At 48.5% G+C, this 72,089-nt stretch overlaps 10 non-coding genes across 10 annotated transcripts; 6 read left to right on the forward strand and 4 right to left on the reverse strand.

The window, feature by feature from the left end:
* The first annotated feature begins 13,310 nt into the window (after positions 1–13,310).
* On the forward strand, positions 13,311–13,382 carry TRNAE-CUC (transfer RNA glutamic acid (anticodon CUC)). Its single transcript has one exon. It is a non-coding gene; the product is annotated as a tRNA-Glu (tRNA).
* A 5,695-nt stretch (positions 13,383–19,077) lies between these two features.
* Positions 19,078–19,148, reverse strand: TRNAG-GCC (transfer RNA glycine (anticodon GCC)). The gene has a single exon. It is a non-coding gene; the product is annotated as a tRNA-Gly (tRNA).
* Positions 19,149–28,668: 9,520 nt separating this feature from the next.
* On the forward strand, positions 28,669–28,740 carry TRNAE-CUC (transfer RNA glutamic acid (anticodon CUC)). Its single transcript has one exon. It is a non-coding gene; the product is annotated as a tRNA-Glu (tRNA).
* Positions 28,741–29,807: 1,067 nt separating this feature from the next.
* On the reverse strand, positions 29,808–29,879 carry TRNAE-UUC (transfer RNA glutamic acid (anticodon UUC)). Its single transcript has one exon. It is a non-coding gene; the product is annotated as a tRNA-Glu (tRNA).
* Positions 29,880–35,010: 5,131 nt separating this feature from the next.
* Positions 35,011–35,081, forward strand: TRNAG-GCC (transfer RNA glycine (anticodon GCC)). The gene has a single exon. It is a non-coding gene; the product is annotated as a tRNA-Gly (tRNA).
* A 2,679-nt stretch (positions 35,082–37,760) lies between these two features.
* TRNAG-GCC (transfer RNA glycine (anticodon GCC)) lies at positions 37,761–37,831 on the forward strand. The gene has a single exon. It is a non-coding gene; the product is annotated as a tRNA-Gly (tRNA).
* A 16,243-nt stretch (positions 37,832–54,074) lies between these two features.
* Positions 54,075–54,146, forward strand: TRNAE-CUC (transfer RNA glutamic acid (anticodon CUC)). The gene has a single exon. It is a non-coding gene; the product is annotated as a tRNA-Glu (tRNA).
* A 10,086-nt stretch (positions 54,147–64,232) lies between these two features.
* On the reverse strand, positions 64,233–64,304 carry TRNAE-CUC (transfer RNA glutamic acid (anticodon CUC)). Its single transcript has one exon. It is a non-coding gene; the product is annotated as a tRNA-Glu (tRNA).
* Positions 64,305–69,146: 4,842 nt separating this feature from the next.
* TRNAE-CUC (transfer RNA glutamic acid (anticodon CUC)) lies at positions 69,147–69,218 on the forward strand. The gene has a single exon. It is a non-coding gene; the product is annotated as a tRNA-Glu (tRNA).
* A 1,069-nt stretch (positions 69,219–70,287) lies between these two features.
* On the reverse strand, positions 70,288–70,359 carry TRNAE-UUC (transfer RNA glutamic acid (anticodon UUC)). Its single transcript has one exon. It is a non-coding gene; the product is annotated as a tRNA-Glu (tRNA).
* Positions 70,360–72,089: the final 1,730 nt, after the last annotated feature.

Here is a 72,089-nt window from a genome sequence, read left to right on the forward strand (position 1 = left end):
GACGCAGGGTGAAACAGGAAAGAGGATAGAAGTGTCGGATATTCTAGTACGGTTTGAATATTTAGAGTAGAGCCCTTTCGACCACAAATGGTCATTTCAAGGCAATGGGATGAAGAGTATTGATAACAGTGGGGCAGGACTACACGCGCCTGGGGGCCAACCGCCGAGCCGTACCCCGCGCTAAGTTGCCGTTCTCTGGGAGAGACAAGATGCCTGACACGGCTGGTTGCTGGTTTGGACAGCGATTTGACATGGGGATAAGAACAAATAAGACTCATCACATCATCTATCGTATCAAAAATATTTGAGCCAATATATCACCACTGCCACAACATTACAGGAATCAAAAGTAATTTCTGCTGACTCGACTCCATGTTACCTAGATACCTCCAAGACACCTACACATACCAATACACAGTTTTAGCGGCACATAGTTCACAAACGCAGGGCGAAGCCCATCTAGTACGCCTTCTGCATAATGAGAACGCTCACTTCGCCTCACATATAACACTTCAGGTGTGCATGTATTATCGGACACACCAACTAATGAAACAACCTCAACTTCGGCCCTTATTTCACGCTCGATTACCGGATGCGTTAACATCATAAGTCCCGTGAACGGTTGGCACCTGTTCTTTCATTCAGCGGAATGAAGCAGATGCGTCCTCTTCGAATACTTTTGTAAAAATGCTAGATGTTACCATATCTCCCTCTTTTGCTCTTACTAAAAATATACGAAAGATGGCAATTGCGCTCGGCAGTATGTCCCTAAAACAAAGCGCTCGCCTGCATCATTTCTCGTTGGCACCCTGTGCCCCGTTTGAGGCACAGGCCAGCTCGCCAGTTGTTACCTCGCCGCCTCACCCCACACCAGCGGAAAGCAGTGAGTGGACCGTAGTCCGCCGGGGCCAAACCTCACGGTCTTCGCCGGTAAGCACGCGATCACCGGCTTCACAGCCGTCCTCCCCAGGAACTTCCCCAGGAACCTCTCCAGGTTCCATCTACAACACTGAGTGAGACGATGGGACGAAAACTGGACAACCTTGAGCGCCATGAGGCGGAGAGAGGGGCGCGCGAGGCAAAGCGTGCACGCCTTCAGGAGCAGGAGAGGGCGAAGGCAGCCAGTCGGCTGTCGGGTGCGGGCCACGGGCCTGCTCCCACGGGGAAGGTAGTCCCCCCCCCCTGAAAGCGTGTGGAAGCCCCCCCAGGCCCCTCCAACCAAGAGAGACCCGTCTATGGTCCGCCACCACCGCCGCCTAGGAGCACGGCGTCGCCGGCGCCGGCCCATTGTAGGATGGGGCGCCCGGAAAAGCGTGGACCGCCGGGGCCATTTCGCCAACAGATGGCGGTAGTCCCCGAATCCGGCCCAGGATGCGCCCGATCTCTTTCGGTTCTGAAAACAGGACCAACAACCATCGGCCAGGCTCTAGCAACGCTGAGCTCTTTTAAAACCTTACAGTGATTTTAAAGCTTCTTCATTCAGTCAGTTTTACAGTGGAACTGTAGAGGTGTAAGGTCAAGCACCCAGGACTTGCAGAAAGTTTTAAGCGCGCACTGCCCGGTAGCCGTGTGTCTCCAGGAGACCAACTGTATATGGGAGTCAGGTAACTTCCCGCCAACCTGGCGAGAGGCCATAGTAGTGCCTATTTTAAAGCCTGGGAAAACTGGAACGAACGCCCTTGATTATCGCCCGTAAGGTCAAGGACCCAATGGTAAAAAACGCTACTTTTGGCTTTGCACACCTGCGAAAATGTACATGATAAATATTTTTTCATAAGTTGTCACAGATGCCTTAACGCTATATGTTTTCCTATTGCGTGATGCAAATGGACATCCATGTTAAGCTGTCGGTCAGCGAATGACGGCTGATAGCGCAAAGTTGTGCTTACCTGATCGCAGTTGGGTAGGTTGCGTAGGTGGCCGAGGATAGAGATAGATTTCTTATGTGCCCACGGTATGTTAGGCATTGGTCAAATCCTTTACCGAGAAATTTCACGGTACTGTCATTGGCGACGCGTTGCCCATACAGCCTGATTTCCATTTCAGGACAGTGACGGCGACGACGACAGAAATGGACTGCAGTTGTCCTTCGATGTGGAAAACCGGAAACCATTAAGTATTCTCCACTTCTCCAGACGTGTGACAGCCAGCTGCAGCTTTCGCTCCATCGTGCGAGTGGTTGATGAGCTACACCAAATAGCGAAGTCATCTACGAACAGAGAATGGCTGATCCCATGCACACAGTTTTAAGCGCGCACTGCCCGGTAGCCGTGTGTCTCCAGGAGACCAAGTTGGCGCCTGATGCGGACTTCAGCCTGAAAGGGTACACTACCTTCCGCACTGACATGCCAACAGACACCATTGCTTACGGTGGCGTTCTTCTGGCTGTACACCTAAGTGTACCTACACGGCTGTGCACGCGTACCTTCGTCTGGTGTTAAGAACAGATTTGCAAGCTGTCGCAGCAACGGTGAATTTCAGCCGCAGCACCATGACTGTCTGCTACCTCTACTTGCCACCTGGGGTTTCATTTCCATCTGGAGGACTACGAGAGTTAGTCTCTCAACTTCATCCCCCTCTACTCGTTTTAGGCGATCTTAATGCACATCACCCTGTGTGGGGGTGTGCTTCCACGAACACGCGCGGGATGCTATGTGAGGCTTTCGTGCGTGACGAATGCTTGTGTTTTAAATACAGGAGCAAGACCGCATTTTACATTGGCATTCGGGACAATCGTCAGTGCTAGACCTGAACATTTGTAGTCCGCAGTTAATACCACACTTCACCTGGGATGCTTCAGAGTACCCCCTTGGAAGTGACCATTTTTCCAGTCTGAGTTCGTTACCGTGGTGGTACTGTTCTTGATGTTCAACCTCAGCGTTGGAATTTCAAGAAGGCGAGCTGGAGTGGATTTGAGACGCGCCTGGAGGAAACCTTTTCTAATGATTTCGACTCTGCAACTCCGACTACGGAGGAGTTTACACCTCTCGTTTTGGATGCGGCGAAAGGATGCATTCCGCGCATCTCCGGATGCTCTCGTCGCACTCCTGTACCTTGGTGGAGCGACGAGTGTCGCGACGCTATTCGTGCACGTCGGAGAGCTTTTAGGGCTTTTAACCGGCACAGCAGCACATTAAACCTCATGGCTTTCAGGCAAGCACGCGCGGCCGCACGCCGCACTATACGACAGGCGAAACGTGCATCATGACGCAGCTACGTCAATTCAATGAATCGCCACACGCCGACGTCACACGTATGGGGCCGCATTTAAAGAATCGCCGGACTGCATCCACAAGTTTCCCTTCCCGTACTGCGAGTGGGAAGTCAAGACATCACTCACGCAAATGATATCGCGGAAGCCATTGGGGAAGCATTGTCAGACGTTGCCGAAATGGCACCTGCGATCCACGGTTTTTGCGGCACCGGGCGCGATGTGAAACTTCGCAAGTTAATATTTATACAGGGAACATCCTGACGTACAACAAGCGTATCACTATGATGGAACTTGAAGCGGCCATTCGCTCGCTGCGTCGTTTAGCGGAGAGGCCCGACCTCATCCACAATGATATGGCACAACATTTTCCTCCCCGTGTACTACGAGCACTGCTGACACTTTTCAACTGTGTATGGGAGTCAGGTAACTTCCCGCCAACCTGGCGAGAGGCCATAATAGTGCCTATTATAAAGCCCGGGAAAAGTGAAACGAACGCCTTTGACTATCGCCCAATCGCCCTCACATCTCCGCTTTGTAAGCCCACGAAAAATATGGTGAATGTGCGGCTCTCGTGGACTTTAGAATGTCACAACTTTTTCACGAATGCTCAGTGTTGATTCCGTAAGAACAGGAGCACGATTGACCACATCTTAACTCTTGATACCGCAGTGCGAGCCGGTTTTCTTAGCAAACGTCACACCGGCGCCATTTTTTGACATAGAAAAAGCTTTTGATTTCACATGGAGACATGACATTCTGACGAAGTTACTCGATTGTGGCGTCCGCGGTCACATGGGAAAGCTTTTACAAAACTTTTTGACTGACAGATTCTTTCGGGTGTGCGTTGGCTCTTATCACTGCGACAGGTATCCGCAAGATAATGGTGTGCCTCAGGGCAGCGTATTAAGTGTCATTCTTTTCGCCGTGATGATTAACGGCGAAGGGGACCCGCTTCCACATGGGATCAGCCATTCTCTGTTCGTAGACGACTTCGCTATTTGGTGTAGCTCATCAACCACTCGCACGATGGAGCGAAAGCTGCAGCGGACTGTCACACGTCTGGAGAAGTGGAGAATGCTCAATGGTTTCCGGTTTTCCACATCGAAGACAACTGCAGTCCATTTCTGTTGTCGTCGCCGTCACTGTCCTGAAATGGAAATCAGGCTGTATGGGCAACGCGTCGCCAATGACAGTACCGTGAAATTTCTCGGTAAACGACTTGACCAACGCCTAACATACCGTGAGCACATAAGAAATCTATCTCTGTCCTCGGCCACCTACGCAACCTACCCAACTGCGATCAGGAAAGCACAACTTTGCGCTATCAGCCGTCATTCGCTGACCGACAGTTTAACATGAATGTCCATTTGCATCACGCAATAGGAAAGCATATAGCGTTAAGGCATCTGTGACAGCTTATGAAAACATATGTATCATGCACACTTTAGCAGGTGTGCAAAACCAAAAGTAGCATTTTTTTATCATGCTCCTGTCACAAGGTGCACTTCAGTTGCATATGTTGTACTGGTTTGCAGTGTTTTTCATCGTTGTTTTAGAAATCGCAATCTAGAAGCATACAACCGCCATTGCGATCCGTCTTCTGCAATATTAAGACTAACACCCAACAACGTTTTTAGTGGAGTTGAAAGGCGCACAGAGAAGCCCTCACAGGCCTTCCCGCCGACATCCATGCTTACGCATAGTCTAGTGGCTAGGATACACGGTTCTATCCCCTAAGGCACGGGGTCGATTCCCAGGGCAGGAAATGGAGCAACTGTTTTCAGCGTGCACTCCAGTACAGAGGGTATAATAGAGACCGACAACTTAGGCATCAAATGATGACAACACTTATTAATTGTTTGAATTCGCCGAGCAATCATTCAACTAGGGACCGAGGGACAAGGTCCGTGTGTAATATTGGAGGTCATGGAGAAAGCTGAGTGCGCACATATAGCCGTGAACAAGTTCTATCTGCTTTGCAAAGCTGGCAAATCAATGGATTCACGTGACGGGCAGCCGACCCCCCAGCCTGTTTATGGTCTGGAGCACATGACTTAGTTTGGGGGGGGGGGCATTGAACGTGTTTGATGCATTGAGCGGGAAAGGTATCAAGAAAGGGCATGTACCTCAACGTTTTCGGGAACTGTTGAGAAGCATTTTTCGGAAATGATGCGAGGAGGAGTGCTTTTGTTTTGTTTTACATTAACTGAAATGTTTATTGTTTTTCAATGCTTTTGACTGCCGATAACATTTATTTCAACGGGACGCAATGCCACATATAGGCATTTTGGAAAATATTCTCGAGATACATAAACATATACTTCAACAAATTACAGGCATAGAGAATGGCAACATGCACGTAAATTTGACTTTCATGCACTCGAGAGAGAGAGAGAGAGAGAGAGAGAGAGAGAGAGGGAGAGAGAGAGAGAGAGAGAGAGAGAGAGAGAGAGAGAAGAGAGAGAGAGAGAGAGGAGAGAGAGAGAGAGAGAGAGAGAGAGAGAGAGAGAGAGAGAGAGAGAGAGAGAGAGAGAGAGAGAGAGAGAGAGAGAGAGAGAGAGAGAGAGAGAGAGAGAGAGAGAGAGAGAGAGAGAGAGAGAGAGAGAGAGAGAGAGAGAGAGAGAGAGAGAGAGAGAGAGAGAGAGAGAGAGAGAGAAGAGAGAGAGAGAGAGAGAGAGAGAGAGAGAGAGAGGACTACATCCGAGAAGTTTTACCCGTCCCCTTTTGCCGATTTTCAAAAAGCTGTCCCCCCCCCAATCATTTGGAGAAAACGAAACCCATGTCTTCACACCTATGCTAGGAGCTGCTTTTTCGCCGAGCTGCAAGTCAGAGCATGGGTGGGGCCGCTACATCAATCGATGCATATCAAAGTTCCCTTTAACCAGTGTGCACACTGAACGACCCTGATTCTAATCCTGGCCAGGCAAACTCCCTCTAATATTTTCATGTATATCATCATGTTCGTCGCAAATCTTACACGATCGGCTCGCTGGTGATATACATATCACGCTAACAACCTGTTCATTATTGGCACGAAGACAGCCTGATGCTCCTGCCCCGCTGTTGCGAGTATGTCTCCGTGTGTACGTTTTCTCTGGTGGAAAAATTATTTCAGCACACTGTCTTTCCTACCACCGTTTACATAGCACAGTGCATTTCTTACTGTCAATTACAAACGACGCAGCTCCCAGTGGTTGCCTATCTTGCAGCGCTTTCTCTCCCAACTACCATCCCTTCACCTGCTGTCAGCAGTGACAACAGTACTTTCAATTTCGGCCGACAGGTGTTTGGATGTGACCATTAAGCTGGCTATGGCGACCCTGTAATACTTCCAGACGTCGCCGCCAGAGGAGCGCGTGTTCGGAGGACGGTCCTCGGACCGTCCGCCGCCGGGACGCGTGGTGAGAGGGTAAGCCTCGTCCGAGGAGCGGTCAGACATGCTGACTGTCCGAGGAGGATGGTCCGAGTGAGGCTCAGCTAGGCCGGAGAGGCCGATGTGACTGCAGCTGGGAGAGGAGCTGGAGCCGGGAGGGGATCGGAGCACCTGGCTCCCGCTCCTGGGGGTGGTCCAGCGCTACTACACGTGAACTGTGACGCGGCCGTACTGGTGATACGGTACTGGGGTTCGGGCGTACTGCTGATGGGACGCAGCTTCAGTCTGCTAACGTGTGGACCCCAGCACCAGGCAGACCTCAGCGTAGCTTCCGTGAACGTGTTCTGCTGCAGCTCGGTGAACTTGGTGAACAGGTCTGCTGCACCTTGGTGAACGTGCGGGTCTCCTGCGACCTGGTGGCCGAGCGGATCTGCTGCAACTTGGTGACCGCGGGAGTCTGCTGTGACTTTGTGACCACGCGGGTTTGCTGCGACTTGGTGACCATGCCGGTTTGCTGCGACTTGGTGACCGTGCGGCTTCGCTGTAACTTGGTTATCGCGCGGGTTTGCTGCAACTTAGTCATTACGCAGGTTTGCTGTAACTTGGTAACCGCGCGAGTTCTGCTGCAACTTGGTGACCATGCGGGTCTGCAGCAACCTGATGACCGCGCGGGTTTGTTGCGAACTGGTGACCGCGCAAGTTTCTTGCAGCTTGGTCATCGCGCGTGTTTGCTACGACTTGGTGGCCGCGCAGGTTTGTTGCGACTTGGTGAACGCGCGGGTTCGCTGCGATTCGGTGGCCGCGCAGGTTTGCTGCGACTTGGTGAACGCGCGGGTTTACTACAACTTGGTTATCGCGCGGGTTCGCTGTGACTTGGAGGCCGCGCAGGTTTGCTGCGACTTGGTGAACGCGTGGGTTTGATGCAACTTGGTTATCGCGCGGGTCCCCTGCAACTTGGTCATTACGCGGGCCTGCTGCTGCGAGGCCCCGCAGTCAAGCTAAAAAATCAGTGTCTTTAACTTTTGAGGAGGACAGGTCTGTGAACTGCACTGAATGTCATTGTGAAAATGGCTATCTCAGTTCAGAGCTCCGTACAAACGAGAAACACTCCCTTTAAGCAAATACGCTATTGATGATCACTTGACTACCATCGTAAATAACCCAAAGTGCAAACAGTAGGATGCGAATAGCAGGTTTTGCCAAACTAGACTACGGCTGGTTGAAAATGCATGTTAAAGAAGGCGATATAGCGTTTTATGTCTTGACCGTAGGACCGTTTATGGACCGTAGACAGGATTTCTTTGCAGGACACACGTCATTTTGCTACTCGGTGATGACGTCACACAGTGGTGTGCTGGTTGTCATGAACATCTGCAGCCGCAAGGAAAACATAAGAGGCCACTTCTAAATGCCGCGAATCCAGCGGGCGGTCAATGTAAAAGTCTTTATGTTAACGCATGATGAACGTGTCCCAGGGAGCTAGGATCGCTTTTGAACTAAGGTGGGATTGAAAAATTCCATCGCAAAAGACCGTGCGGGAGTGAGAAAATCGATTCACAAAAGATGGAACTTATGAGCTTGTGACTGATGCTTCAGTCAACGAAGACATCTATTTCAGGTTGACATGGACGTAATATCAGGAACCTCACAAAACTATTTCGTTGTTTAACATCTTAGGCCATTTAAGAGGAACAGAACACATTAGCACGCGCTCGGGTGGGGGAAGGGCAAATTTATCCCCCCCCCCCTCACCGAGGGCTTTTCCCGAATGGTTTCTGAACGGCGCGGCATCGTTGCGCCAAATTTTGCATAGCTGCATAAAATTGCATAGCGGATCGTTTGAGATACAAATTTTAGATGTACCTTGTGAGATTACTGACCTATGACATGTCAAAGTCAGCCCATGGTTTCAGCAAACTCAATTTCTAGGGAATCGTTCAATATGATACAACAACGGAGTGTCTGACGAAAACATACACCTCTGAGATGCTTTATTAGGCACCACAAATATTGAATGAGCAAATTATGTTGACCCAGTCAGGTATGAAGGTCAGAACAAGGTCAAAACCAACCCGATTTATTACTCTAGGGCTGTTGTATGGGATACATTCTGGTGTTCATTTATAATTTTTTGACAGCAGGAACCGCATCATATATCTTCAATTGACTTCTTACTTGACTTCACTTGACTTGACTTCAATTCCTATTGCCACTTGCCATGCACTTGACCAACTTAACCTAACTTAGAGTAGCCCATATGATGAATATCATCTTAACTCACCTACCTGTTGACAGCAGCACTTGTGATAAAAACATGTTACCGAAAGCTAATTTTTTGGCTGGTTTCAACTTGCTTCATTATTCAGTTCAATTGTGTATGCTTGTTGACATCAGACAAAGTTGACAACATACAAATCAAAGCATTTAAATCACTTTGAACAACTTATTCTGATTGTCATGGTTAATCTATGTCAAGGGCAATAAGAGGTATGCTCTACAAAGTAACCTCTTTTCTCCAAAAGTAACATAACTTTTAGATGGCCATGCCAGTATTGCTGTTTGCCTTTTCAGCTGCGGTAAATGCATCCATTTAGGCTTGTTTATTCATATTTAATGACAAAGTTTGAGATGTTGGTTTCACATTTTAAATGGGGTGGTCTGACTATTTGCCACATGCTAATGTTTAACTCATATTATAATTGCTATGCAGCTTAGAGTATCTCTATGTTAAAAATATAACGCATATATACAGTGCAGTCATTTGCCAGTCAGCAAACCATGACAATAATAGAAAAAATCTGGTTAAAACAGCCATGATGGACCACTTTAAGAAATTTGGGGCAAAAAACCAAGGACATGGAACAAAATAAGCCCATTGCATGCCTTGCGGCAACACAATTTGTCTTTTGGCGAAACTCGATGGATTAAAACAGGAAATGGCTGACTCTGGTTACCAATCATGTGTTGAAAGCAGGTAAGGTGAGCACTTCTTCCTGCTCGCCCAAAAAATAAAAGCCGGTACCTTTTGCATGGTCTGCTGGCAAACAGAGTCATCCCACTCACGCCCAAATATAAATATCAACCATGCCCACCAACCTACGATATTAAAATGCGAAACAAGTAAGAGGTGTGCATGATAAACATATCCAGAGGGCAGATTTCGCCATCAAACACTTCTGTTTTAGCTGCATCAGGTCTGTCCCAAGGCTCTATATGGCAGCATTGGGATAGCCTTGCCAGGTAACCTGGTGAGTCAGACACTCGGAAGGCTTAGATTTATCATTATTGAGCACCGTCATGAACCAAGAAAATGGTTAACTGGGGCTTCAATAGGGCAAAAATGGCGGTAAAAATAAGCTCCGTGGTTCAGATTGTCTCCTTCATTCCCTGTGACTTGTTCACGCCTGGGTACATATCAAACAAGTCTGGGCGTCGGGCGAAATAATCCAATTGATGTGTAAAATATGTACAAGTTTGCAGTTGGAGCATCTTGCATAGCGATTGGTCAGAATATTGAGCAGCAGATGGTATCTCTAAAGGCAATCGAAAAGGAAGGAAGAATAAAGTGGTATCACACTCGCATGACACCAAGGAAATCAACATTAGCTAAATAAATGTAAAGACTGGTACTTTAATCGCAACATTTTGTAATCAGTTGATTTGACTTAAAATCTGTTGATATAAGTGCTCAAACGGTGATATTTATTTTGTACGTTTGATTTAGAGGACAATTCTTGAGCTTGTCACTCCTGCATTTCGGGAGTGATACAATTTAGTGATCAAGTTTCCTCGGGAAAAAGAAATACGTGGAGTAAAATTCTCTACCAGGCCTTGCTGGTGTTTGCACCAGGCTCTGCTTTCGTGGTGTGGTGATGAAAGAAAAAAATAGGGGATGCGTGAAAGCCTTGCATTTGGTGCACAGATGCCGATTGTGATGCATTTTGTAAACAAACCAAACTGAACGCGTGCAAGCGGCTTGGGTCGCTGGGGTTCTTGGGCTTGGAGGTACCTGGCGCCCTTGCTCTGTGCATACATAGACATGACTCAGATGTAGTTAGGTGAGGCAGGACATAGCCATAGGTGTCGAGGTTCGGTGGAGCCTCGTTTATGCTTGCTGGTTTCAAGTAAGCTCGGTTTTGGATGACATCTGAAAACCTCTGAAAGGGAAACAGGGGTTTGGCATGCGTGATTGGACAATGTCAGGCAGGGGTGAAAAAGTCACATAAAATATGGGGAAAAGGAGTGAAAAATTATTCCTAATAGGGTGTCGCCTGACACCCAAAGTCAGCAATTCTAGGACACTGACGTGACATCCGTAGCTGTCAACCGCCAAAGCGGTGTCATTCAGACCGGTAACGTTACAGCCTACAGTGACAGCGGTTTCAACAGAAACGAACAATCGGGGTCGTCGTCACCTTCTGCCATGTACGGAACCGTGTATGAATCCGTGTTCTCGGCTTAGTCGCCAGCGCTGAGACCACTTGGCTCCGGAGGAGGCTTGAATTCAGCACCATCAGCCAGCGCGGGCTCAGCAGTCGGCGGGGAAGGCGACTTCAGTTTCAGCAGCAGACACAGCCTCACAGGCGGCCGAGCCATGACGCCCCTGGAGTTGTCAGGCCATCCTCCACACCTCGCGAACCTCCCTAGTCACAGTCGTATCCCAGTCATGCGACCCCAGGATAAGCTTCCGGTGCATGCACTGGTCGTTCAAGGCAACCTCCTCTTGATACTTGATACACTGAACACTTGATACACTGTGCAGACAATGGGGCATGGAAAGCTGCGCTGAGACTTGCACTTGCACTTCGCGACATCGACAAAGTTCTTGAATTTCGTGGTGACGGCGTTGCTGTGTTACTCTCTTTCTTCCTTTGGTTTCTTGTTGATAGCTCTGTTGAGATGATATCAATCCCTCTCGATCAATTTTATCACGTCTTTTAGACCATGAACAGGGATCGCTACATTGGTCCACAAATCCCTGTTTTCTGCCCGCGCGGTCTTGAGGATAGTATTAGTAAGATTCCTATTCGATTCGCTCCGCAGCCTGATGTAGCTCAAGGCCTTCGTGTAGTCGGTAGTTGGTGGTGGGACAGTGGAGCCGGGTGGCCTATCACATCAACAAAAATGTTTCGTGCGCGACCGTGTAGCCTTGGACATGCTTATGCAAGTAATTGATGGAATACATTTTTTTAGTACCGGAAAAACTTAACTAATAAACCCATAGCGCCAACACAACAAGCATATAAATTGCAAATCAACATCACTATGATGCATTAGCAATCGCAAACTTAAGACCTGCCCCAATCTACTGGAGCATTCTCATAACTACACAGCTTTGGGTTGTACCAAAATGTAATGTTGTTGACTACAAAAGTCAGGTTAAAAGCTGTTTGGAAATGTTTTGCGGCGCTCTTCACAATATATATTTCATACCTAATCCACCAGGTACTAGTAGTGTAGAAAGTGGGAAGTTTGAGGCTTGTAGGAGGATGATACCAGTGCGTACAATAGGTGGCGCTGGTATCCAATACAACGTTCTTGGTCTGTCAAGGAAAAACTGCTCTTGTGTCACGAATATCAGCAGTGATGTGGTGTTAAAGACCTGAAAGCTCTCACTAATCCGTGTGCCAAAAAAAAACTTTGTGTCGGTTGATTCCAAGATATTCACCTCTCGATGACACACCCTAATGAGCAACCAACGTGCAACTTGAGACAGCAGTGTCAGAGACAACGCAACATTTGGCCTTACGCAACTGGGAAAATGCGCATGACAAATAAACTTCCCATGTTTTTATGCCTTAGTACGCGTTCACGTGTGGGTTAATTTGACTCCACCCGAAGGTTTTTCAAAATGATTTCCGAACGATGCGGCGTAGCCGCGCGAAATGTTGTACAGCTGTAGAGCATGGAAGAGCAGATCTTTTCACGTAAACATTATATGTACCTCACAAGTTTCTGCTGTATGGTAAGTCAAAGTTAGGCTGAGGCCGTCAGCGAGGAGCATTTCCAAGTAATTGTATAATGCGATGTAACAACGGGATGTTGGAGGAAGCCACACTCATCTGAAATAATTTCTTGAACAAAATATCAACCGAAGCTATACTGGCACACAATCCATTGACATAGGAATAATAATAAAAGTCAGACCAAGGTCAAAACTGACCTGCATTATTTATCAAAAGCTTGGTTTATGAGGCAGTTTCTATTGCTTTTCTCTAGTGAATTTATTCGGAACAGTCACTGCATAGCCATCTTCCACTGCCTGTTTAAGCGTCAGGAAAGGTCAATGACCTAAAATTACGCAGGTCAACGTGTTGTTTGTAGGAGCACACTATCTTGAGTGATTGGGATCTTTCGGATTTGTTCCAGTTAGAGCAAAGAAGAGAGATTTGGTGGCATCTGCCATTTCAGCAACAGCATTCGAAAATGACGCATCTGTTCCATCTCTCTGACTGAAAGAGCAGGTGCCGCAGGCAGTGGACAGCCGCACCCGTGAATTATAACGTTAACGCAGACGGTGATCTGGCATGAAATTGGCTGAACATGCCATACTAGTTTGTAGTTGTTTCCAACAAGTCGTTGTTTTTGAAACCGCAATTTAGAAGAATACGTCCGTCTTTGCATTGGGTCTTGCGTAATATCAAGACTACCGTCAAGTGATGTTCTTATGAAAGTGAAAATACGTGCAGGGAGGATTTCATAGGCCATCATGAACAACTCGGCTCCCGCATGGTCTAGTGGCTAGGATACACGGCTCTCACCCGTGAGGCCCGGGTTCGATTCCCGGTGCGGGAAATAAGGAGTTTGTTTTCTGTGCGCACACCATCACACAAATCAAACGCATGGTGTTGTGATTTATATGGTAATTGTATTCTGTATTTGCAGGAGCAAATGTGCTTATGTCAAGCTGACGTCACTATGCCCTTTGTAATTTAATACTCCGGCACGTTGGGCACCTGCTAACATTGTCCACATTTGCCGTGTCAGAAAGCCATGCTTAATCTATGAAAATTGCATTCTATAAACATGTGCCATTTATTAACATTGTGTTACATGTTGTTTGGTCCAAATGGTCCAAACAACTATGGACAATGGACAACAATGTCCAAATGGACAATGGTCCCAAGCGACGAGCCCACTCTTCGCTATTGAAGTTCTCTGTCTTGGTTGTTTGCAGCGGATAACACATAAGGCTAAACCCATAGTGGCATGTAGTGGCACAGTGGCACTTTGTTGTAAGCATATTGTACCTGCTTCTAGAATGTAGTTCTCACAAGTAAAGCATGGTTTCCTCACATGGCAGCTGCCTACCATACCAATGTATCACATTACAAGGGGCAGAGTGCCGGCGGCCTAAGAAAGAGCTTGCTAGTTCGGGCAAATGCAGGCAACAATAAGACCTATGCCTCAACAAGGCACAACCTTCATATCCCACCGGGACTCAAACCCTGGCCTCCCCGGTCAGAGCCTTGTATCCTAGCCCAAGAACCAAGCAGGAGGAGGTGCATTCACAGAAAGGCCTCCAAAGAACGCTACTGTCCGTCTTTGTAGTCCAAGAAGACGCTGCTGGATGTAAGTCTTAATATTGCACAACACGGATCACAATGGTGGATGTATGGTTCTAGACTGTGATTTTTTAAAAAAATCGATGAAAAAATCCTGCAAAACGGTATAAGATATCACACTAAAATACATCTTGGGGCAGGAGCGTGAGAAACAACGCTACCTTTGGCCCTACACACCTGCGAAAACATGTATGACAAATGTTTTGCATCAGTTGCCACAAATGCCTTAACGCTACATGCTTTCCTTTTCCTTGATGCGAATGGACATCCATGTTAAGCTTTTGTTCAACAAAGGACGGGTTATAGCGCAAAGAAGTGCTTATCTGATGAGTGCTGGAAACAAAAAGTCCTGAAGTCCAAGAAAAAATGTGTTAGTCTTGGATAGAGTCGAGGTATTTTGAGTTGGGCAAGAAAAAGCACGTCCCAAAAGTTGTTAACCGCTGTACACGCTTCCAGCGTCCTTAAAATGACTGTCCCTCTCTTGGAGCATATTTAAAAACACATTCTGGCGAGACCTCAGGACAAATTAAGTCTAATAATAATATTAGTTTGTGCCTGGAACTGCCGTTTTAGATTTTGAATACCCGACCCGCCTCGCACCCAAATTTGAAAAGAGCGCGAGAGGGTGGGGACCCCGACCACGCGACCGTCACACACCCCACAGAAGGGTCCCTGCGCGGGGTGAGACTCGGCGGTTGGCCCCCCCAGGCGCATGTAGTCCTACTCCACCGTTATTCATTCCCCTTCAACCCATTGTCCTGAAATGCTAATTTCTGGCCGAATTGCCTCTAATTGGCTCCACGGCTGAGAGGCCCGTGGAGAGGCAGCCCTGACCGGGCTCTCAGCGCATGCCCCACATCAGGGTCCCTGCAAGGCTGATGCTCGGCGATCGGCGCGCCTGGAACATTTCCTGTCCCATCATTATCCAGTCTCCTTCATCCTGCAGCACTGAACTGATCATTGCTGACCAGAGAGACTATATTCCAAATAACCAAACCGTGTTAGAATTTTTCAAAGCTTACGCAACATTGTTTGGGAGCCAGTAGAAATCGACTCAATAGTCTGCGCATGTTCGCAGGCGTGCAGCTCAGATACTGGAGGGTTTTAGGTCTTAAGAAAGGTAGGGCTGTGAAATGTACCCACTGACCTTCAAGTTGGTCATTTAATTTAAACCTCGTACAAATTGGGAACGCCGGCTTTAGCGTTTGTCGGAAAGCTTCAGTTTCGAGTTCATGCATATGCTGAAAAATGATTCGGAAAGTAATCCCGCCGACATTATGCGAGAACAGATTGCATACATCTTCCCGGGTAATCTGGATCGGAAAACTTCTGATGCCCCTCTTAACTCTGAATGCAGCCGCTGTCGCCTTCTGCTTGGCCACACTCCCGAATATTTCCATTCCATCGAGCTGACAGTTTGCTTATACGCGTCGCCGGTTTCAAGAAACCCGCTTGCGTACAAGAGTCCGAAACGGTATTTGAAAGGGTGGTAATGATGACAAAAACTGGTAAATCTCGCCATTACTGGATACGAAGCATGGTGCAGAGATACGGACTGGTGTTGTACTAAGTGAAAAGGCACAGCTGTTTTAACCATGAGTATGACTGCGACGCACTAACCAACGTCTTTGATTCACTTTATGGGAAAGAACGGCTTAGAGACACTGGAAAAGGCTCACTGAAAACCCGCATCGTAATGCCCTTCAGCACATAAATCCCCTGGGGCATCATCATGGTGATGTCGCCGTGGGATTGGCAGACCTGGCCCGACCAGGCTTCGAACCCCCCCCCCCCCCCCCCCCCTACCCACTCCTCTGTCTCCGTTCAACTTGTAAAGCCCAGGGTGCCTCGATGGTGGACGAACTGGTGGTGCAATAGCACGAACAAACATATACACTCTTGCCACCGAAGTGACCGAATATTAACAGACTGCTCTTTCGTGTTGTATTGATCCCACCGCACGTTGCACGGACCCCGCCCGTGTTATGCGGACCCACCTCCTGTTGCACGGACCCCATCGCCTGCTGTACGGATCCCATCGCCGCTGTTCCGATCCGGCGGGCGACATTGCGGAAGTTTGTTACGGGTCTGGTGTGGATTTTAATCTGAAGCTTACCATTCTACGTAAGGCTGTATCTACGGCTGTGTTTGACCAGCTGAGATACGGCAAAAGAAGGAAGCTGACCTCTCACATGACCCTCTCGCCGAAAACTAGATTCCGGTCATATTCAGCAGAAGTTCGCGGAAACAAATCACCAAGTCCGTGAAAAAAAATGCAACAGGTTACCTATGAACAGGTTTCCGATCGCAATGTGCTGACTTCGATGGGAGCGGCGGGCAAAAAATGCGCAGGTCGCAAACTTTTTGTTTTTTTAGGAATAGTCTATTGCTGATGATCAAGGCTTAAGGCAGACTACTAGGTGGTCGTCACCCCACTATATTGGGAATGAACCAAGATCGGACTGGCGTGTATTGCGGTTGCGTGAGTGATTGGCGGCAGGATATGAAGGGGACTGAACCATAAGACGTGGAGACATGAAGTATTGGGGAGGCGGCATGTGGCGTCGTGTCCCGTTGTTACCAGTGGCGTCTGTATGTGTGTCTCACGTGTAGGTCAGTGGTGTCACGTGCTGCCAACTGTATGTTCTTTGTTGTTCCCACCTCTGGATGTTGAGCTTCTCGTGCCATTTTCAGTCAGCATGATAAACGACCGAGGCTCAATCGTGCTCGTTGTCAGCTGAATGTAATGCATCGGTGCGAGAAAGGTCACAAAACAAACACTCTTCGCGAACCAGAGGAGCTGTGGGACTCGGCAAGCTCCTGATGCAGGCTAACACGGGATTCCAGCAGATGCAAGCTCAGGTGCAGTCTGATTATTTATTTTGGCGCGATCGAGATTTTGACTCTAGCGTGCTTTTTGTAACCCTTTTAAGCGTCGCGTTCTTTTCCGGCTGTGGTTTAATGAGTGCATAAGCTGGCAACACAACTTTGCACGGCAAACCATGCATGGAGAGGATGGCCCGAAGCCCGCACGCCGGTAGCCCGTTCTTTAGTACGCTCGTTGTCCGCTAGGCGAAAAGCGAGGATGGACCTATGCACCTAGAGAACGACTGGGAATAGTCCATTAATATACTTGTAGATTTCATCTTATTTTGACAATAATGTCCTGGTGTTGCGTATGTTCACATGGAATGCAACATAAGGACAACGGGGTCAATTTGGGCTGTTTGGATAAACTCTCCTTTCAGGGTGTGTGCGGGTTTTCGAATGCGAGGCGGGTGCGGCTATTCAAAATCTAAAAATGGCAACCCTAGGCACTACCCAGTGTCATTATTAGAGTAAGCGGTCCTAAGGTTTCACCAGAGTATGTTCTTGAACTGTGCTTCAAGAATGGGACAATCTTTTTCGGGAGACTGATAGCTTCTTAAGTGAATGACCACATTTGGGACGTGCCTTTGCTTTCCTAGTTCAAAATATCCCGACCTCATCCAGGACTCATGTCCGAGAACTTCAACAACGCGTAATGACTAAGTTGCAGCGGACCTGCTCGATTACCAAGTTGCATCAAACCTGCGCGTTCACCAAGTCGCAGCAAACCTGCCTGGCCACCAAGTCGCAGCGAACCCACGCGGTCATCAGGCTGCTACAGACCCGCGTGGTCACCAAGTTGCAGCAGACACGCGCGGTCACCAAGTTACAGCAAACCCGCGTAATGACTAAGTTGCAGCAAACCCGCGCGATAACCAAGTTGCAGCAAAGCCACACGGTCACCAAGTCGCAGCAAACCCGCACGGTCACCAAGTCGCGGTAAACCCGCGCGGTCACCAAGTCACAGCAGACCCGTGCGGCAAAAGAAGCCACCTCCAAATACCGCGAATCCAGCGGGTAATCAATGTAAACGTATTTATCTTCGCGCATGATGAACGTGACATCGCGACTGTGACATCCAATGGGAAGAGAATATGTCCTAATTCCCTGAGATATTTCGGCCTTGGCTCAAACTGCTTCCGGGGACGACAAATCCTCTGAAGATTTTTTGAAGCAGACGTGACTTGTCCCTCGGCTCTTTCGTGCAACGTCATTACGCTCACGTTCGGTTTTGAGCATCTGAAAAGAAGCGGAAGATCCTCACAGCAATTACTCAGCGTTTCCTACTGCGGATGTTCTTCTGCATTTTTTTTGGGGGGGGGGGGCGGGGGAGGACAGGAAAGCAATGTGATTAGTTTGCCACGCGCCACCCTCCCTCGCTTCCCCAGACACTTGCTTCGTTTTGGTTTTTGATCGATGCGCTGTTGAACAATGCTTTATTACGGCGGAGGGAATTACAGATTGTTTAAAGTATCACCCATCATGCCAGCATATGTTTATCCTCACATCATTAGCTGTGTTTAACACGCATAATTTGCCAGAGATCGGATCGTTTTGGTCACACAAATACACCTTTACAATTGCCGCAAACTTCCCTTGCACACATAGGTATCTATGGCAAAGCCAGAGTAGTTATGCCATCCAGATTTTTACGACGCTTCCAAGCCCACTTCTACGCGTCTTAAGCAGTTAATATTCTTTAAACTAGATAACTCTCTCAGTTTCGTGGTTAGGTCAGCCGTTCACCCAATTGTAAACTTTTCTGGGAGTTATCCAGCCATCACATCACTCGCATCGGCTCATCAGGATATGTTTCTGTGCGGGAGCGTAAGCAGAATTTCGCAATCGTTGAGGAACTTGACTTGAAAAGGTTCACTTGAAGCAAATCAAAAGCAAGAAATGGATGTGTTCTCGTAAACAGTTGACTGCTCCCATGTCACGAGTCGTTGCTTTCAAACAGGTAATTATGTTGATGATGTTTCGAAGCGTGTCCATGTGTATTTCCATTCTGAGACAGAAAGCTATGTCCCTGCATGTCCCTCTATCATGGGTCAAAATGCATCGGCCGGGAATCGAACCCGGGCCGTCCGCGTGGCAGGCGAACATTCTACCACTGAACCACCGATGCTCATGGAAATTGCTGTTGTTCGATTTTTCAAAAATTGCTTCATAAAATTTGATATGAATATTTCGACTATACAATATTTAACCAAATTCCCCACCACGGCTGTAATGTATTTCCATTAGTGTTCATCGAGTCACTACTTTACATTAAAAAATCACTGCCTTCGATCTCCACCCGTGAAGAGTATGTTGCACGTGCCATTCAGTCGTTGTCGAACGTCTCTCGGTTCACTCACAACCGCTGTTCGTAACGTGCCGCGGCAAATATCTTGTACTAGAACCAGCGGGCTGGACATCTGAACTGAAACAGACCCACGAAGGGACAGGCTCATTCGTGTGTCAGGGCGGTTCTCAGACCCGTCGTGGGTAACGTTCTCGGACATGAGTCCTGGATAGGGTCGGGATATTTTGAACTAGGAAAGCAAAGGCACGTCCAAAATGTGGTCAGCCACTTAAGAGGCTTTCAGCATCCCGAAAAGGATTGTCTCATCCTTGAAACACAGCTCAAAAACATGCTTTGGTGGAACCTCAGGACCGGTTAGTCGAATAAGAACACTGGGTGGCGCCTAGAGTTGCCATTTTTATATTTTGAATAGCCGCATCCTCCTCACATTCGAAAACCCGCACACGCCTTGAAAGGAGAGTTTATCCAAACAGCCCAAATTGACCCCGTTATCCTGATTTTGCATTCCAGGTGAACATACGCAACACTATGATATCATTGTCAAAATAAGAGGAAACCTACAAATATATTAACTCACTATTCCCAGCCGATTTCTAGGTGCGCGGGTCCATCTCCGCTTTCCGCCCAGCGGACTACGAGCGTGCTAAAGAGCGGGCTACGGGCGTGCGGGCTTCGGGCCATCCTTTTCATGCGTGGTTTGCCGTGCAAATTTGTGTTGCCAGCGTATACACTCATTATGCCACACCCGTAAAGGAACACGACGCTTATAAGGGTTACCAAAAAGCACGCTAGAGTCAAAATCTTGATCACGCCAAAATGAATAATCACACTGTGCATCTGAGCTTGCATCTGCTAGAGTCCCGTATTAGCCTGCAGCAAGAGCTTGCTGTGTCCCACAGCTCTTCCGGCTCACGAAGAGTGTTTGTTTTCTAACCTTTCTCACACCGATACATTACATTCAGCTAACAACGCGCACGATTGAGTCCCGGTCGCTTATCACGCTGACTGAAAACGGCACGAGAAGCTCAACATCCAGAGGTGGGCGCGAAAAAGAAGAAAATACAGTTGGCAGCACGTGACACCACTGACCTACGCGTGAGACTCACATACAGACGCGACTGGTAACAACGGGACACGACGCGACATGCCCCCTCCCCAATGCTTCATGTCTCCACGTCTTATGATTCCCTCCCCTTGATGTCCTGCCGCCAATCACTCACTTTACCGCAATACACGGCAGACCGATCTTGGTTTATTCCTAATGCAAGTTGGGGAGCCACCACCTAGTGGTCTTCCTTTAGCCATGGGCATCAGTAATGGACTATCCGTCAACTAAAAATGCTGGCGGCCTGCACATCTTTTGTCCGCTGCTCCCATCGAAGTCACCACATTGCGATCGGAGGCCTGTCCATGGGTAACCTGTTGCATTTCTTTCACAGACTTTTTGATTTGTTTCTGCGGGCTTTTGCTGAATATGACCTGAATCAAGTTTCCGACCGGAGGGTCATGTGAGAGGTGAGTTTCCTTCTTTCGCCGTCTCTCAGCTGGTCAAACGCAGCCGTGGATGCAGCCTTACTTGGAATGGCAAGATTCAGATTTAAATCCAGAACAGAACCGTAACAAACTTCCGCATTGTCGCCCACCGGATCTAACAGCGGCGGCGGGATCCGCACAGCAGGCGCTGGGGTCCGTGCAACGAGAGGTGGGTCTGTACAGCAGGGGCAGGGTCCGTACAGCGTACGGTGGGAGCAATACGGCACGAAAGAGCAGCCTGGTAACACTCGGTCACATCGGTGGCAAGAGTGTTGATGTTGGTTCGTGCTATTCCTCCACCAGTGTGTCCAGCATCGAGGCACTCTGAACTTTACAAGCTGGACGGGGACAGAGGGGGCTCGGAGCCTAGTCGGGCCAGGTCTGCCAATCCCACGGCGACGTCACCATGGGAATGCCCCAGGGGATTTATGTGCTGAATCGCATTACAATGAAGGTTTTCAATAAGCCTTTTCTAGTGCTTCTAAGCCGTTCTTTCCCATAAAGTGAGTTCAAGATGCTGGTTAGTGCGTCGCAGAGTCATACACATGGTTAAAACAGCTGTGGTTCATCACTTAGTGCAACAGCAGTGGGTATCACTGTAGCATGCTTCGTATTCAATAATGGCGACTTTTGTACTGACACGGGTTTCTTGAAAACGGTGACGCGTGTATGCAAACTGTCAGCTAGATGGAATGGAAATATTCGAGAGTGTGGCCAAACAAAAGGCGACAGCAGCTGCCTTCAGAGTTAAGGGGGGCATCAGAAGTTTTCCGATCCGGATTACCCGGGAAGATGTATGCAATCTGATCTCGCATCATGCCGGAAGGATTACTTTTCCGAATCACCTTCAGCATACGCATGAACGCGAAACTCAAACTTTCCAACAAACGCTAAAGCGGGTGTTCCAAACTTGTATGATATTGAAATGAAATGACCACCTTGAAGATCAATGGGTGCATTTCACAACCCTTCCCTTCCTAAGATCTAAAACCCTCTAGTATCTAAACTGCACGCCCGCAAACATGCGCAGACTGTTGGGTCGATTGCTATTGGCTCTCAACCAATGTTGCGTAAGCTATACAAAATTCTAACACGGTTTGGTTATTTTGAATACAGTCCCTCTAGCCAGCAATGATCAGTTCAGTGCTGCGGGATGAAGGAGACTGGATAATGATTGGCCAAGACATGTGCCACGCGCACCAATCGCTGAGCATTAGCGCGCGCAGGGATCCCAGTCGTAGCGGACGCATGCAGCCTGCCACGGACAGGCGGGGCGTAACCACGACGCAGGGTGGAAATAGGAAAGAGGATGGAAGTGTCGCATATTCTAGTACGGTTTGGTTATTCGGATTAGAGCCATTTAGGCCAGAAATCTATTATTTGAGGGCAATGGGATGGAGGGGAATGAATAACAGTGGGGCAGGGGTGTGCACCAGTCGCACGGTCGGGGTGTCTCTCCCTCTCGTGCTCTTCAAATTTGGGTGCGAGGCGGTGCGGGTATTCAAAATCTAAAAACGGTAGTTCCAGACACTACCCAATAATATTATTAGACTTAATTTGTGGTGAGGTTTCGCCAGAGTGTGTTTTTAGAACATGCTACAAGAGTGGGACAGTCGTTTTGAGGACGCCGAAAGCCTGCACAGCGATTGACCACGTTTGGCGCGCGACTTTTCTTTTCCAAATCAAAATATGTCGACTCTATCCAAGACCTACATCATGTTTCTTCTTCTGGGACTTCAGGACTTTTTGTTGCGAGCACTCATCAGATAAGCACTTCTTTGCGCTATACGCCATCACTTGATAACCAAAAGCTTAACATGAATGTCCGTTCGTATCAGGGAGAAGAAAAGCATGTAGCGTTAAGGCATCTGTGACAACTTATGCAGAACATTTGACATGCATCTTTTCGCAAGTGTGTAAGGCCAAAGTATTGTTCTTTCTCACGCTCTTGCTTCAAGTTGCACCTTACTGTCATACTTTATACTAGTTTGCAGTGTTTTTTCATCGGTCTCTTATAAATCGCAATCCAGAAGCATGCGTCCGCCATTGAGATCAGTCTCGTGCAATATTAAGACTGATATCCAGCAACGGTTTTAGTGGAGTTGAAAGGCGCACAGGGTAGACTTCAGAGGCCTTCCTTTAAAATTTCGTGCTCGCGCATGGCAAAGTTTCTAGGATACACCGCTCTCAATCGTGATGCCCGGGTACGATTGCCGGCGTGAGAAATGGGCCAACTGTTTTCAGCGTGCACTTTAGTAGAGAGAGTGTGGGCTCCTGCCTTGGTTCATGGGCTAGGATACAAGGCTCTGACCGGTGAGGCCATTGTTTGAGTCCCGGTGCGGATATGAAGGCTGTGTCTTGTTGGGGCATAGGTCTTAAGTGTTGCCTGCATTTGCCCGAAGTAACAAGATCTTTCTTTTACGCCGGCGGCTCTCTGCCCCTTGTAATACGATACATTGGTATGGTAGGCATCTGCCATGTCAGGAAACCATGCTTCACTTGTGACAATTACATTCTAGAAGCAGGTACAATATGCTTAAAAAATAGCACGAAGTGCCACTGTGCCGCTACATACCTCAATGGGTTTGGCCTTATGTGTTATCCGCTGCAAACAACCAAGGCAGAGGACTTCAGTAGCAAAGGGTGGGCTCTTCGCAATCGATTATTGTAACACCCTGTTGATATATTGCACGTGTTTCTGGAATGCAATTTACGTAGATTTAGCACGGCTTCCTGACACGGAAGATCTGGAAAACAATACCAGGTGCCTAATGTGTCAGAGTATTAAACTGCAAAGGGCAGAGTGACGTCAGTTTGACACAAGTACGTTCCTGCAAATACAGAATGCAGTTAATTACCATATGAATCACAACACCACGCGTTTCATTTCCATGCTGGTGTGTGCGCAAAAAACAAGCACCTTACTTCTCGCACCGGGAATCGAACCCGGGCCTCGTGGGTGAGAGCCGTGTATCATAGCCACTAGACCACGCGGGAGGCGAGTTGTTCCTGATGGCCCATGAAGAACTCCCTGCACGTCTTTCCACTCCCATAAGGACATCACTTGGTGACAGTCTTGATAATGCGCATGACGTAATGCAATGGCGGACATTTCTTCTAAACTGCGGTTTCGAAAAGAACAACGTGATGGAAACGACTACAAACCAGCACGTGTGCAATAGGGTGCATCATCAGAGGCAAAACCAAGTGAGAGAAATAAACTGTTTGGCGCAGGAGTCCAAAAGTACACAGCATTGCCAAAGTTCTTCCCAAAAACTCAAATTCGTGACGCCCGAGCCGATAGAAATATCGCCATAAAGCGACGCCCGGTATTGCAGTCACCAGATGCTGAGTGCCGCTCGCTGCCGAAGGCAACACCAGGCCGTGGGCGGTAAGCGATACAAAATGTTTGTGCGTTTGGAAACGATGTCACCGAGCACTCCTTAAACCGTCGTGCGAGAATGCCCCGGTCTAATGCCTAATGTGCGGATCAAACAATGCCCGATCGATTGCCCTATGGCGGAACATTTATGTACTGTTGAGTATGGACTCGTACGAGTATGTCGGTTAGTATTGCTGCAGACTTTCACTTCTCTAAGACAGCACAAGTGATGCAAGCAAAACCATGCATAGCATATGGCTCAGAATATGCTATCTGGTGTACAACCTAATACATATAGCAAGTTCTGCGGTCTGTACAATGGGCGTAGGGAGAGGGGGGAAGGTAGGGTGACCCTACACACATCTTGCTCCTTGCCGAGCCTGCGTTTTCGATGCGCCGTCCCAAACAGCAGCTGTTCACAGACTGGTGACCCAAAAGGCATGTTGGCGGATATTCCACCTTAGCAGAAATATCTTTGCAACTGTGCTCCACATATTGCTCAATCTCCAGCTCCAGCCCCAGACGTCCTCGGCAGTGCGGCGCTGGTCGCACTCCTTGTGTGAACCAGATATGGCCAGATTGCCAATGGAGTTGCCACTTTGTTCCGCAGCTCACAGTCGCTGGGTTTTACGGTGGGGGCTGTGTGACTGGTCCATGCCAGGGGTCATGTTGTTGTACCTCACGGTCCAGAAGTTTATCGCTGGGATGGTGAAGACCCTGGGCTGAAGAAGACCCTTGATTCGCTGCTCACGAGCGGCGCGACGATCGCAACCACCTGTTCGCGGACCATGCGGTTCTCATCCTACACCATGTCCAGCAACAGCTTTCCGGACGGACCTAGCACCCGTTACGCTGGAGGACTGGCTGCACCCTGGCCTAAGTGCGCTGCAGCAGCCTGCGGAATAGCACGATGCTCCGGAACAAGCTGCATAAGCCACAGTCGCATCTGCTGTTCTGCCGGATGGCGGACTACACCGGCACATAGTGGCCAACCGCGCACTGGACGAGACCCTTGAGAGCGCTGCTGGAGGTTTCGATAGAGATGTAAACTAGGAGCAGGCGAGTGGCCAGTGTCAACCATTCGAAAGCAAAAGCAAATATATGGGAACAATTTGTTGCGAACTGAGCATTATATCGTACACAAATTATTGCGCCTCTAAAGTGCATGTAATCATGCGTATATCCAGAGCCCTTAAATGTGACAGAATGGATATCAACAAATACACAAGTAAACATGAACCAACAAGAAAATGTTACGAAATACTATGACACATTGTAAGATAATAAGTGAATGCCTAGCAGTGGGCACATGAAATATCAATTGATGCATGATAACGTTAAACACGCATTGTTATAACTTCGAAGAAAATGTGTTTTCATATTTACCTGACATGGTTCAATGGTCCGATTCACCGCTGGGCTGCCACGTCTCGGACAGAGCCGTTTTGAGCACCGGAGACCAGAAAGTAGAGCAGCTGCTAGTTGGTGCTCAGCTGCTGAATGAGGTCGACCGGCAGGTTTGGCACGTGTCTGGGTATAGGCATGAATGCCACAACGTCCCTCTCCCCGACCTCTCCGGCGCAGGTCTTGCCGATGGGCAAACAAAATCGATCCCTTGGGCGTGCCGTCCAATCTCAGAAGCAGATGGAGGAGGTTCAGCTCGTTGCCACGCAGCTGGCAGATGAACCAGTGCACTGGTGGCTCGGTGGCCAGCTCAAACAGCCGGAACACGGCGCCTAACGTCTCGGCGTTGACGGCCGTGCCATCGCAGCCGAGCACATTGATGTGAGCGTCGCACTGCGTGCTCACCGAGTGTAGATGGTTGAGCAAGTGCAGGGCGAGGCCGAACTCGAACGTAAAATGAGTCATGTAGCGGTTGCTTGGCCCAGCAATGACAACCACGTATTTCTCGGCGGCATTCGCTTGGCTACGGGTGATTGATGTAGCTCCTGCCTTCGGCCGTCGGAGAAGAGGATGGTCAAACCTGACTCGTGGATTGCTTCAGCATTTTGACGAGCCGTCTCCTTTCTCGCTATGTCTATTGCGCAGCATATCTTCTTAGGATCTATGATATTTGATTTCAAATAGCCAGTCCGTCTCTGCTATCTTGTAAGAAGGCATTGCTGATAGCAGCAGCGGCCCAGTTAGAGCCACCGTAGCTGCCAGCCGCCAAAGCGGTGTTGGTCATATCGTTATCCTTACGATCTACAGTGACAGCGGTTTCAACACGAACGAACAATCGGCGTCGTCGCCACCGTTTACCATGTACGGAACCGTGTAGGAATCTGTGCTCTGCCGAGTCGCCAGCGCTGAGACCACTTGGTTCCGGGGCAGGTTTGAGTTCAGCACCAGCAGCCAGCGCTGGCTCAGCAGGCGGCGCGAGCTCAGCAGTCGGCGGGGAAGGCGACTCAGGCTCAGCAGCAGAAGGTAACGTCCTCTTGATACACTGTGCAGACAAGTGGGCATGGAAAGCTGCGCTGAGGTATGCACTTGAATTTCACGACATCGACAAGCTTGTCGAATTTCGTGGTGGCGGCGTTGCTGTGTTACTCTCTGTCTTCCTTTGATTTCTTGCTGATAGCTCTGTTGAGATGAAAGCAATCCCTGTTCATCAATTTTGTCCCTTATCATGAACAGGGATCGCCACATTGGTCCACAGTTCCCTGATTTCTCCCGGCGCGGTCTTGAGGATATCGTTAGTGAGATTCCTCTTCGATTCGCTCAACAGCCTGATGTAGCTCATGGCCTTCCTGTAGTCAGCGGTTGGTGGTGTGACAGTGGGCCCGGGTGGCCTACCACAAAAAATGTTTTGTGCGCGACCGTGTAGCCTTGGGCATGTTTATGCAAGTAACTGATCAAAGGAATTTTCTATTACCGGAAAACTAAACTAATAAGCCCATAGCGCCCACAAAACAAGCATATTAATTGCAAATCAACATGACTATCATGCAGTAGCGATCGCAAACTTAAGACCTACCCCGATCTACTGGAGCATTCTCATAGCTGCATAGCTTTGGGTTTTACAAAAGTTTAATGGCCTTTAATAAAAAGCCAGCTTGAAGCTGTTTGGTAATGTTTTGCGCCGCACTTCATAACATACATTTCATACCTAATCCACCAGGTACCAGTAGTGTGGAAAGCGGGAAGTTTGAGGCTTGTTGGAGGATGATACCAGTGCGTAAAATAGGTGGCGCTAGTATCGAACACGGCGTTTTTGGTTTATCAAGGAAAAACTGCTCTTGCGTCCCGAATAACAACAGTGATGCGGTGCGAAAGACCTGAAAGCTTATCATTAATCCGTGTGCCAAGGAAAAACTTTGTCTCAGTTGGTTGCAAGAGATTCACCCGCTCGATGACACACACTAATGTGCAACCAACGTACAACTTGAGACAGCAGTGACAGAGACAAGGTAGTATTTGGCCATACACACCTGAGAAAATGCACCTGACAAATAAACTTCCCATGTTCTTATGCCTTACGACGCGTTCAGGTATGGGTCAATTTGACTCCACCCGGAGGTTTTCCAAAATGATTTCCGAACGATGCGGCGTAGCCGCACGAAATGTTGTACAGCTGTAGGGAATGGAAAAACAAATCTTTTGACGCACAAATTATATTTACCTTGCAAGTTCTCTGCCCTATGGTAGGTCAAAAGTAGGCCGAGGCCGTCAGCGAAGGGCATTTCCAGGTAATTGTAGAATATGATCTAGCAACGAAATGTTGGAGGAAGCCATACTCATCTGAAACAAATTCTTGGACAAAATACCAGCCCAAGTTGAAATAACACAAATTCCATTGACCTAGAAACAATAATAAAAGTCAGACCGAGGCCAAAACTGACCTGCATTATTTATCAGGAGTTTGGGTTATGAGGCAGTTTTTAGTGCTTTTTCAGGTGAATTTATTTGGAACAGTGACTGCGTAGCAACCTTCTGCGTAGCCATCTTCTGCGTAGCCATCGGCCTGTTTAAGTGTCAGGAAAGGTCAATGACCTAAAGTTATGCAGGTCAACGTGTTGTTTGTAGGGGCCCACTGTCTTGAGTGATTGGGATCTTCCGTATATTTTTCCAGTAAGAGCAAACAAGAGAGATTGGTGGAATCTGCCATTTTTACAACAGCATTCAACTATGACGCATCTGTTCCATCTCTCGGAATGAAAGAGCAGGTGCCGCAGGCAGTGGGCAGCTGCACACGTCAATTATAATTTTAACGCAGCTGGTAATCTGGCATGACATTAGTTGCACATGTCATACTGGTTTGTAGTTGCTTGCAACACGTCGTTGTCCTTGAAACCGCAATTTATAAGAATATGTCCGTCATTGCATTGCGTCTTGCGCATTATCAAGACCACAACCAAGTGATGTCCTTATGGGAGCGGAAAGACGTGCAGGGAGCTCTTCATAGGCCATCCTGGACAACTCGGCTCCCGCATGGTCTAGTGGCTAGGATACACGGCTCTCACCCGTGAGGCCCGGGTTCGATTCCCGGTGCGGGAAATAAGGTGCTTGTTTTCTGTGCGCACACCATCACGGAAATAACACGCGTGGTCTTGTTGTGATTTATATGGTAGTTGTATTCTGTATTTGCAGGAACGTGCTTGTGTCAAACTGACGTCACTCTGCCCTTTGTAGTTTAATACTCCGGCACGTTAGGCACCTGCTAGTATTGTCCAAATTTGCGGTGTCAGGAAGCCATGCTAAATCTATGAAAATTGCATTCTATCAACATGTGCAATGTATCAACATTGTGTTACAATGGTCCAAAGTGACGAGCCCACTATTTCTTCTGAAGTCCCCTGCCTTGGTTGCTTTCAGCGGATAAGACATGAGGCTAAACCCATAGTGGTATGTAGTGGCACAGCGGCACTTCGTACCACTTCGTAAGCATTTTGTATCTGCTTCTAGAATGTAGTTGTCACAAGTGAAGCATTGTTTCCTGACATGGCAGATGCCTACCGGACCAGTGTATCGCATTACAAGGGGCAGAGTGCCGGCGGCCTATGAAAGAGCTTGTTAGTTCGGACAAATGCAGGCAACACTTAAGACCTATGCCCCAACAAGACACAACCTTCATATCCGCACCGGGACTCAAACAATGGCCTCACCGGTCAGAGCCTTGCATCCTAGCCCATGAACAAGCAGGAGGAGGTGCATTCACGGAAATGCCTCCAAGTTGTCCATCTTTGTAGTCCAAGAAGTTCATTGTCCACCAATGGCGTCTGAATGATGTAAATGCCCCCCCCCCCACGACCCCCCCCCCCAGCTAAATTATGTGCTGCACACAATAAACAGGCTGGGAAGTCGGCTGCCCCTCACGAGAATCTATTGATTTGCCAGCTTTGCAAAGCAATTTGAACTTGCTCTTATCCATGTGCGCGCACTCAGCTTCCTCCATGACATCCAATATCACACACGGAGATTGTCCCTCGGGACCTAGTTGAATGGTTGTTCGGCGAATTCATACCGTTAGTAGATAAGTGTTGTCATCATCTGAATGGTGCCTAAGTTGTCGGTCTCAATTCTACGCCCTGTGCTGGGGAGCACGCTGAAAACGCCTGCTCTATTTCCCGCACCGGGAATCGAACCCGGGCCTCACGGGTGAAAGCCGTGTATCCTAGCCACTAGACCATGCGGGAGCACGGGTTTGAAGGGAAGGCCTCTTAAGGCCTCTCTGTGCGCCTTTTAACTACACTAAAAACGTTGCTGGATGTAAGTCTTAATATTGCACAAGACGGAACGCAATGGCGGGCGTATGCTTCTAGATTGCGGTTTCTAAAAGAGCGATGAAAAAACACTGCAAACCAGTATAAAATATCACGCTAAAGTGCAACTTGAGAGAAAGCGTGAGAAACAACGCAACCTTTGGCCTAACACACCTGCAAAAATATGTATGAAAAGTGTTCTGCATAAGTTGTCTCACATGCGTTAACGTTACATGCTTTCCTTTTCCGTGATGCGAATAGACATCCATGTTAAGATTTTGGCAAACAAATGACGGCTTATAGCGCAAAGAAATGCTCATCTGATAAGTGCGGGAAACAAATTGTCCTAAAGTTCAAGAAGAAGAAGTATAAGATAAATCCTGGACAGAGTCGAGCATGGACGGATTTAGCCTGGAGTTTTGGAGGGGGGGGGGGGGGGGGACAAGCGTTCGTCTCCAGCTGGGTCGTGTGGGATCCGAGGTCCACTGCACTTATGAAACACGACGTTTGCGCCGAATAGGACTAAGCCGCGTCAACAAGAGTTTTGTTTTGATATTCAAATCGCTGCCAACATTTCTGCATGTACTCTTGCCCCACCGTTATTCATTCCCCTTCATCCCATTGCCCTGAAATGATAGATTTCTGACCGAATTGGCTCTAATACGAATAACCAATCCGTACTAGAATATGCGACACTTCTATCCTCTCTCCTGTTTCACCCTGCGTCCTGGCGACGCCCCGCCTGTCTGTGGCAGGCTGCATGCGTCCGCCACGAGTGGGCTGAGAGGCCCGTGGAGAGGCAGCCCCCGCCGGGCGCTCAGCGCATTCCCCACATCCAGGTCCCTGCGCGGGCTAATGCTCAGCGATCCGTGCGCCTGGCACACGTCCTGTCCCATCATTATCCAGTCTCCTTCATCCCGCAGCACTGAACTGATCATTGCTGGCCAGAGGGACTGTAATCCAAATAACCAAACCGTGTTATAATTTTGCATAGCTTACGCAGCATTGGTTGAGAGCCAATAAAAATCGACCCAATAGTCTGCGCATGTTCGCGGGCGTGCAGCTCAGATAATAGAGGGCTTTATGTCTTAATAAGGGCAGGTTTGTGAAATGCGCCCACTGACCTTCGAGATGACCATTTCATATAAATTTCATACAAATTTGGAACGCCCGCTTGAGCGTTTGTCGAAAAGTTTCAGTTTCGAGTTCATGTACATGCTGAAATGCGATTCGGAAAAGTGATCCTGCCGACATCATGCGAGATCAGATTGCATATCTCTTCCCGGCTAATCCAGAGTGGAAATCTTCTGATGCCCCTCTTAACAATGAATGCAACCGCTATCACCTTATGTTTGGTTACCCTTCCGAATATTTATATTCCATCGAGCCGACAGTTTGCTTATACGCGTCGCCGGTTTCAAGAAACCCGTGTCCGTACAGCAAGTCCGAAACGGTATTTGAAGGGTGGTAAAGATGACAACAATTGGTAAAAGTCGCCATTATTGGATACGAAGCATGGTGCAGTAATACGGACTGGTGCTGCACTTGGTGACCAGCCACAGCTGTTTTAACCATGGGTATGACTCTGCGACGCACTAACCAACGTCTTGAACTCAATTTATGGGAAAGAACGGCTTAGAAACATTCGAAAAGGCTTATTGAAAACCCGTATTGTGGCGCCATTCAACACATAATGGTGATGTCACCGTGGGATTGGTAGACCTATCCCGACTGGGCTCCGACACCCGCCCCCCCCCCCCCCCCTCTTCCTCTGACCCCGCCCAGCTTGCAAAGCACAGGGTACCTCGATGCTGAACGAACTGGTGGTGCAATTGCACGAAACAACAAATACACTCTTGCCGCCGAAGTGACCGAATATTATCAGACTGTTCTTTCGTGGTGTATTGGTACCGCCGTACGTTGTACGGATCCCGCCGCCTTTTGCACTGACCCCACCGTCTGTTGTACGGACCACACTGCCTGCTTTACGAAACCCACCGTCTGTTGCACGGACCCCACCGCCTGCTGTAAGGACCTCACCGCCTGTTGTTCGGGGCCATCACCTGCTGTAAGGACCCTGCCTCCTGTTGAACGGACCCCACCCCTGCTGTACGGGCCGCACCGTCTGCTGTGGGGATCCCGCCGCCTGTTGTGCGGACCGCACCGTCTGTTGGTCGGACCCCATCGTCGGCTATACCGGCCGTGCCATCTGCCGTCTACTGTGCCGACCCTTCCTCTCGCCGTACCAGGCCTGTGGCGTTTTATGTGCTGCACGGACCCTGCAACGTGTTACCAAATGCTGTTGGATTTAGTAAAGCAGATTCCATCTTTTGCTGTGCCGACTCAGCTGACAAAAATGTCTTTATCGATGGTGAGGTCACGGGTCGAGACTGGGTGATGATGGCCCGTTGACACGAGGATCTCAAGCGATATTGTATGCTGGTGCATTGTACGCGGACGAGCCAAGTTGTTGGCGGCAGGGATGAACGTGAGTTTTACAGGAAAGTGCGTTGCTGAATAACGTGGATGTGAGCGGTGCAGACATAGTTAACGTCACGCCTGTTGACCACCTGCTTCATCTCTTCGGAAAATCTGAGCAGGGCTGGAAGATGAAGCCAACAAACGGATTGCGCCAGGGGAAGCAACTCAAAAACTTCTTCCCTTAGGTGTCAGGTACCTTGCCACCGACTGCAATCGTCACAACTGAGGATGAGGCGGAGAAAGTTTCGCTAGACAAGCTCCCAACACACACGTCGTTTCTGAAGTTAAACGTGATTGCTCTCCCCGAGTTCGAGCACTTTGCAAGCGTTCGCAAGCCCCAGCTCGCCGTAGAGTGGGATGCCGCGACGTGGACCCTTTAAACTTGGAGATCTCGTGATGAAAGAATGACAAACCTCAAACGATATGCATGCTCATTTGACCTTAATCCGGAAGAAGCTAATCCGGGGAGGGTGCGCTTCTGCCAAAAACGGAGCACTTTAATGAGCTACGACCGAAGGCTGAACAGGAGATTCCGGAGCTAGCCTTAAACATGGGAGACCAGATCATGCGCAGCGAGCAGTAAAGATGAGACAACTGCTCGCAAGACATCTGCTGTTCTTCCCCAGAAACTTCCAAGGATCGTGTGCGATTAAGAGCGCTGCCATACAAGAATGTAGAGAGAGCGCACAGTCTTTTACCAGAATTAGGAACCGCAAGAGCCACACGACGTGCAGATCTGCGACCATCTTAGCGAATGGTTTGTGATCATATCTAGCACAATGGGTGCAGCGCTACCGGCGTCGCTTTGCTTCACATGGAGCAAACCAGACTGCTCTATCATGATGTATTGCTCCCACCGTACACTTTACGGACCCCCGCCCCCGTTGTTCAGACCCAACTCCTGTTGCACGGACCCCACCGCCTGCTGTACGGATCCCGCCGCCGCTGTTCCCATCCGACGGGCGACATGGCGGACATTTGTTCAGGTTCTGGTCTGGATTTGAATCTGAATCTTACCATTCTACGCAAGTCTGTATCCACGGCCGCGTTTGGCCAGCTGAGAGGCGGCGATAGAAGGAAACGGACCTCTCACATGACGCTCTGGTCGGAAACTCGATTCAGGCCATATTCAGCAAAAGTTCGCAGAAACAAAGCACCAAGTCCGTGAACAAAATACAATAGAATATCTATGGACAGGTTTCCGATCGCAAGGTGCTGACTTAGATGGGAGCAGCGGACAAAAGGTGCGCAGGCCGCAAACTTGTTTTGAGGGATAGTCTATTGCTGATGCTCATGGCTAAAAGCAGACCACTAGGTGGTGGCTCACCAAACTGTATTGGGAATGAACCAAGATCGGCCTGGCGTGTATTGCGGTTAAGTGAGCGATTGGCGGCAGGGCATGAAGGGGACTGAACCGTAAGACGTGGAGACATGAAACATTGGGGAGGCGGCATGTCGCGTCGTGTCCCTTTGTTACCAGTGGCGTCTGTATGTGTGTCTCCCGTGTGGGTCAGTGGTGTCACGTGCTGCCAACCATATTTTCTTCTTTTTCGCGCCCACCTCTGGATGTTGAACTTCTCCTGCCATTTTCATTGAGCATGATAAGCGACCTGGACTCAATCGTGCGCGTTGTTAGCTGAATGTTATGCATCCGTGCGAGAAAGGTCAGAAAAGAAACACAAATAGAGCACAAATTTGCACGGCACACCATGCTTGGAGAGGATGGCTCGAAACCCCACGCACGTAGCCCGCTCTGAAGTACGCTCGTACTCCGCTGGGCGAAAAGCGAGGATGGACCTGTGCAACCTAGGAAACGACCGGTAATTGTGAATTGATATACTTGTAGGTTTGATCTCATTTTGACAATAATATCATGGTGTTACGTATGCTCACCTCGAATGGAAGATAAGGATAACGGGATCAATTCGGGCTTTTTGGATAAACTTTCCTTGCGAGGCGTGTACGGGTTTTCAAATGCCAGGCGGGTACGGCTATTCAAAATCTAAAAATGCCACCAGAAGGCACTACTCACTTCCATTATTAGACTAACCGGTCCTGAGGTTCCACCGGCGTATGTTCTTGAACTATGCTCCAAGAGTGAGGCAATCCCTTTCGGGACGCTGAAAGTCTCTTAAGTGGCTGACCTCATTTGGGACGTGCCTTTGCTTTCATAGTTCAGAATATCCCTACCCTGTCCAGGACCCATGTCCGAGAACGTCAACCATGACGGGTCTGGGTCTCACCCTGACACACGAGTGGGCCCGTCCTCTCGTGGGTCTGTTCCAGTTGAGGTGTCCAGCCCACTGGTTCTAGTACAAGATATTTGTCACGGCACGTTACGAACAGCGGTTATGAGTGAACCGAGAGACGTTCGACAACGACTGAATGACAGGTGCAACATAGTTTTAGCGCGCTGGAAATCGAAGGTAGTGATATTTTAACGTAAAGAAGCGACTCAATGTTCATTAATGGAAATACACCACAGCCGCGTGGGGGGAGACTGGCTGAAAACTATACAGCCGAAGTGTTAATATCAATTTTGTTGCACACGTTTTGAAAAATCCAGCAACTTCAATTTGCAGAAGCATCGGTGGTTCAGTGGTAGAATGCTCGCCTGCCACGCGGGCGGCCCGGGTTCGATTCCCGGCCGATGCATTTTGCCCCCTGATAGAGGGATATGCAGGGACAGAACTTCCTGTCTCAGAATGGAAACACGCATGGACGCGCTTGGTTAACATCATCAACATAATTCCCTGTTTCAGAGCAACGAGTAGTGACACGAGAGCAGTCAACTGTTCACGAGCACACGTCCATTTTTTGCTTTTGATTTGCTTCCAGTAAACATTTTGGAGCCAAGCTCCTCAACGATTGCGATATTCTGCCTACGCCCCCGCACAGAAACATTTCCTGATGGGCCGATGCGAGTGATGTGATAGCTGGATAACTCTCAGAAAAGCTTACAGTTGGGTGAACGGCGGACTTCAACCACATAACCGAGAAAGTCATCTAGTTTAAAGAACGTTAACTGCTTAAGACGCCTAGAAGTAGGCCGCACCCTTGGAAGCGTCGTAAAAATCTGGATGGCATAACTACTCTGGCTTTGCCATAGATACCTATGTGTGCAAGGAAAGTTTGCGGCAATTGTAAAGGTGCATTTGGGTGACCAAAAATATCCGATCTCTGGCATATTATGCGCGTTAAACACACATGATGATGTGAGAATAAATAGATGCTGGCATGATGGGTGATACTTTGAACCATCCATAATTCTCTACGCCGTAGTAGAGCATCGTTCAACAGCGCATCGAACAACAACCAAAACGAAGCAAGTGCCTGTGGAAGCGAGAGAGAGTGACGCGTGGCAAACTAACCACATTGCCGTCCTGCCCCCCTCCCCCCAAAAAAAGAAGAAAAACATCCAAAGTAGCAAACGCTGAGTCATTTCCGTAAGGATCTAGCGCTCCTTCTGAGATTCTCAAAATCGAACATAAACATTATGATGTTGCACGTAAAGAACCGAGAGACAAATCACGCTTGCTTCCAAAACTCTTTAGAGGATTCGTCGTCACCGGAAGCAATTTCAGGTAAAGTCGAAATATCTCAGAGAATTATAATACATCCTCTTTCAATTGGATGTTACAGGAGCGATGTCACGTTCATCATGCGTGAAGATAGACTTTTACATTGATCGCCCGCTGGATTCGCGGCGTTTGGAAGTAGCGTCTTATGTTTTCCTTGCGGCTGCAGATGTCCGCGACAACCAGCACACCACCGTGTGACGTCATCACTGAGTAGCAGAACGCGTGTGGCCTGCAAGGAAATCGTGCCTACGGTCCATATTTATGACTAGCAGAAACAGAAATAAAGCGCTATATCGTCTCTTATATCATGCATTTTCAAGCAGCCGTAGTCTAGTTTGGCAAAACTTGCTATTCGCATTATGCTTGTTGCACTATTGGTTATTTACGATGGTAGTGAAGTGATCATGAACAGCGTTGCTTAAAGATAGTGTTTCTTGTTTGTACGGGGTTCTGAATTGAGATAGTCATTTTCAAGATGGCATTCAGTGCAGTTCACAGATCTGTCCTCTTAAAAGTTTAAGACACTGATTTTTTAGCCTGACTACGAGACCTCGCAGCGGCAGGTCCGTGTAACGACTAAGTTTCAGCGGACCCGCGCGGCAACCAACTTGCAGCAAATCCGCGCATTCACCAAGTCGCAGCAAACCTGCGCGGCTACCAAGTCGCATGCGAACCCGCGCGATAACCAAGTTGCAGCAGACCCGCGACCACCAAGTTGCAGCAGACCCATGCGGTCACCAAGCTGCAGCAGAAGACGTTCACGGAAGCTGCTCTGCGGTCTGCTTGAGGCTATGGTCCACACGCTAGCAGACTGAAGCTGCACCCTATCAGCAGTATGCCCGAACTCCAGTACCGCATCACCAGTAAGGCCGCGTCGCAGTTCGCGTGTGGTAGCGCTGGACCGCCCCCAGCAGCGGCAGCCAGATGCTCCGATCCCCTCCCGGCTCCAACTCCTCTCCCAGCTGCAGTCGCATCGGCCTCTCCGGCCTTATCTGCGCATCACTCGGACCATCCTCCTAGGACTGTCAGCATGTCTGACTGCTCCTCGGACGAAGCTTATCCTCTCACCGCCCGTATCGGCAGCGGCGGCATCCTCCTAGGACAGTCAGAACGTCTGACCGCTCCTCGGACAAGGCTTATCCTCTCACCGCCCGTCTCGGCAGCGGCGGCATCCTCCTCTGACAGTCTGCATGTCTGACCACTCCTCGGACGAGGCTTACCTTCTCACCGCGCGTCCCGGCGGCGGACGGTCCGAGGACCGTCATCCGTACACGCGCTCCTCTGGTGGCGACGTCTGAAAGTATTACGGCGTCGCCATAACCAGCTTTATGGTCACCTCCGAACGCCTATACGGGTGACTTATATATACTTATATATACGAGAGCGTCAACCATTACGGGCCTGGGTCCCATCCTGACACACGAATGGGCCTGTCCTTTCGTGGGTCTGTTTCAGTATAGATGTCCAGCCCGCTGGGACTGGTCCAATATATTTGCCACGGCACGTTACGAACAGCGGTTATGGGTGAACTGAGAGACGTTCGACAACGACTGAATGGGGCGTGCAACATACTCTTCACGGCTAGAGATCGAAGGTAGTGATATTTCAACATAAAGTAGTGACTCGATGTACATAAATGGAACAAGATTACAGCCCTGGTGGGGGAAGCTGGTCAAATAATGTAGAGTCGAAATATTCATATGAAATTTTCTGAAGCAATTTCTGAAAAATCCAACAACAATACGATTCAGAAGCATCGGTGGTTCAGTGGTAGAATGCTCGCCTGCCACGCGGGCGGCCCGGGTTCGATTCCCGGCCGATGCATTTTGACCCATGCTGGAGGACTATGCAGGGACATAACATCCTGTCCCAGAATGTAGGCACACATGGACACGCTTCGGTTAACATCAACATAATTCCCTGTTTCAGAGCAACGCGTAGTGACATGGGAGCAGTCAACTGGTCGCAAGTACATATCCATTTTTTATTTTATTCCAGTGAATATTTTCGAGTCAAGCTCCTCAACGACTGCGAAATTTTGCTTACGCTCCTGCACTGAAACATATCTTGATGAGCCAATGCGAGCGATGTGATAGACGGATAGCTCTCAGAAAAGTTTACTGTTGGGTGAATGGCGGACTTGAATCACATAACTGAGAGCGTTATGTAGTATAAATAACGTTAGCTGCTTAAGACGCGTAGAAGTAGGCTGCACCCTTGGAAGCGTCATAAAAATCTGGACGGCAAAACTACTCTGACTTTGCCATAGATACCTATGTGTGCAATGGAAGTTTGCGGTAATTTTAAAGGTGCATTTGTGTACCAAAAAGATCTGAGCTCCAGCAAATTTTTCGTGTTAGACACAGATAATGATGTGAGGATAAATAGATACTGGCATGACGGGTGATAATTTGAATATAGCATAATTCCCTACGCCATAATAAAGGATTGTTCAACAGCGCATCGCACAACAACCAAAGGAAGGAAGTGCCTGTGGAAGCGAGGGAGAATGACGCGCGACAAGCTATCCACATTGCCTTCCTGTTCCCCGAAAAAGAGAAAAAATCCTCAGTAGCAAGCGCTGAGTGATTGCCGTAAGGATCTTCCGCTTCTTCTCAGATCGTCAGAATCGAGCATGAACATTATGACGTTGCACGGAAAGAGCCGAGGGACAAGTCACGCTTGCTTCCAAGGCTCTTCAGAGGATTCGTGGTCACCGGAAGCAACTTGAGCCAAGTCCGAAATATCTCAGGTAATAAGGATATATCCTCTTTACATTGGATGTCACAGGCGCGACGTCACGGTCATCATGCGCGAAGATAAGGACTTTTACATTGACCGCCCACTGGAATCGCGGCATTTGGAGGTGGCCTCTTATGTTTTCCTTGCGGCTGCAGATGTCTGTGACAACCAGCACATCACTGTGTGACGTCATCACTCAGTAGCAAAACGACATGTGTCTGTCTAACACGTCATCCACATTCGGTGTAGTGGGGAACCAGCCGGCCAGGTACTTCTGAGCCAACGATCGTCCGCAAATCACCATCTCGGTAGAGCAGCGTTTACCAACGGTGATGACATTTTTTCAATCTGCAAAGAAATCATGCGTACGGTCCATATTTATGGACTAACAGAAACAGAAATTAAACGAAATATCATCTCTTATAGCATGCATTTTCAAGCAGCGGTAGTCTAGTTTGGTAAAACCTGCTATTCGCATCATACTTGTTGCACTATTGGCACACTTGGTAGCCAGGTGATTATGAACAGCGTATTTGATTAAAGGGAGAATTTCTCGTTTGTGCAGAATTCTGAACTTAGATAGCAATTTTCCAGGTGGCATTCAATGCAGATCACAGCCTGTCCTATCAAAAGTTTAAGACACTGATTGTTTAGCTTGATCGCGAGACCACGCAGCAGCAGGTCCGCGTAATGACTAAGTTGCAGCGGACCCGCCCGATAACCAAGTTCCATCAAACCCGCGCGATCATCAGGCTGCTGCAGACCTGTGCGGTAATCAGGTTGCAGCAGACCCGCGACCACCAAGTTGCGGTAGACCCGTGCTGTCACCAAGTCGCAGCAGACCCACGCTGTCACCAGGTTGCAGCAAACCGGCGCGGTAATCAGGTTGCTGCAGACCTGTGCGGTCATCAGGTTGCAGCAAACCCGCGCGGTCACAAAGCTGCGGCAGGCCCGCGATCACCAAGTTGCAGCAGAGCTGTGCGGTCACCAAGTCGCAGCAGACCCGCGCGGTCAACGAGTCGCAGCAGACCTGCGCGTTCACCAAGCTGCAGCAGACCTGTTCACCAAGTTCACCAAGCTGCAGCAGAAGACGTTCACGGAAGCAACGCTGCGGTCTGCTTCAGGCTATGGTCAACCCTTTAGCACACTGAAGCTGCACCCCACCAGCAGTACGTCCCAACGCCAGTACCGCGTCACCAGTACGGCCGCGTCGCAGTTCACGTGTCGTAGCGCTGGACCTCCCCCAGCAGCGCGAGCCGGCTGTTCCGATCCCTCCCGGCTCCAGCTCCTCTCCCAGCTGCAGTCACATCGGCCTCTCCGGCCTTATCTGCGCCTCACTCGGACCATCCTCCTCGGACAGTCAGCATGTCTGACCTCATGTCTGAAGGGAAGGTAGGAAAGAAAGCGCTGCAAGAGTGGTAACCAGTGGAAGCCGCATCGTTTGTACATGGCGGAAAGAAATGCACTGTGCTATGTAACCGGTGGTAGGAAAGATATTGTGCTGAAACAATTCGCCACGAGTGAAGACGTACACACGGAGACATATTCGTAACGGAGCGGCAGGAACATCAGGCTGTCTACGTGCCGATAACGAACAATTTGTAAGCGGCAGATGCATATGACCAGCGAGCCGATTGTGTAAGATTTAGCAACGAAAGTGATGATTTAAATGGAAAACGTAAAGGGAGTTTGCCTGGCCAGGACTAGAGCCAGGATCGTTCAGTGTGCACATTGATTAAAGGAAACTTTGATATGCATCGATTGATGTAGCGGCCCCACCCATTCTCTGGCTTCCAACTCAGCGAAAAAGCAGCTCCTAGCATATGTGTGCAGACCTGGGTTTCGATTTCTCCAAATGATGGAGGGGCCAGAGTTTTAAAAATCGTCACAAGTGGACAGGAATGAAAACTTCTCGTATGTAGTCCTCTCTCTCTCTCTCTCTCTCTCTCTCTCTCTCTCTCTCTCTCTCTCTCTCTCTCTCTCTCTCTCTCTCTCTCTCTCTCTCTCTCTCTCTCTCTCTCTCTCTCTCTCTCTCTCTCTCTCTCTCTCTCTCTCTCTCTCTCTCTCTCTCTCTCTCTCTCTCTCTCTCTCTCTCTCTCTCTCTCTCTCTCTCTCTCTCTCTCTCTCTCTTGTGAGCTGAATGGTCAAATTTACCTATAAGTTGCCATTCTCTTTGCCTGTAATTTGTGTAAGTATATAGTTATGTATCGCAAGAATATTTTCCGCCATAGCTCTATCTGGCATTGCGTCCCTTTGAAATGAATGTTCTCGACAGTCAAAAGGATTACAAAACCATATACATTCCAATTAATGAAATTGAAAACAAAAGCACTCCTCCTCGCATGATTTCGGAAAATGGTTCTAAACAGTTCTCAAAAACGCTTAGACACATGCACTCTTCTTGATAATGCCTCTCCCCGCTCACTTCATCAAACACGTTAAGTGTCCTCCCAAACTAAGTCATGTGATGCAGGCAATAAACAGGCTGGGGAGTCGGCTTGAGTTGAGTCGGCCGGTCACTTGAATCCATTGATTTGCCAGCTTTTCAAAACAATTAAAACTTGTTGACAGCTATGTGCGCGCACTCAACTTTCTCCATAACCTCCAATATCGCACACGGAGCTTGTCCCTCTGGCCCTAGTTGAATGCCTGTTCGGCAAATTCACAAGGTGAATAAGCGTTTTCATCATTTGATACCTAAGTTGTCGGTGTCAATTTTACCCTCTGTACTGGAGTGCACGCTGAAATCAGTGACCCCATTTCCCGTCCTGGGAATCGAACCCGGGGCCTCAGGGGATAGAACTGCGTATCCTAGCCACTAGACCACGCGGGAGCACTGATGTCGGTGGGGAGGCCTCTGAAGGCCTCTCTGTGCACCTTTCAACTCCACTAAAAACGTTGCCGAACATAAGTCTGAATGTCACTCAAGACGGATCGCAATGCGGCCGTATACTTCTAGATTACGATTTGTAGAAGAACGATGAAAAACACTGCAAACCGGTATGAGATATGCACTTAAAATGCACCTTGAGACAGGAGCATGTGAAACAACGCTACTTTTCGCTTTGCACACCTGTGAAATGTGCATGACAAGTGTTCGTCATAAGTTGTGACACGCCTTAACATGCTACATGCTTTCCTTTTGCGTGATGCGAATGGACATCCATGTTAAGCTGTCGGTCAGCGAATGACGGCTTATAGCGCAGAGTAGTGTTTACCTGCTCGCAGTTGGTTAGGTTGCGTAGGTTGCCGAATATAGAGGGCTTAGCCATGTTTATCTTGGGAGACGTTTCCATGGAACTGAAACTAAATGGTTGTAGAGTTTTAAGATAGCTCGTAAACGACATTCCCCAGCAAACACCGTCATTGTCTGGAATTTAATTTGTGACACGTACCCGGTATAGTATCGCATGCTAAAGGTTTAGGGCTATTACATGCTATATATTATATTATATATTACATATGAGGGCTAACGGAGTGGGAACACCACACTACGGCAGCTTAAGCAACCTCAAAAATAACTTTTGAAATTTTGATAATAAATTTTAAGGTTAGTTTAATATTAATTGTATATTCAATTTCACACTAGTTTTATGTCTAATTTCATGTTAACTTTATATTTGATTTTATGTTAATTTTATATTTAATTTTATATTACATATCTTTTGCGCTTTTCAACCATGTGCCGCCAAAACTGTGTATTGGTATGTGTAGGTGTCTAGGGGTATGGGTATTGGTATGGGGGTATCTAGGTAACGTGGAGTCTGAAAATGTAAAAGATTGCGCTTCTGTCTTTAAGTTATCGAAAGCAGGAATTACTTTTGATTCCTGTAAGGTGGTGGCAATGGTGATATCTTGGCTCAAATATCTGTGATACGATAGATGATGTGATGCGCCTATTTTTTGTCATCCTCATGTCAAATCACTCTCCTTACCAGCAACCAGCTGTGTTTGGCATTTTGCACCCCCCCCCCCCCCTGCCAAAGGCAACTTAGGGCCCATTTCGCAATGGAAATCAACAAGTTTCTTAAATTCAAGATACCCAGATGAACCAAATTTACCGTCAAGCTTTTAAAAGTCCCTAAATATGCAAGCGGATTTGCGCGAATTCTTTTGAAAAGCTTTTCTCCTAAAGCGGCCTGGACCGGATTGCACTGAGACTTCTGCGAAAAGCGGATTGGCGGCCGGATTGAGTCTAGACTAGCCGAACTGGACCGGACCGGATCATGAAAATTAAATCCGTGAAGTGCGATAATAGTTATATTACGCTGTAACAAAGTCTTTTGATGCTCATTTATGAACTCACTTAATGGGAAAGAACGGCTTAGATAGACCTGAGAAGGCTTATTGACAACCCGCATTGTGGTGCCCTTCAGCACATACATTGCTTGGTGCATCCCCATAGTGCTGTCGCCGTGGAATTGGCAGACCTAGGCCGACAAGGCTCCGACCCCCCCCCCCCCCCCCCCCACTCTTCCTCTGACCCCGCCCAGCTTGAAAAGCACAGGGTACCTCGATGCTGGACGAACTGGTGGTGCAATAGCACGAACCAACAAATACACTTTTGCCGCCGAAGTGACCGAACATAGCCAGACTGTTCTTTCGTGGTGTATTGGTACCGCCGTACGTTGTACGGATCCCGCCGCCTTTTGCACTGACCCCACCGTCTGTTGTACGGACCACACTGCCTGCTTCACGAAACCCACCGTCTGTTGCACGGACCCCACCGCTTGCTGTAAGGACCTCACCGCCTGTTGTTCGGGGCCATCACCTGCTGTAAGGACCCCGCCTCCTGTTGAACGGACCCCACCCCTGCTGTACGGGCCGCACCGTCTGCTGTGGGGATCCCGCCGCCTGTTGTGCGGACCGCACCGTCTGTTGGTCGGACCCCATCGTCGGCTATACCGACCGTGCCATCTGCCGTCAACTGTGCCGACCCTTCCTCTCGCTGTGCCAGGCCTGTGGCGTTTTATGTGCTGAACGGACCCTGGAACGTGTTGCCAAATGCTGTTGGAGTCAGTAAAACAGATTCCGTCTTTTGCTGTGCCGACTCAGCTGACAAGAATGTCTTTATCGACGGTGAGATCACGGGTCGAGACTGGGTGATGATGGCCCGTCGACACGATGATCTCAAGCGATATTGCATGCTGGTGCATTGTACGCGGACGAGCCAAGTTGTTGGCGGCAGGGATGAACGTGAGTTTTACAGGAAAGTGCGTTGCTGAATAACGTGGATGTGAGCGGTGCAGACATAGTTAACGTCACGCCTGTTGACCACCTGCTTCATCTCTTCGGAAAATCTGAGCAGGGCTGGAAGATGAAGCCAACAAACGTATTGCGCCAGGGGAAGCAACTCAAAAACTTCTTCCCTTAGGTGTCAGGTACCTTGCCACCGACTGCAATCGTCACAACTGAGGATGAGGCGGAGAAAGTTTCGCTAGACAAGCTCCCAACACAAACGTCGTATCTGAAGTTAAACGTGATTGCTCTCCCCGAGTTTGAGCACTTCGCAAGCGTTCGCAAGCCCCAGCTCGCCGTAGAGTGGGATGCCGCGACGTGAACCCTTTAAACTTGGAGATCTCGTGATGAAAGAATGACAAACCTCAAACGATATGCATGCTCATTTGACCTTAATCCGGAAGAAGCTAATCCGGGGGGGATGCGCTTCTGCCAAAAACGGAGCACTTTAATGAGCTACGACCGAAGGCTGAACAGGAGATTCCGGAGCTAGCCTCAAACATGTGAGACCAGATCATGCGCAGCGAGCAGTAAAGATGAGACAATTGCTTGCAAGACATCTGCTGTCCTTCCCCAGAAACTTCCAAGGATCGTGTACGATTAAGAGCGCTGCCATACAAGAATGTAGAGAGATCGCACAGTCTTTTACCTGAATTAGGAACCGCAAGAGCCACACGACGTGCAGATCTGCGACCATCTTAGCGAATGGTTTGTGATCATATCTAGCACAATGGGTGGGGCGCTACCGGCGTCGCTTTGCTTCACATGGAGTGGAGCAGACCAGACTGCTCTATCATGATGTATTGCTCCCAACGTACGCTTTACGGACCCCCGCCCCTGTTGTTCAGACCCAACTCCTGTTGCACGGACCCCACCGCCTGCTGTACGGATCCCGCCGCCGCTGTTCCCATCCGACGGGCGACATGGCGGACATTTGTTCAGGTTCTGGTCTGGATTTGAATCTGAATCTTACCATTCTACGCAAGTCTGTATCCACGGCCGCGTTTGGCCAGCTGAGAGACGGCGATAGAAGGAAACGGACCTCTCACATGACGTTCTGGTCGGAAACTCGATTCAGGCCATATTCAGCAAAAGTTCGCAGAAACAAAGCACCAAGTCCGTAAACAAAATACAATAGAATATCTATGGACAGGTTTCCGATCGCAAGGTGCTGACTTAGATGGGAGCAGCGGACAAAAGGTGCGCAGGCCGCAAACTTGTTTTGAGGGATAGTCTATTGCTGATGCTCATGGCTAAAAGCAGACCACTAGGTGGTGGCTCACCAAACTGTATTGGGAATGAACCAAGATCGGCCTGGCGTGTATTGCGGTTAAGTGAGCGATTGGCGGCAGGGCATGAAGGGGAGGGAATCATAAGACGTGGAGACATGAAGCATTGGAGAGGCGGCATGTCGTGTCGTGTCCCGTTGTGACTAGTCGCGTCTGTATGTGTGTCTCACGTGTAGGTCAGTGGTGTCACGTGCTGCCAACTGTATTTTCTTCTTTTTCGCGCCCACCTCTGGATGTTGAACTTCTCCTGCCATTTTCATTGAGCATGATAAGCGACCTGGACTCAATCGTGCGCGTTGTTAGCTGAATGTTATGCATCCGTGCGAGAAAGGTCGGAAAAGAAACACAAATAGAGCACAAATTTGCACGGCACACCATGCTTGGAGAGGATGGCTCGAAACCCCACGCACGTAGCCCGCTCTGAAGAACGCTCGTACTCCGCTGGGCGAAAAGCGAGGATGGACCTGTGCAACCTAGGAAACGACTGGTAATTGTGAATTAATATACTTGTAGGTTTGATCTCATTTTGACAATAATATCATGGTGTTACGTATGCTCACCTCGAATGGAAGATAAGGATAACGGGATCAATTCGGGCTTTTTGGATAAACTTTCCTTGCGAGGCGTGTACGGGTTTTCAAATGCGAGGCGGGTGCGGCTATTCAAAATCTAAAAATGCCACCTAAAGGCACTACTCACATTATTAGACTAACCGGTACTGAGGTTCCACCAGCGTATGTTCTTGAACTATGCTCCAAGAGTGAGGCAATCCTTTTTGGGACGCTGAAAGTCTCTTAAGTGGCTGACCTCATTTGGGACGTGCCTTTGCTTTCATAGTTCAGAATATCCCTACCCTGTCCAGGACCCATGTCCGAGAACGTCAACCATGACGGGTCTGGGTCTCACCCTGACACACGAGTGGGCCTGTCCTCTCGTGGGTCTGTTTCAGTTGAGGAGTCCAGCCGGCTGCCCATCTTGCCCATCTTGCAGCGCTTTCTCTCCCAACTACCATCCCTTCACCTGATGTCAGCAGTGACAACAATACTTCCCCTTCCGGCCGCCAGGCGTTCGGACGCGACCATAAAGCTGGCTATGGCGGCCCTGTAATACTTCCAGACGTCGCCGCCAGAGGAGCGCGTGTTCGGAGGACGGTCCTCGGACCGTCCGCCGCCGGGACGCGCGGTGAGAGGGTAAGCCTCGTCCGAGGAGCGGTCAGACATGCTGACTGTCCGAGGAGGATGGTCCGAGTGAGGCTCAGCTAGGCCGGAGATGCCGATGTGACTGCAGCTGGGAGAGGAGCTGGAGCCGGGAGGGGATCGGAGCACCTGGCTCCCGCTCCTGGGGGCGGTCCAGCGCTACCACACGTAAACTGCGACGCGACCGTACTGGTGATACGGTACTTGGGTTCGGGCGTACTGCTGATGGGACGCAGCTTCAGTCTGCTAACGTGTGGACCATAGCCCGGTGCAGACCGCAGCGTGGCTTCCGTGAACGTGTTCTGCTGCAGCTCGGTGAACTTGGTGAACAGGTCTGCTGCATCTTGGTGAACGTGCGGGTCTCCTGCGACTTGGTGGCCGAGCGGATCTGCTGCAACTTGGTGACCGCGGGAGTCTGCTACAGCCTGGTGACTGCGCGGGTCTGCTGCGACTTGGTGAGCGCATGGGTCTGCTGCAACTTGGTGCCGCGGGTCTGCTGCAACTTGGTGACCGCGCGTGTCTGCTGTGACTTTGTGACCACGCGGGTTTGCTGCGACTTGGTGACCATGCCGGTTTGCTGCGACTTGGTGACCGTGCGGCTTCGCTGTAACTTGGTTATCGCGCGGGTTTGCTGCAACTTAGTCATTACGCAGGTTTGCTGTAACTTGGTAACCGCGCGAGTTCTGCTGCAACTTGGTGACCATGCGGGTCTGCAGCAACCTGATGACCGCGCGGGTTTGTTGCGAACTGGTGACCGCGCAAGTTTCTTGCAGCTTGGTCATCGCGCGGGTTTGCTACGACTTGGTGGCCGCGCAGGTTTGTTGCGACTTGGTGAACGCGCGGGTTTGCCGCGATTCGGTGGCCGCGCAGGTTTGCTGCGACTTGGTGAACGCGTGGGTTTGATGCAACTTGGTTATCGCGCGGGTCCCCTGCAACTTGGTCATTACGCGGGCCTGCTGCTGCGAGGTCCCGCAGTCAAGCTAAAAAATCGGTGTCTTTAACTTTTGAGAGGACAGGTCTGTGAACTGCACTGAATGTCATCGTGAAAATGGCTATCTCAGTTCAGAGCTCCGAACAAACGAGAAACACTCCCTTTAAGCAAATACGCTATTGATGATCACTTGACTACCATCGTAAATAACCCAAAGTGCAAACAGTAGGATGCGAATAGCAGGTTTTGCCAAACTAGACTACGGCTGCTTGAAAATGCATGTTATAGGAGGCGATATAGCGTTTTATGTATTGACCGTAGGACCGTATATGGACCGTAGACAGTATTTCTTTGCAGGACACACGTCATTTTGCTACTCGGTGATGACGTCACACAGTGGTGTGCTGGTTGTCATGAACATCTGCAGCCGCAAGGAAAACATAAGCGGCCACTTCCAAATGCCGCGAATCCAGCGGGCGGTCAATGTAAAAGTCCTTATGTTAACGCATGATAAATGTGCCCCAGGGAGCTAGGATCGCTTATGAACTAAGGTGGGAGTGAAAAATTTCATCGCAAAAAACCGTGCGGGAGTGAGAAAATCGATTCACAAAATATGGAACTTATGAGCTTGTGACTGATGCTTCAGCCAACGAAGACATCTATTTCAGGTTGACATGGACGTAGTATCAGGAACTTCACAAAACTATTTCGTTGTTTAACATCTTAGGCCATTTAAGAGAAACAGAACACATTAGCACGCGCTCGGGTGGGGGAATGGCAAATTTATCCCCCCCTCACCGAGGGCTTTTCCCGAATGGTTTCTGAACGGCGCGGCGTAGTTGCGCCAAATTTTGCATAGCTGCATAAAATTGCATAGCGGATCGTTTGAGATACAAATTTTAGATGTACCTTGTGAGTTTGCTGACCTATGACACGTCAAAGTCAGCCCATGGTTTCAGCAGACTCAATTTCTAGGGAATCGTTCAATATGATGCAACGACGGAGTGTCTGACGAAAACATACACCTCTGAGATGCTTTATTAGGCACCACAAATATTGAATGAGCAAATTATGTTGACCTAAAGTCAGGTATGAAGGTCAGAACAAGGTCAAAACCACCCTGATTTATTACTCTAGGGCTGCTGTATGGGATACATTCTGGTCTTTATTTATAATTTTTTGACAGCAGGAACCGCATCATATATCTTCAATTGGCTTCTTAGGGGTCAGAACAGGTCATTGACGTAAGCCAAATGACGTAGGTCGAAATTGACATAGGTCGAACTTTTTGTTTTAGAAACATACCGCCTAGCGTGATCTTTGTCCCTTATTCAAATGCAAAACTGGGAGTAGTCTTGTATCATTTTGGTCGCCATGACCTTCAAAGAGTCAAACAAGGTCAATAACCTCAAATGTGCTTGTGACCTTTTGCTTAGAGACAGTTGCCTAAGCTCCGGGGGCGCTTCGGAGACCAACCTGGAATTTGACCTTGTTTGACCTTATTTGACCTGAAGGTCATGACCTAGTAAGCTGAAATGTACCCCCCCTGAGTGAGTTCACGTACAGGTCAAGACATCCTGTAAATTTGGTGTCTCTAGCTTTCTTAGTTCCCGAGATCTCAGAAGGGGAGGTCCAATTGACCCCTCCCCACCCGAGCGAAGGGTATCTACCCGGCCAACTGGGCGCGTGTTAAAGCATAGTAATTTCATGACAGTGTTATGAGCATAACAAATTAGCAACACCAATAATTTGATGCTGCACTTTTAAATTTCCTTCCACAGTACATTTAAAACAAAACAAAGCAAGCGAATTCAATGACAAAATAACAACAGAAAATTCAACAAGCATAAAACACTCAAACAAAAAAAATATTGGACTCCTACGCGTCAGCCCGTCACCAAACCAACCACAACAGACATACGTCTGGCTTCTGTTAAGATGGGGTCAGGAAAACAAATATTTTATTACTGCTTCTTACCAAATACCAATGCTTATTTCCAAAAAAGTAGCCTACACCTGACCAAAAGAGGCCTTACATCATCTCATACTGTGTAACCTGCTTGTATCACAGCAGCAGTTGTGAGTTACTGATTCTTGCACAATTCCTATTGCCACTTGCCATGCACTTGACCAACTTAACCCAACTTAGAGTAGCCCATATGATGAATATCATCTTAACTCACCTATCTGTTGACAGCAGCACTTGTGATAAAAACACGTTACCGAAAGCTAATTTTTTGGCTGGTTTCAACTTGCTTCATTATTCAGTTCACTTGTGTATGCTTGTTGACATCAGACAAAGTTGACAACACACAAATCAAAGCATTTAAATCACTTTGAACAACTTGTTCTGATTGTCATGGTTAATCTATGTCAAGGGCAATAAGAGGTATGCTCTACAAAATAACCTCTTTTCTCCAAAAGTAACAAAACTTTTGGATGACCATGCCAGTATTGCTGTTTGCCTTTTCAGCTGCGGTAAATGCATCCATTTAGACTTGTTTATTCATATTTAATGACAAAATTTGAGATGTTGGCTTCACATTTTAAATGGTATGGTCTGACTATTTGTCACATGCTAATATTTAACCCATATTATAATTGCTATGCAGCTTAGAGTATCTCTATGTTAAAAATATAATGCATATATACAGTGCAGTCATTTGCCAGTCAGCAAACCATGACAATTATAGAAAAAAATCTGGTTAAAACGGCCATGATGGACCACTTTAAGAAATTTGGGGCAAATAACCAAGGATATGGAACAAAATAAGCCCATTGCATGCCTTGCGGCAACGCAATTTGTCTTTTGGCGAAACTCGATGGATCAAAACAGTAAATGGCTAACTCTGGTCACCAATCATGTGTTGAAAGCAGGTAAGGTGAGCAATTATTTGGTCCACAGGGGACTTACTGGCTTCTTCCTGCTCGCCCAAAAAATAAAAGCCGGTACCTTTCGCATGGTCTCCTGGCAGACAGAGTCATCCCACTCACCCCCAAATATAAATATCAACCATGCCCACCAACCTACGATATTAAAATGCGAAACAAGTCAGAGGTGTGCATGATAAACATATCCAGAGGGCAGATTTTGCCATCAAACACTTCTGTTTTAGCTGCATCAGGTCTGTCCCAAGGCTCTGTATGGCAGCATTGGGATAGCCTTGCCAGGTAACCTGGTGAGTCAGACACTCGGAAGGCTTAGATTTATCATTATTGAGCACCGTCATGAACCAAGAAAATGGTTAACTGGGGCTTCAATAGGGCAAAAATGGCGGTAAAAATAAGCTCCGTGGTTCAGATTGTCTCCTTCATTCCCTGTGACTTGTTCACGCCTGGGTATATATCAAACAAGTTTGGGTGTCGGGCGAATTAATCCAATTTATGTCTAAAATATGTACAAGTTTGCAGTTGGAGCATCTTGCATAGCGATTGGTCAGAATTTTGAGCAGCAGATGGTATCTCTAAAGGCAATCGAAAAGGAAGGAAGAATAAAGTGGTATCACACTCGCATGATACCAAGAAAATCAACATTAGCTAAATAAATGTAAAGACTGGTACTTTAATCGCAACACTTTGTAATAAGCTGATTTGACATAAAATCTGTTGATATAAGTGCTCAAATGGTGATATTTATTTTGTAGGTTTGATTTAGAGGACAATTCTTGAGCTTTTCACTCATGCATTTCGGGAGTGATACAATTTAGTGATCAAGTTTCCTCTGGAAAAAGAAATACGTGGAGTAGAATTCTCTACCAGGCCTTGCTGGTGTTTGCACCACGCTCTGCTTTCGTGGTGTGGTGGTGAAACAAAAAAATAGGGGATGCGTGAAAGCCTTGCATTTGGTGCACAGATGCCGATTGTGATGCATTTTGTAAACAAACCAAACTTAACGCGTGCAAGCGGCTTGGGTCGCTGGGGTTCTTGGGCTCGGAGGTACCTGGCGCCCTTGCTCTGTGCATACATAGACATGATTCAGATGTAGTTAGGTGAGGCAGGACATAGCCATAGGTGTCAAGGTTCTGTGGAGCCTCGTTTATGCTTGCTGGTTTCAAGTAAGCTCGGTTTTGGATGACATCTGAAAACCTCTGAAAGAGAAACAGGGGTTTGGCATGCGTGATTAGACAATGTCAGGCAGGAGTGAAAAGGTCACATAAAATATGGGGAAAAGGAGTGAAAAATTATTCCTAATAGGGTGTCGCCTTACACCCAAAGTCAGCAATTCTAGTACACTGACGTGACATCCGTAGCTGTCAACCGCCAAAGCGGTGTTATTCAGGCCGGTAACGTTACAGCCTACAGTGACAGCGGCTTCAACAGAAACGAACAATCGGGGTCGTCGTCACCTTCTGCCATGTACGGAACCGTGTATGAATCCGTGTTCTCGGCTTAGTCGCCAGCGCTGAGACCACTTGGCTCCGGAGGAGGCTTGAATTCAGCACCATCAGCCAGCGCTGGCTCAGCAGGCGACGCGGGCTCAGCAGTCGGCGGGGAAGGCGACTCAGTCTCAGCAGCAGACACAGCCTCACAGGCGGCCGAGCCATGACGCCCCTGGAGTTGTCAGGCCATCCTCCACACCTCGCGAACCTCCCTAGTCACAGTCGTATCCCAGTCATGCGACCCCAGGACAAGCTTCCGGTGCATGCACTGGTGGTTCAAGGCAAACTCCTCTTGATACTTGATACACTGAACACTTGATACACTGTGCAGACAATGGGGCGTGGAAAGCTGCGCTGAGGCTTGCACTTGCACTTCGCGACATCGACAAAGTTCTTGAATTTCGTGGTGACGGCGTTGCTGTGTTACTCTCTTTCTTCCTTTGGTTTCTTGTTGATAGCTCTGTTGAGATGATATCAATCCCCTCTCGATCAATTTTATCACGTCTTTTAGACCATGAACAGGGATCGCTACATTGGTCCACAAATCCCTGTTTTCTGCCCGCGCGGTCTTGAGGATAGTATTAGTAAGATTCCTATTCGATTCGCTCCGCAGCCTGATGTAGCTCAAGGCCTTCGTGTAGTCGGTAGTTGGTGGTGGGACAGTGGAGCCGGGTGGCCTATCACAGCAACAAAAATGTTTTGTGCGCGACCGTGTAGCCTTGGGCATGCTTATGCAAGTAATTGATCGAATACATTTTTTTAGTACCGGAAAAACTTAACTAATAAACCCATAGCGCCAACACAACAAGCATATAAATTGCAAATCAGCATCACTATGATGCATTAGCAATCGCAAACGTAAGACCTACCCCAATCTACTGGAGCATTCTCATAACTACACAGCTTTGGGTTGTACCAAAATGTAATGTTGTTGACTACAAAAGTCAGGTTAAAAGCTGTTTGGAAATGTTTTGCGGCACTCTTCACAATATATATTTCATACCTAATCCACCAGGTACTAGTAGTGTAGAAAGTGGGAAGTTTGAGGCTTGTTGGAGGATGATACCAGTGCGTACAATAGGTGGCGCTAGTATCCAACACAACGTTCTTGGTGTGTCAAGGAAAAACTGCTCTTGTGTCACGAATATCAACAGTGATGTGGTGTTAAAGACCTGAAAGCTCTCATTAATCCGTGTGCCAAGAAAAAACTTTGTGTCGGTTGATTCCAAGAGATTCACCTCTCGATGACACACCCTAATGAGCAACCAACGTGCAACTTGAGACAGCAGTGTCAGAGACAACGCAACATTTGGCCTTACGCAACTGGGAAAATGCGCATGACAAATAAACTTCCCATGTTTTTATGCCTTAGTACGCGTTCACGTGTGGGTTAATTTGACTCCACCCGAAGGTTTTTCAAAATGATTTCCGAACGATGCGGCGTAGCCGCGCGAAATGTTGTACAGCTGTAGAGCATGGAAGAGCAGATCTTTTCACGTAAACATTATATGTACCTCACAAGCTTCTGCCGTATGGTAGGTCAAAGTTAGGCCGAGGCCGTCAGCGAGGAGCATTTCCAAGTAATTGTATAATGCGGTGTAACAACGGGATGTTGGAGGAAGCCACACTCATCTGAAATAATTTCTTGAACAAAATATCAACCGAAGCTATACTGGCACACAATCCATTGACATAGGAATAATAATAAAAGTCAGACCAAGGTCAAAACTGACCTGCATTATTTATCAAATCTTGGTTTATGAGGCAGTTTCTATTGCTTTTCTCTAGTGAATTCATTCGGAACAGTCACTGCGTAGCCATCTTCCACTGCCTGTTTAAGCGTCAGGAAAGGTCAATGACCTAAAATTACGTAGGTCAACGTGTTGTTTGTAGGAGCACACTATTTTGAGTGATTGGGATCTTTCGGATTTGTTCCAGTTAGAGCAAAGAAGAGAGATTTGGTGGCATCTGCCATTTCAGCAACAGCATTCGAAAATGACGCATCTGTTCCATCTCTCAGACTGAAAGAGCAGGTGCCGCAGGCAGTGGACAGCCGCACCCGTGAATTATAACGTTAACGCAGACGGTGATCTGGCATGAAATTGGTGGCACATGTCATACTGGTTTGTAGTTGTTTCCAACAAGTCGTTGTTTTTGAAACCCCAATTTAGAAGAATATGTCCGTCATTGCATTGCGTCTTGCGTAATATCAAGATTACCGTCAAGTGATGTTCTTATGAAAGTGAAAATACGTGCAGGGAGGTCTTCATAGGCCATCATGAACAACTCGCCTCCCGCATGGTCTAGTGGCTAGGATACACGGCTCTCACCCGTGAGGCCCGGGTTCGATTCCCGGTGCGGGAAATAAGGTGCTTGTTTTCTGTGCGCACACCGTCACGGAAATCAAACGCATGGTGTTGTGATTTATATGGTAATTGTATTCTGTATTTGCAGGAGCAAATGTGCTTATGTCAAGCTGACGTCACTATGCCCTTTGTAATTTAATACTCCGGCACGTTGGGCACCTGTTAACATTGTCCACATTTGCCGTGTCAGAAAGCCATGCTTAATCTATGAAAATTGAATTCTATAAACATGTGCCATTTATTAACATTGTGTTACATGTTGTTTGGTCCAAATGGGCCAAACAACTATGGACAATGGACAACAATGTCCAAATGGACAATGGTCCCAAGCGACGAGCCCACTCTTCGCTACTGAAGTTCTCTGTCTTGGTTGTTTGCAGCGGATAACACTGAAGGCTAAACCCATAGTGGCATGTAGTGGCACAGTGGCACTTTGTTGTAAGCATATTGTACCTGCTTCTAGAATGTAGTTCTCACAAGTAAAGCATGGTTTCCTCACATGGCAGCTGCCTACCATACCAATGTATCACATTACAAGGGGCAGAGTGCCGGCGGCCTAAGAAAGAGCTTGTTAGTTCGGGAAAATGCAGGCAACAATAAGACCTATGCCTCAACAAGGCACAACCTTCATATCCCACCGGGACTCAAACCCTGGCCTCCCCGGTCAGAGCCTTGTATCCTAGCCCATGAACCAAGCAGGAGGAGGTGCATTCACAGAAAGGCCTCCCAAGAACGCTACTGTCCGTCTTTGTAGTCCAAGAAGACGCTGCTGGATGTGAATCTTAATATTGCACAAGACGGATCACAATGGTGGATGTATGGTTCTAGACTGCGATTTTTAAAAAAAAAACGATGAAAAAATCCTGCAAAACGGTATAAGATATCACACTAAAATGCATCTTGGGACAGGAGCGTGAGAAACAACGCTACCTTTGGCCTTACACGCCTGCGAAAATATGTATGACAAATGTTTTGCATCAGTTGTCACAAATGCCTTAACGCTACATGCTTTCCTATTCCTTGATGCGAATGGACATCCATGTTAAGCTTTTGTTCAACAAATGACGGGTTATAGCGCAAAGAAGTGCTTATCTGATGAGTGCTGGAAACAAAAAGTCCTGAAGTCTAAGAAAAAATGTGTTAGTCTTGGATAGAGTCGAGGTATTTTGAGTTGGGCAAGAAAAAGCACGTCCCAAAAGTTGTTAATCGCTGTACACGCTTCCAGCGTTCTTAAAATGACTGTCCCTCTCTTGGAGCATATTTAAAAACATATTCTGGCGAGACCTCCGGACAAATTAAGTCTAATAATAATATTAGTTTGTGCCTGGAACTGCCGCTTTAGATTTTGAATACCCGACCCGCCTCGCACCCAAATTTGAAAAGAGCGCGAGAGGGTGGGGACCCCGACCACGCGACCGTCGCACACCCCACAGAAGGGTCCCTGTGCGGGGTGAGGCTCAGGCGGTTGGCCCCCTCAGGCGCATGTAGTCCTACTCCACCGTTATTCATTCCCCTTCAACCCATTGTCCTGAAATGCTAATTTCTGGCCGAATTGCCTCTAATTGGCTCCACGGCTGAGAGGCCCGTGGAGAGGACAGCCCTGACCGGGCTCTCAGCGCATGCCCCACATCAGGGTCCCTGCAAGGCTAATGCTCGGCGATCGGGCGCGCCTGGAACATGTCCTGTCCCATCATTATCCAGTCTCCTTCATCCTGCAGCACTGAACTGATCATTGCTGACCAGAGAGACTATATTCCAAATAACCAAACCGTGTTAGCAATTTTGCAAAGCTTACGCAACATTGTTTGAGAGCCAGTAGAAATTGACTCAATAGTCTGCGCATGTTCGCAGGCGTGCAGCTCAGATACTGGAGGGTTTTAGGTCTTAAGAAGGTTAGGGCTGTGAAATGTACCCACTGACCTTCAAGTTGGTCATTTAATTTAAACCTCGTACAAATTGGGAGCGCCGGCTTTAGCGTTTGTCGGAAAGCTTCAGTTTCGAGTTCATGCATATGCTGAAAAATGATTCGGAAAGTAATCCTGCCGACAGTATGCGAGAACAGATTGCATACATCTTCCCGGGTAATCTGGATCGGAAAACTTCTGATGCCCCTCTTAACTCTGAATGCAGCCGCTGTCGCCTTCTGCTTGGCCACACTCCCGAATATTTCCATTCCATCGAGCCTACAGTTTGCTTACACGCCTCGCCGTTTTCAAGAAACCCGTATCCGTAGAAAAGTCCGAAACGGTGTTTGAAACGGTGGCAATGCTGGCAAAAACTGGTAAATCTCGCCATTACTGGATACGAAGCATGGTGCAGAGATACGGACTGGTGTTGTACTAAGTGATTAACCACAGCTGTTTTAACCATGTGTATGACTCTGCGACGCAACAACCAACGTCTTGAACTCACTTGATGGGAAAGAATGGCTTAGAGACACCTGAAAAGGCTCATTGAAAACCCGAATTGCAATGCCCTTCAGCACATAAATCCCCTGGGGCATCACCATGGTGACGTCGCCGTGGGATTGGCACACCTACCCCGACTAGGCTCCCCCCCCCCCCCTACCCACTCCTCTGTCTCCGTCCAGCTTGTAAAGCCCAGGGTGCCTCGATGCTGGACGAACTGGTGGTGCAATAGCACGAACCAACATATACACTCTTGCCACCGAAGTGACCGAATAGTAACAGACTGCTCTTTCGTGTTGTATTGATCCCACCGCACGTTGCACGGACCCCGCCCGTGTTATGCGGACCCACCTCCTGTTGCACGGACCCCATCGCCTGCTGTACGGATCCCATCGCCGCTGTTCCGATCCGGCGGGCGACATTGCGGAAGTTTGTTACGGGTCTGGTGTGAATTTTAATCTGAAGCTTACCATTCTACGTAAGGCTGTATCTACGGCTGCGTTTGACCAGCTGAGATACGGCAAAAGAAGGAAGCTGACCTCTCACATGACCCTCTCGCCGAAAACTCGATTCCGGTCATATTCAGCAGAAGTTCGCGGAAACAAATCACCAAGTCCGTGAAAAAAATGCAACAGGTTACCTATGAACAGGTTTCCGATCGCAATGTGCTGACTTCGATGGGAGCAGCGGGCAAAAAATGCGCAGGCTGCAAACTTTTTTGTTTTTTTAGGAATAGTCTATTGCTGATGCTCAAGGCTTAAGGCAGACTACTAGGTGGTCACTCCACTATATTGGGAATGAACCAAGATCGGACTGGCGTGTATTGCGGTTGCGTGAGTGATTGGCGGCAGGATATGAAGGGGACTGAACCAAAAGACGTGGAGACATGAAGTATTGGGGAGGCGGCATGTGGCGTCGTGTCCCGTTGTAATTAGTCGCGTCTGTATGTGTGTCTCACGTGCGGGTCAGTGGTGTCACGTGCTGCCAGCTGTGTGTTCTTTGTTGTTCCCACCTCTGGATGTTGAGCCTCTCCTGCCATTTTCAGTCAGCATGATAAGCGACCGAGGCTCAATCGTGCCCGTTGTTAGCTGAATGTAGTGCATCGGCGCGAGAAAGGTCAGAACACAAACACTCCTCGTGAGCCAGAAGAGCTGTGGCGCGCAGCAAGCTCCTGATGCAGGCTAACACGGGATTCCAGCAGATGTAAGCTCAAATGCACGGTCTGATTATTCGTTTTGGCGCAATCGAGATTTCGACCCTGGCGCGTTTTTTGGTAACCCTTTTAAGCGTCGCGTTCTTTTCCGGCTGCAGCGTAATGAGTGTATATGCTGGCAACACAAATTCGCAGGGCAAACCATGCATGGAGGGGATGGCCCGAATCCCGCACGCCCGTAGCCCGCTCTTTAGTACGCTCGCAATCCGCTGGGCGAAAGGGAGGATGGACATGTACACCCAGGAAACGACTGGGAATAGTCAGTCAATATATTTGTAGTTTTTATCTTATTTTGACAATAATAATGTCATGGTGCCGCGTGTGTTCACCTCGAATGGAAAATAAGGGTAACGTTGTCAATTCGGGCTCTTTTGGGTAAACATCCCTTTCAAGGCGGGTACGGGTTTCAAATGTGAGGCGGGTGCGGCTATTCAAAATATAAAAATTTCAACTCTAGACACTACCCAGCGTCATTATAAGACTAACCGGTCCTGAGGTTTCACCAGAGTATGTTCTTGAACTATGCTCCAAGAGTGAGACGATCCTTTTCGGGACACTGAAAGCCTCTGAAGTGGCTGACCACATTTGGGACGTGCCTTTACTTTCCTAGTTCAAAATATCCCCACCCCGTCCAGCACTTATGTCCGAGAACGTCAACCACGACGGGTCTGGGTCCCACCCTGACACACGAATGGGCCTGTCCTCTCGTGGGTCTGTTTCAGTTGAGATGTCCAGCCCACTGGGACTGGTCCAATATATTTGCCACGGCACGTTACGAACAGCGGTTATGAGCGAACCGAGAGACGTTCGACAACGACTGAATGGTGCGTGCAACATACTCTTCGCTGCTGGAAATCGAAGGTAGTGGTGTTTTAACGTAAAGAAGTGACTCCATGTTCATTAATGGAAATACGTCACAGCCGTGTGGGGGAGATTGGCTGAAAATTATACAGCCGAAATATTCATATCAAAATTTGTGGCACACATTTTGAAAATCCAACAAGAGCACGTTGAGGAAGCATCGGTGGTTGAGTGGTAGAATGCTCGCCTGCCACGCAGGCTTCGATTCCCGACCGATGCATTTTGACCCATGATAGAGGGATATGCAGGGACAATACTTCCTGTCTCGGAATGGAAACACACATGGACACGCTTCGGATAACATCGTCAACATAATTCCCTGTTTCAGAGCAGCGAGTAGTGACATGGGAGCAGTCAACTGGTCAGAAGTACACATCTATTTTGTTGTTTTGTTTTTTTGCTTCCAGTGAACATTTTCGAGTCCAGCTCCTCAACGATTGCGAAATTCTGCTTACGCCCCTGCGCAGAAACATATCCTGATGAGCTGATGTCAGTGATGTGATGACTGGATAACTCTCAGAAAAGCTTACAATTGGGTGAATGGCTGACTTAAACCACATGACTGAGAAAGTCATGCAGTTTAAAGAACGTTAACTGCTGAAGACGCGTAGAAGTAGATTTTGATTTTGACGCGATTTTGAATAGCCGCACCCGCCTCGCATTTGGAAACCCGTACACGCCTCGCAAGGAAAGTTTACCCCAAAAGCCCGAACTGACCCAGTTATCATTATGTTCCATTCGAGGTAAACATACGCAGCACCATGATATTATTATTGTCAAAATAATATAAAACCTACAAATATATTAACTCACTATTCCCAGCCGCTTTCTAGGTGCGCGGGTCCATCCTCGCTTTTCCCCCAACGGACTTCGAGCGTACTAAAGAGCAGGCTACGGGCGTGCGGGCTTCTGGCCATTCTCTCCATGCATGGTTTGTCGTGCAAATTTATGTTGCCAGCATATGCCCTCATTACTCCACAGCCGTAAATGAACGCGACGCTTAAAAGGGTTGACAAAAAGCGCGCTTTCGTCAAAATCTGGATCGCGCCAAAACGAATAACCAGACTGTGCATCTGAGGTTGCATCTGCTGGAATCACATGTTAGCCTGCATCAGGAGCCTGCTGCGTCCCACAGCTCTTCTGGTTTACGAGGAGTGTTTGTTTTCTGAACTTTCTCACACTGACGCATTATATTCAGCTTACAACGCGCACGATTGAGTGCCAGTCGCTTATCATGCTGAATGAAAATGGTAACAACGACTGGTAGCAACGGGACACGACGCGACATGCCGCCTCCCCAATTCTTTACGTCTCCACGTCTTTCCGTTCAGCCCCCCTCATGTCCTGCCGCCAATCCCTCACTTAACCGCAATATACGCCAGACCGATCTTGGTTCACTACCAATACAGTTTGCTGAGCCACCGCCTAGTGGTCTGCTGTTAGCCATGAGCATCAGCAATAGACTATCCCCCAAAAAAGTTTGCAGCCTGCGCATCTTTTATCCTCTGCTCCCATCGAAGTCAGGACATTGTGATCGGAAACCTGGCCATAGGTAACCTGTTGCATTTTTTTTTCACGGACTTGGTGATTTGTTTCTGCGAACTTTTTCTGTACATGGCCTGAATTGACTTTCCGACCGGAGGGTCCTGAGAGAGATCAATTCCCTTCTTTCGCCGTCTGTCAGCTGATCAAATGCGGCCGTGGATACCGCCTTACGTAGAATAATAAGATTCAGATTTGAATCCAGACCAAACCATAACAAACTCCCGCAGTGTCGCCCGCCGGATCGGGATGGCAAGTCCCCGTTTGCTCCATTTGAAGCAAATGGACGCTTGTAGCGCTCCACACATTGTGCTAGATATGGTCCCAAACCATTCACTACGATGGTCGCACATCTGCACGTCGTGTGGCTCTTGCGGTTCCCAATTCTGGTAAAATACTGTGCCGTCTCTCTACATTTTTGGATGGCAGCGTTCTCAATCGTACTCGATCTTTGGAAGTTTTTGGAGAAGGAGCAGCTGGTGTCTTACGAGCAGGTGTCTCATCTTTACTGATCGTTGCGCCTGATCTGGTCTCACATCCTTGACGCTGGCTCAGGAGTCTCCTATTCATCCTTTGGTCGTAGCTCATTAAAGTGCTCCGTTGTTGGCACAAGCCCATTCTCCCCGGATTAGCTTCTTCCGGATAAAGGTCAAAAGAGCATGCATATCGTTTGCAGTTTGTTATTTTTTCATCACCATTTCTCCAAGTTTAAAGCCTTCATCTCGCGGCATCCCACGCTGCGGCGAGCTGGAGCTCGCGAGCGCTTGCGTAGTGCTCAAACTCGGGGAGAGCAATCACGTTTAACTTCAGATACGACGTTTGTGTTGGGAGCTTGTCTGGTAAAACTTTCTCCGCCTCATCCAGGTCGTCTGTGACGATTGCAGTCGGTGGCAAGGTACCTGACACCTAAGAGAAGAAGCTTTTGAGTTACTTCGTCTGGTGCAATGGGTTTATGTGCTTCAGCTTCCAGCCATCCTCAGATTTTCCGAAGAGATGAAGCAGGTGGTCAACGGGCGTGATGCTAGCTAAGCCTGCACCGCTCACATACGCGCGATTCAGCAGCGTCATTTCCTGCAAAACGCACGTTCATACTTACCGCCAACAACTTGACTCGTCCGCGTACAACACACCAGCATACAATATCGCTTGAGATCCTCGTGTCAACGGGCCATCTCACCCAGTCTCGACCCGTGACCTCACAATCGATAAAGACATTCTTGTCAGCTGAGTCGGCACAGCAGAAGACGGAATCTGCTTTACTAAATCCAACAGCCTTTGGCAACACGTTCCAGGGTCGATTCAGCACATAAAGCGCCACAGGCCTGGCACAGCGAGAGGAAGGGTCGGTACAGTAGACGGCAGATGTCACGGTCGGTATAGCCGACGATGGGGTCCGATCAACAGACGGTGCGGTCAGACGGTCGCAGAGTCATACACATGGTTAAAACAGTTGTGGTTGATCACTTAGTGCAAAACCACCCCGTATCACCGCACCATGCCTCGCATCCAATAATGGCGACTTTACCAATTTTTGTCATCATTACAACCCTTTCAAATACCGCTTCGGTTTGTCGTACTGACACGGGTTTCTGGAAACCGGCGACGCGTGTAAGTAAACTGTCAGCTCGATGAAATGTAAATATTCGAGAGTGTAACCAAACAGGTGATAGTGGTTGCATTCAAAGTTAAGAGGGGCATCAGAAATTTTCCGATCCGGGTTAGCCGGGAAGATATATGCAATCTGTTCTCGCGTGATGTCGGCAAGATTACTTTTCGGAATAACTTTTCAGCATATGCAAGAACTCGAAACTGAAACTTTCCGACAAACGCTAAAGCGGGTGTTTCAAATTTGTATGAGATTTAAATTAAATGACCATCATGAATGTCAGTGGGTGCATTTCATAACCCTACCTTTCTTAAGGCCTAAAACCCTCCAGTATCTGAGCTGCACGCCCGCGAACATGCGCAGACTATTGGGTCGATTTCTATTGGCTCTCAACCAATGTTGCGTAAGCTATGCAAAATTCTAACACGGTTTGGTTATTTGGAATATAGCCTGTCTGGCCAGCAATGATCACTTCAGTGCTACGGGATGAAGGACACTGGGTAATGATGGGGCAGGACATGTTCCAGGCGCGCCGATCGCTGAGCGTTAGCCTCGCAGCGACCCTGATGTGGGGAATGCGCTTAATGCCCGGTCAGGGCTGCCTCTGCACGGGCCTCTCAGCCCACTCGTAACGGACGCATGTAGCCTGCCACAGACAGGCGGGGCGTCGCCACGACGCAGGGTGAAACAGGAAAGAGAATGGAAGTGTTCCATATTCCAGTGCGGTTTGGTTATTCGTATTAGAGCCAATTTGGCCAGGAATCTATCATTTCAAGGCAATGAGATGAAGGGGAATGAATAACGGTGGGGTAGGACTACATGCGGCTGGGGGCCAACCGCCGCGCCTATCCCCGCACAGAGACCCCTCTGTGGGGTGTGCGCCAGTCGCACGGCCGGGGTGCCCCACCCTCTCGTGCTCTTCAAATTTGGGTGCGAGGCGGGTGCGGGCATTTAAAATCAAAAAACGGTAGCTCCAGACACTACCCAATGCTTTTATTAGGCTTAATTTGTGGTGAGGTTTCGTCAGAGTGTTTTTTTAGAATATGCTACAAGAGTGGGACAGCCGTTTTGAGGACGCTGAGAGCCTGTGCAGCGAATGACCACGTTTGGCACGCGACTTTTCTTTCCCAACGCAAAATATCTCGACTCTATCCAAGACCTATATTATACTTCTTCCTCTTGGAATTCAGGACTTTTGTTTCCAGCATTAATCAGATAACCACTTCTTTGCGCTCTAAGCCTTCATTTGTTGACCAAAAGCTTAACATGGATGTCCATTCGCATCACGGAAAAGAAAAGCATCTAGGGTTAAGGCATCGGTGACAATTTATGTAGAACATTTGTCTTGCATATTTTCGCAGGTGTGTAAGGCCAAAAGTAGCGTTCTTTCTCACGCTCTTGTCTGAAGTTGCACTTAAGTGTCATATTTTATACTGGTTTGCAGTGTTTTTTCATCGTTCTCTTAGAAACCGCAAACCAGAAGCATACGTCCGCCACTGAGATCAGTCTTGTGCAATATTAAGACTTACATGCTCATGCATGCTCCGTGCATCATATTTGAGGTCATGGAGAAACCTGAGTGCGCGCACATAGCTGTAAACAAGTTCTAATTGCTTTGGAAAGTCGGCAAATCAATGTATTCACGTAAAGGGCAGCCAACTTCTAAACCTGTTTATTGTCTGCAGCGCAATGGTCAGACGCCAATGATGGACACAGCACAAATTCAGACGCCCTTGACGGACAATGAACTTCTTGGACTACAAAGACGAACAGTATCGGTCCTTGAAGGCCTTTCCGTGAATGCACCTTCTCCTGCTTGGTCCATGAGCTAGGATACACGGTTCTGACCGGTGAGGCCAGGGTTTGAGTCCCGGTGCGGATGTGAAGGTTGTGTCTTGTTGGGGAATAGGTCTTAAGCCTGCATTTGCCCGAACTAACAAGCTCTTTCCTAGACCGCCGGCACTCTGCCCCTTGTAATGCGATACATTGGTCCGGTAGGCATCTGCCATGTCAGGAAACCATGCTTCACTTGTGACAACCACATTCTATGAGCAGGTACAATATGCTTGCAAAATGGTACGAAGTGCCACTGTGGCACTACATACCTCTATGGGTTTGGCTTTATGTGTTTTCCGCTGCAAACAACCAAGGTATAGGACTTCAGTAGCAAAGGGTGTGCTCGTCGCTATCGACCATTGTAACACCCTGTTGATACATTGCACATGTTTATAGAATGCAATTTTCATAGATTAAGCATGGCTTCCTGACACGGTAGATTTGGACAATGATAGCAGGTGCCCAACGTGCCGGAGTATTAAACTACAAAGGGCAGAGTGATGTCAGTTTGACAAAAGCACATTCCTGCAAATACAGAATACAATTACCATATAAATCACAACAAGACCACGCGTTTCATTTCCGTGCTGGTGTGCGCACAGAGAACAGGCACCTTATTTCCCGCACCGGGAATCGAACCCGGGCCTCACGGGTGAGAGCCGTGTATCCTAGCCACTAGACCATGCGGGAGCCGAGTCGTTCATGATGGCCTATGAAGACTTCCCTGCACGTTTTTCCGCTCCCATAAGGACATCGCTTGGTGACAGTCTTGATAATGCGCATGACGCAATGCAATGGCGGACATTTCTTCTAAACTGCGGTTTCAAAAAGAACAACGTGATGGAAACGACTACAAACGAGTACGTGTGCAATTGGGTGCATCATCAGTAGCAAAACCAAGTGAGAGAAATAAACTGCTTGGCGCAGGAGTCCAAAAGTACACGGCATTGCTAAAGTTCTTACCAAAAGCTTAAATTTGTGCCGCGCGAGCCGATAGAAATGTCGCCGTGACGAGACGCCCGGCATTGCAGTCACCCGATGCTGAGTGCCGCTCGCTGCCGCAGGTAACACCAAGCCGTGGGCGTTAAGCGATACAAAATGTTGTTGCGTTTGGAAACGATGCCACCGAGTACTTCTTAAACTGTCGTACGAGAATGCCCCGGTCTAATATCCAATGTGCGGATCAAACAATGCGCGATTGATTGCCCTATGGTGGAAAATTTATGTGCTGTTGAGTAGGAGCTCGTACGAGTATGTTGGTTAGTATTGGTTTAGACTTTCACTTCTCTAAGACAACGCAAGTGATGCGAACAAGACCATGCAGAGCATATGGCTCAGAATATGCTATCTGGTGGACAACCTAATACATATAACAAGTTTTGCGGTCTGTACAATGGACGTAGGGAGAAGAGGGAAGGTAGGGTGACCCTACACACATCTTGCTCCTTGCCGAGCCTGCGTTTTCGATGCGCCGTCCCAAACAGCAGCTGTTCACACGCTGGTGACCCAAAAGGCATGTTGGCGGAGATCGCACGGTAGCAGAAATACCTTTGCAACTGTGCTCCGCATGTTGCTCAATCTCCAGCTCCAGCCCCAGATGTCCTCGGCAGTGCGGCGCTGGTCGCACTCCTTGTGTGAACCAGATATGGCCATATTGCCAGTGGAGTTGCCACTTTGTTCCGCAGCTCACAGTCGCTGGGCTTTGCGGTGGGGGCTGTGTGACTGGTCCATGCCAGGGGTTATGTTGGTGAACCTCACGGTCCAGAAGTTTTTCGCTGGGATGGTGAAGACCCTGGGCTGAGGAAGACCCTTGATTCGCTGCTCACGAGCGGCGCGACGATCGCAACCACCTGTTCGCGGACCATGCGGTTCTCATCCTACACCATGTCCAGCAGCAGCTTTCCGGACGGACCTAGCACCCGTTACGCTGGAGGACTGGCTGCACCCTGGTCTAAGTGCGCTGCGGCAGCCTACGGAATAGCACGATGCTCTGGAACAGGCTGCATAAGCCACAGTCGCATCTGCTGTTCTGCCGGATGGCGGACTGCACCGGCACATAGTGGCCAACCGCGCACTGAACGAGGCCCTTGAGAGCGCTGCTGGAGGTTTCGATAGAGATGTAAACTAGGAGCAGGCGAGTGGCCAGTGTCAACCATTCGAAAGCAAAAGCACATTAAGCACACAACAGCACATATATTAGAACAATTTGTTGCGAACTGAGCATTATATCGTACACAAATTATTGCGCCTCTAAAGTGCATGTAATCATGCATATATCCAGAGTCCTTAAACATGACAGAATGGATATCAACAAATACACAAGTAAACATGAACCAACAAGCAAATGATACGAAATACTATGACACATTGTAAGATAATAAGTGAGTGCCTAACAGGAAGCACATTAAATATCAATTGATACATGATAACGTTTAAACACGCATTGTTATAACTTCGAAGAAAATGCGTTTTCATATTTACCTGACATGGTTCAATGGTCCGATTCGCCGCTGGGCAGCCACGTCTCGGACAGAGCCGTTTTGAGCACCGGAGACCAGAAAGTAGAGCAGCTGCTAGTTGGTGCTCAGCTGCTGAATGAGGTCGACCGGCAGGTTTGGCACGTGTCTCGGTATAGGCATGAATGCCACAACGTTCCTCTCCCCGACCTCTCCGGCGCAGGTCGTGCCGATGGGCAAACAAAATCGATCCCGTGGGCGTGCCGTCCAAGCTCAGCAGCAGATGAAGGAGGTTCAGCTCGTTGCCGCGCAGCTGGCAGATGAACCAGTGTACGGGTGGCTCAGTGGCCAGCTCAAACAGCCGGAACACGGCGCCTTTCGTCTCGGCGTTGACGGCCATACCATCACAGTCGCGCACATTGATGTGAGCGTCGCACTTCGTGCTCACGGAGTGTAGATCGTTGAGCAAGTGCAGGGCGAGGCCGGACTCGAACGTAAAATGAGTTATGTAGCGACTGCTTGGCCCAGCAATGACAACCACGTATGTCTCGGCGGCATTCGCTTGGCTACGCGTGATTGATGTAGCTCCTGCTTTCGCCTGCCTTCGGCCGTCGGAGAACAGGATGGTCAAACCTGACTCGTGGATTACTTCAGCATTTTGACGAGCCGTCTCCTTTCTCGCTATGTCTCTTGCGCAGCATATCTTCTTAGGATCTATGATATTTGATTTCAAATAGCCAGTCCGTCTCTGCTGTCTTGTAAGAAGGCATTGCTGATAGCAGCAGCGGCCCAGTTAGAGCCACCGTAGCTGCCAACCGCCAAAGCGGTGCTAGTCATATCGTTATCCTTACGATCTACAGTGACAGCGGTTTCAACACGAACGAACAATCGGCGTCGTCGCCACCGTTTACCATGTACGGAACCGTGTAGGAATCTGTGCTCTGCCGAGTCGCCAGCGCTGAGACCACTTGGTTCCGGGGCAGGTTTGAGTTCAGCACCAGCAGCCAGCGCTGGCTCAGCAGGCGGCGCGAGCTCAGCAGTCGGCGGGGAAGGCGACTCAGGTTCAGCAGCAGAAGGTAACGTCCTCTTGATACACTGTGCAGACAAGTGGGCATGGAAAGCTGCGCTGAGGTATGCACTTGAATTTCACGACATCGACAAGCTTGTTGAATTTCGTGGTGGCGGCGTTGCTGTGTTACTCTCTGTCTTCCTTTGATTTCTTGCTGATAGCTCTGTTGAGATGAAAGCAATCCCTGTTCATCAATTTTGTCCCTTTTCATGAACAGGGATCGCCACATTGGTCCACAGTTCCCTGATTTCTCCCGGCGCGGTCTTGAGGATATCGTTAGTGAGATTCCTCTTCGATTCGCTCAACAGCCTGATGTAGCTCATGGCCTTCCTGTAGTCAGCGGTTGGTGGTGTGACAGTGGGCCGGGTGGCCTACCACAAAAAATGTTTTGTGCGCGACCGTGTAGCCTTGGGCATGTTTATGCAAGTAATTGATCGAAGGAATTTTCTATTACCGGAAAACTAAACTAGTAAGCCCATAGCGCCCACAAAACAAGCATATTAATTGCAAATCAACATGACTATCATGCAGTAGCAATCGCAAACTTAAGACCTACCCCGATCTACTGGAGCATTCTCATAAGCTGCATAGCTTTGGGTTTTACAAAAATGTAATGGTCTTTAATAAAAGCCAGCTTGAAAGCTGTTTGGTAATGTTTTGCGCCGCTCTTCATAACATACATTTCGTACCTAATCCACCAGGTACCAGTAGTGTGGAAAGCGGGAAGTTTGAGGCTTGTTGGATGATGATACCAGTGCGTAAAATAGGTGGCGCTAGTATCGAATACGACGTTTTTGGTGTATCAAGGAAAAACTGCTCTTGCGTCACGAATATCAACAGTGATGCGGTGCGAAAGACCTGAAAGCTCATCATTAATCCGTGTGCCAAGGAAGAACTTTGTCTCAGTTGGTTGCAAGAGATTCACCCCCTTGATGACACACACTAATGTGCAACCAACGTACAACTTGAGACAGCAGTGACAGAGACAAGGTAGTATTTGGCCATACACAACTGAGAAAATGCACCTGACAAATAAGCTTCCCATGTTCTTATGCCTTAGGACGCGTTCAGGTATGGGTTCAATTTGACTCCACCCGGAGGTTTTCCAAAATGATTTCCGAACGATGCGGCGTAGCCGCACGAAATGTTGTACAGCTGTAGGGAATGGAAAAACAGATCTTTTGACGCACAAATTATATTACCTTGCAAGTTCTCTGCCCTATGGTAGGTCAAAAGTAGGCCGAGGCCGTCAGCGAAGGGCATTTCCAGGTAATTGTAGAATATGATCTAGCAACGAAATGTTGGAGGAAGCCATACTCATCTGAAACAAATTCTTGGACAAAATACCAGCCCAAGTTGTAATAACACAAATTTCCATTGACCTAGGAACAATAATAAAAGTCAGACCGAGGTCCAAAACTGACCTGCATTATTTATCAGGAGTTTGGGTTATGAGGCAGTTTCTAGTGGTTTTTCTGGTGAATTTATTCGGCACAGTGACTGCGTAGCCACCTTCTGCGTAGCCATCTTCTGCGTAGCCATCGGCCTGTTTAAGCGTCAGAAAAGGTCAATGACCTAAAGTTATGCAGGTCAACGTGTTGTTTGTAGGGGCCCACTGTCTTGAGTGATTGGGATCTTCCGTATATTTTTCCAGTAAGAGCAAACAAGAGAGATTGGTGGAGTCTGCCATTTTAACAACAGCATCCAACTATGACGCATCTGTTCCATCTCTCTGAATGAAAGAGCAGGTGCCGCAGGCAGTGGGCAGCTGCACACGTCAATTATAATTTTAACGCAGCTGGTAATCTGGCATGAAATTAGTTGCACATGTCATACTGGTTTGTAGTTGCTTGCAACACGTCGATGTCTTTGAAACCCCAATTTAGAAGAATATGTCCGTCATTGCATTGCGTCTTGCGCATTATCAAGACTACATCCAAGTGATGTCCTTATGGGAGCGGAAAGACGTGCAGGGAGCTCTTCATAGGCCATCCTGGACAACTCGGCTCCCGCATGGTCTAGTGGCTAGGATACACGGCTCTCACCCGTGAGGCCCGGGTTCGATTCCCGGTGCGGGAAATAAGGTGCTTATTTTCTGTGCGCACACCATCACGGAAATAACACGCGTGGTCTTGTTGTGATTTATTTGGTAATTGTATTCTGTATTTGCAGGAACGTGCTTGTGTCAAGCTGACGTCACTCTGCCCTTTGTAGTTTAAGACTCCGGCACGTTAGGCACCTGCTAGGATTGTTCAAATTTGCGGTGTCAGGAAGCCATGCTAAATCTATGAAAATTGCATTCTATAAACTTGTGCAATGTATCAACATTGTGTTACATTGGTCCAAAGTGACGAGCCCACTATTTCTTCTGAAGTCCCCTGCCTTGGTTGCTTTCAGCGGATAAGACATAAGGCTAAACCCATAGTGGTATGTAGTGGCACAGCGGCACTTCGTACCACTTTGTAAGCATATTGTACCTGCTTCTAGAATGTAGTTGTCACAAGTGAAGCATTGTTTCCTGACATGGCAGATGCCTACCAGACCAGTGTATCGCATTACAAGGGGCAGAGTGCCGGCGGCCTATGAAAGAGCTTGTTAGTTCGGGCAAATGCAGGCAACACTTAAGACCTATGCCCCAACAAGACACAACCTTCATATCCGCACCGGGACTCAAACAATGGCCTCACCGGTCAGAGCCTTGCATCCTAGCCCATGAACAAGCAGGAGGAGGTGCATTCACGGAAATGCCTCCAAGTTGTCCATCTTTGTAGTCCAAGAAGTTCATTGTCCACCAATGGCGTCTGAATGATGTAAATGCCCCCTCCCCCCCCGACCCCCCCCCCCCAGCTAAATCATGTGCTGCACACAATAAACAGGCTGGGAAGTCGGCTGCCCCTCACGAGAATCTATTGATTTGCCAGCTTTGCAAAGCAATTAGAACTTGTTTTTATCTATGTGCGCGCACTCAGCTTCCTCCATGACATCCAATATCACACACGGAGATTGTCCCTCGGGACATAGTTGAATGGTTGTTCGGCGAATTCATATCGTTAGTAGATAAGTGTTGTCATCATATGAATGGTGCCTAAGTTGTCGGTCTCAATTCTACGCCCTGTGCTGGGGAGCACGCTGAAAACGCCTGCTCTATTTCCCGCACCGGGAATCGAACCCGGGCCTCACGGGTGAAAGCCGCGTATCCTAGCCACTAGACCATGCGGGAGCACGGGTTTGAAGGGAAGGCCTCTAAAGGCCTCTCTGTGCGCCTTTTAACTACACTAAAAACGTTGCTGGATGTAAGTCTTAATATTGCACAAGACGGAACGCAATGGCGGACATATGCTTCTAGATTGCGGTTTCTAAAAGAGCGATGAAAAAACACCTGCAAACCAGTATAAAATATCACGCTAAAGTGCAACTTGAGAGAAAGCGTGAGAAACAACGCTACCTTTGGCCTAACACACCTGCAAAAATATGTATGACAAGTGTTCTGCATAAGTTGTCACACATGCCTTAACGTTACATGCTTTTCTTTTCGGTGATGCGAATAGACATCCATGTTAAGATTTTGGCAAACAAATGGCGGCTTATAGCGCAAAGAAATGCTCATCTGATAAGTGCGGGAAACAAATAGTCCTGAAGTCCAAGAAACAGAAGAAGTATAAGATAAATCCTGGGCAGAGTCGAGCATGGACGGATTTAGCCTGGAGTTTTGGAGGGGGGGGGGGGGGGATAAGCGTTCGTCTCCAGCTGGGTCGTGTGGGATCCGAGGTCCATTGCACTTATGAAACACGACGTTTGCGCCGAATAGGACTAAGCCGCGTCAACAAGCGTTTTGTTTTGTTATTCAAATCGCTGCCAACATTTCTGCACGTAGTCTTGCCCCACCGTTATTCATTCCCCTTCATCCCATTGCCCTGAAATGATAGATTTCGGACCGAATTGGCTCTAATACGAATAACCAATCCGTACTAGAATATGCGACACTTCTATCCTCTCTCCTGTTTCATCCCTGCGTCCTGGCGACGCCCCGCCTGTCTGTGGCAGGCTGCATGCGTCCGCCACGAGTGGGCTGAGAGGCCCGTGGAGAGGCAGCCCCCGCCGGGCGCTCAGCGCATTCCCCACATCCAGGTCCCTGCGCGGGCTAATGCTCAGCGATTGGTGCGCCTGGCACACGTCCTGTCCCATCATTATCCAGTCTCCTTCATCCCGCAGCACTGAACTGATCATTGCTGGCCAGAGGGACTGTAATCCAAATAACCAAACCGTGTTATAATTTTGCATAGCTTACGCAGCATTGGTTGAGAGCCAAAAAAATATCGACCCAATAGTCTGCGCATGTTCGCGGCGTGCAGCTCAGATAATAGAGGGCTTTATGTTTTAATAAGGGCAGGGCTGTGAAATGCGCCCACTGACCTTCAAGATGGCCATTTCATATAAATCTCATACAAATTTGGAACGCCCGCTTGAGCGTTTGTCGAAAAGTTTCAGTTTCGAGTTCATGTACATGCTGAAATGCAATTCGGAAAGTGATCCTGCCGACATCATGCGAGATCAGATTGCATATATCTTCCCGGCTAATCCAGAGTGGAAATCTTCTGATGCCCCTCTTAACAATGAATGCAACCGCTATCACCTTATGTTTGGTTACCCTCCGAATATTTACATTCCATCGAGCCGACAGTTTGCTTATACGCAGTCGCCGGTTTCAAGAAACCCGTGTCCGTACAGCAAGTCCGAAACGGTATTTGAAGGGTGGTAAAGATGACAAAAATTGGTAAAAATCGCCATTATTGGATACGAAGCATGGTGCAGTAATACGGACTGGTGCTGCATTTGGTGACCAGCCACAGCTGTTTTAACCATGGGTATGACTCTGCGACGCACTAACCAACGTCTTGAACTCAATTTATGGGAAAGAACGGCTTAGAAACATTCGAAAAGGCTTATTGA

This window comes from Pollicipes pollicipes, unplaced genomic scaffold (assembly GCF_011947565.3).
Source record: "Pollicipes pollicipes isolate AB1234 unplaced genomic scaffold, Ppol_2.1 Scaffold_5282;HRSCAF=6240_pilon_pilon_pilon, whole genome shotgun sequence".
Lineage (NCBI taxonomy): Eukaryota > Metazoa > Arthropoda > Thecostraca > Pollicipedomorpha > Pollicipedidae > Pollicipes > Pollicipes pollicipes.